Source organism: Rhipicephalus microplus, chromosome X, assembly GCF_043290135.1.
Source record: "Rhipicephalus microplus isolate Deutch F79 chromosome X, USDA_Rmic, whole genome shotgun sequence".
Classification (NCBI taxonomy): domain Eukaryota; kingdom Metazoa; phylum Arthropoda; class Arachnida; order Ixodida; family Ixodidae; genus Rhipicephalus; species Rhipicephalus microplus.
In genome coordinates, this window is record NC_134710.1 from 67374869 (window position 1) to 67446355 (window position 71487).

Here is a 71487-nt window from a genome sequence, read left to right on the forward strand (position 1 = left end):
TTAGGACAGGTGGTAATCGCGGGAACCAAACCATGAGAGGCAAATGACTAGAATAATAAGGATGGGGTAGATCACATTCGGCAAACATTCTCAAATCATGAATGGTAATCTGCCACTAACCCTCAAGAGGAAGGTATATAACAGCTGCATCTTGCCGGTACTTACCTACGCAGCAGAAACTTGCAGGTTTACAAAGAGGGTTCAGCTTAAATTGAGGACGACGCAGCACGTGATGGAAAGGAAAGTGATTGGTGTAACCCATAGAGTTTCCTATATATCTACTAGAGGGAACTATGGAGCTGTGTTTATGGGAGGTGCAATGCATGGCACCTCAGCGAGCATGGAAATGATGGGTACTACATGAATTTATTCATGTGACTTGGACCTCTTCTGTCACTAAACAAAAATCAACGAATGTTCAGCGGTGTCGCTTCACCACTTTAATCTTTTAGGCTTACCATTTGAAATCGGGTTGCAAAGTTCAAAAGGGTTCGTTCTTTCTTTTAAAACAAAACCAAAGCACAGCAATAAATGAAGCCACAAGTGTGATTAGCCGCCTGCAAGTATGAAGACTAGGCAAGTCCGTGTACTAACCATCATTCCCATGGTCGCTGAACGATTGAAGTGGCAGAGTCCCCTCTAGTTCATTTTAGGAAACTCTATGGTGTAACCTTAAGAGACAAGAAAAGAGCAGAGTGGGTCAAAGAACAAACTTGGGTTAAGGATATAATACTTGAATTGAAGAAATGGACATGGGGCGGGCACGTAGCACGAAGGCAGGATAACCGGTGGTCATTAAGGGTAACTGATTGGATTTCCAGAGAAGGCGAACCCACGAAGGGGAGGCAGAAAGTTAGGTGGGCCGATGAGATTAAAAAGTTTTCAGGTATAACGTGGCTGCAAAAAGCATAAGTTGGGTTGATTGGTGGATCATGGGAGAGGCCTTTGCCCTGCAGTGGGCGTACGTAGTCAGGCTAATGATGATGAGTCAGTACAAAATGCAAGACATATTTTTTGACCGAGACTGAGTGAGTTCCACTTAGTCTTGCTGACCTATTGTCCTATCTACTTATCTTCAGCATTGCTATCAGCTTTATCTGGATAATGTTTTTTCAATCAAGCCTCCATAAAATGAAGTTGCATCTTACACAACAATAGGTCTGTTATATTCGAAAATTTGTAATAAAGGTTTATTTATAACACTATATCTATGGCTAGACTATTTTTATTTACCTTGTTATAACTGATATTTTGTGATACCTGGTTCATTATATTGTGGTTTCAGTGTACTTGCATCTTCTCACATGCACTCCGAAAATGTATCCTTCGTACATCATTTCAATATTTATTGATACGACACGTGAATTACGTAGGAGGGTGCTTTGACCTCCCCCGCTCCCCACCAAATCTCCTAGGGAAGCTCTTGGTAAATATATTTACGTTGTCATCATTTCAAGGAAAATTTTCTTACTCGTTTGCAATAACTCATAACTCGTATTCCAAGGTACTATACCAAAAGACAAGAAGAAGAGCATTGATTGTGTGAGATAACGGTTTGAAAGAGTGTTGACACCATGGTCAAACAAGCTAATTCAAGGCTAACAGACTCATCAGCTGACTCACTCAGATACACCCAGACTCAGATCGAGCCACGAGTTTGAGTGAGTCCAGTTGAAAAAAATGTTCATGAATGAGAATCCTCGTGAGTCCGGCTAAGGAAAATTTGGCCAGTCCGAGTGAGCCCTTATTGCAAAATATATTTCGTGACTTAGTCTGAGTGAGCTCCAGAATTTTGGCCAACCTGTGCTTTTCAGAGCCTTTCATGACTCACTCACTGATATTAAAAATGCAGTAGCTTACCTAGTGGCTGCTCTACATCTACACTATTTAAAGCTAGGCTGTGAACACTGCCTAAAAATTTTATTCCAGTAGTAGTCAATATTAGAGTGCTCCAAAACTTAGTAACAACCTAACTATTATTTGTCATAATCACTCACAAAACCAAAAGTGCACCTACCTGCGATGCCCAAGATATTCGACCTCCACTGTGGCATTGAGGAAACAAGTGAACATAACTGTTAATAGTCCCAAACCGGACATTTGTGTATTAATACTGCACTATTGAGCCCCATGAACAATTGGGAAAGACAGAGACTTCAATTGATTTGCAGTGGGCCCTAGGCAGAAATTACAGGGGGGAGCTGAGGGACTTGGGCCCCCTCGGGGCTGCATCATTGGGCGATAATTGCTGCCCTGGTGCGGGCCCAGGATATTTCTTTTAGAGCTTAGCTTAGGCTCTCATCTACCGTGAACAGAGTGCTCGTCATCCTGCCTTGTAACGGTTTCACAGGAAACTGTTTATGCCCATTCCTTTTCCTTTCACGCTTTTAAAATTCCTATCAGATGGGGCAGTGACAAGTAGGTTGTTTGGCGCCGTGATCGCATAGAGAATGAAGTCACGGGATGACAAAAATTGTGCCATTTTCACGGCTCTTGTACAAAATAAGTACAGGATGTAATCAAAGCGTATGCATCATGAAAATGAATTTGTTTATATAACAGACATTTATCTTCTTGATACTTTTGATAAATCTCTTTCTGTCTCTCTCTCTCTCTATATATATATATTGTAACGCGGACTGAAAGAGCGAGGAAGAAGAAGAGATCGGACGCTCTCGAGCGATGGTGATTCGGCAGTGAAGGTAGAGCGCTGACATTTTTCAGTTTAAATCTCCGAAGAAGCAGACGCTTAGCTGGCCTACCCCCGGACAACATCAGCATGAACGACGACACTGCAATCCCATTGACGCACTATGCTGCTGCATCCACCAGTGCCACCGATACGGCACAAGGTGGCTGTCGACCTCGACAACTAGACTACTGGGCACCTGAGTCACAAATATTCTCAGGTAAAACTGACGAAGACATGGACGCTTGGCTAAAACATTTTGACAGAGTGAACCGCTACTATGAATGGGGCGCGCCGGCGAAGCTCGTGAACGTAGTATTCTTTCTTGCCGGGACAGCCTTGCTTTGGTTTGAGAATCATGAACATGTCCTCCGCACTTGGGATATATTTGTTAAGGAACTAAAGGCCTGCTTTGGGGACACGAGTTCTATGAAAAAGAAAGCTGAGCAAACGCTGTCACGTCAGGCTCAGTTGCCCGGCGAAACGTGCACAACCTACATTGAAAAAATATTGAAGCTTTGTGGGATTGTCAACGCAAATATGTCTGATGAAGACAAAGTCGGTCATTTGTTAAAAGGCATCGCCGAGGACGTGTACAATTTTTTGATAACAAAAGAAAACTTGAACACTCCTTCGATTTTCAGGCAGCAGTGTCGCGCATTCGAGGCGTTGAAGACCCGGAGAATTCTACCCAAGTTCGGGCGCTTGGACAATGTTCCCACTGTCGCAAGTATGGACGTCGCCACTTGTGAAGACATTCCCTTCCTCGTACGTCGGGTAGTTCGAGAAGAGCTCGTACGACTTCAAGCAGGTAACGTTCACCACCAATGCTCGTTCGCTGCGTGCCCCGAACCACCTCCCTACTGGATGCGAGAGCGCCACGTCGAAAACCGACCACGCACAGAAACTGCAGATTTTACCCCGCGGCTTCTGTTTTCCCCGACGGGTCGTGGCCACCACCGGATGTCATCATCTCGACGTGCCGCTGCGGACCTCCGACCGTCGTCAACCAGGCCTCTACCAGAAGATTACTATGCGTCATCACAAAATGTTCCTGCGGAGCACGACCCGTCTCCGCGTACTTCTGCCACCTCAGCTCCTGCTAATGTAAGCCAACAAATCCCCGTTTGCTACACATACGGTCTCCCAGGAAATATTTCGCGCTTCTGTCTCAGACGGCCGCCTGCACCCCCATGTTTTTCGACGTATCCGGCTTGTATGTACGAAACACCTTTGCCACCACGTTTTTCGACGTACCCGCCTCGTATGCACGAAACCTGGACCTCTCACTTGGCCGACCACCGTCCTCGACAGCAATGGCCTAACGAATTTCGCAGCGAGTCCCCCGCCACCGAGCGAAGCTTGATGCCGCCTCTGACATGGCCCCGCCGGTCGCTGCCTCCGCGTCGTCGGTCACCTCTCCCGCATCAGCTGGGAAACTAACTGGTGCGACCGAAGGAGGTGCGGTCACGGGACGGTCAGTTTCGCCAATTCCTCCTTCTGCTATGATGTTGATGAACAAAGTGCGTGTGTGTATAGACGGTGTAGATACCCTTGCTCTTGTAGACACTGGTGCTGCTGTTTCGGTTATCGGTCTTCGTTTCAAACATCGTTTCTTGGGTCACAAAGTTATGTTCACGTGGAATCGTAAAGAAACTTTTCGTGGAGTTGGAGGCGAAGCGTTATGCCCTGTTGGTATTTGTTCAGTTGTACTCACGATTGGTGGACAAAATTTCCGAGTTGAATTCACTGTACTGGCTCGCGCAACTCATGACGTGATTTTAAGGATAGACCTCCTTCATGAATGCGGCGCTACGCTTCACTGTGGAACTGGAGAGATTCTTCTACAAAGTATGTTGCCCGCTGCAATAGTTGACGATTTTCCGACTCTACCCATCGATGCGTTTTCGTTGTCTGAAGATGTGACAATCCCTGGTCGGACAGCAGTCTTTGTACCCGTATGCTCTTCTCATGTCCGCTCAGGACCCTGCACTGGACTTGTGGAGCCTGATCATGCAAACGCCATCAAGAAGAATGTGCTGGTCCCATGGTCTGTCCTTACAGCCATCGACAGACATGCTTGCTTATGGGCGCTCAACGCAGCCTCAGAGCCTGTTGTTCTACCAGCCGGATTCAAAGTGGGAATGTTCTAGGAGCAGGCCACATTTGACGTCGGAATGGTCTCAGAGTCTCCAGCCATCAGTCAGACTGCGCCCAACTACTCAGCCGAGATGAAACGTATCATCAATAAGTCGTTGCCTTCTTCCGAGCAGAATGTCCTCGAGGAGGAGCTTACACGCGACGCGGGAGTCTTTGATTTCGCTCAAAACAAGCAGTGTTTCATGTTGCCCGAATCCCGTATGCACCACCGCATCAACACAGGAGATGCTACACCGATACGCCAAAAACCCTATCGCATATCCCCGTCAGAGAGGCAAGTGATTGCCGATCAGGTCAACGACATGCTATTCAAGAGTCAAGCAATCCCTGGGCAGCTCGTTATATTGGTAAAAAAGAAAGACAACTCTTGGCGATTTTTTGTAGACTACCGCCGTCTCAACTCTGTCACAAAGAAAGGCATGTATCCGCTACCAAGCATCGACGATGCTGTTGATTGTCTGCACTCGACCGCATACTTTTCGTCCGCCGATCTAAGGTCTGGATACTGGCAAATACAAATGCATCCTTCTGACAAAGAGAAGACTGCTTTTGTGACGCCTGATGGGTTATTTGAATTCAACATTATGCCATTTGGCTTATGTAATGCCTCAGCTACCTTCGAGCGATTCATGGACTCCTTTCTTCGTGGTCTCAAACGAGAGATATGTATGTGTTACCTCAATGATGTAATTATTTTTGGCAAGGCATTCCACGAGCACAACCATCGGCTTAACATTGTTCTAGATTGCGTCAAACAAGCTGGTCTTGTTTTAAACGCAGAGAAGTGTAATTTTGGTGAGCGTCAAGCCCTTGTGCTTGGATATCTAGTCGACAGGGACGGTATACGGCCAGACCCGCAAAAATTCAGTGCTGTCCGAGACTTCAAGCAACCAACGTCTGTGAAGGATCTCCGTAGCTTCGTGGGCCTGTGTTCTTATTTTCGTCGGTTTATCAAAGCCTTCGCCCAGCTTGCTCATCCCTGACAGAGTTGCTCCGCAAAAATGCCCCATTGCGATGGACTGTTGAGTGTGATGCTGCTTTCGAGCAGCTAAAGTATTTGCTTACTTCCAGGCCCCTCTCGCGCCATTTCGACCCGGAGGCACTCACGGAACTGCATACAGATGCTAGTGGTATCGATGTTGGTGCCGTGCTAGTTCAGTATCACGACAGCCGCCAGCACGTCGTGGCGTATGCAAGTCGTACTTTGACTAAGGCTTGAGAGGAATTATACGGTCACCGAACTGGAATGCCTTGCGGTTGTTTTCGCCGTCCAAAAGTTCAGACCTTATTTGTACGGCCGGCAGTTCAAGATTGTCACAGATCATCATTCTCTTTGTTGGCTCGTCGGGCTACGCGACCCAACTGGTCGGTTGGCTCGTTGGGCCTTACGGCTTCAAGAGTATGACTTTTCTGTACCTACAAGAGCGGTCGATGTCACGCAGATGCCGACTGCTTATCTCGTCTTCCATCTCCGACTGTGGATGCTGATGATTTCGACAACTACCTGGCCGCAATCTCATCCAACTTCCCAAATTTGGACGTCTTCCATCACGAGCAACAGCGTGACCCTTCGCTGAAACCAATGATTGATGTGGCTCGTAGCTCTAAATGCGCCACGCCATTTGTGATTCATGACGGCCTACTATATCACAAGAATTACTCCAGTCATGGTTCCACACTACTCCTCGTCAAGCCAGAATGCCTGCGTCTTGCGGTATTCCAAGCCATGCACGATGACATCACCTCTGGGCACCTTGGATTTGCCCGAACGCTTAACCATATCCGACGTTTTTACTTGCCTCGACTCTGGAAGACCACCAAGCACTACGTCGCAAGTTGTGATGTCTGCCAACGCCACTAACAACCTACCACACCACTGGCCGGCCCACTGCGGCCGGTTAAGCCACCGACATCACCATTCGAAAAAGTCGGCATAGATTTACTGAGCCCTTTTCCCAAGTCTACCACTGGCCGCCGCTGGATTATTGTGTGCGTAGATTACCTGACGCAGTATACTGAAATGATGGCGGTTGCTTCAGCCACATCATCTGATGTGTCATGGTTTCTTCTGGACTCGATCATACTCCGTCACGGGGCCCCTCGTGTGGTAATAAGTGATCGCGGCCGGCAGTTTGTCGCGGCCGACGTTGTCGAAGAGTTGCTACGGCTTTGTGGGTGTCAGTATCGCCATTCCAAGCCATACCACCCTCAGACCAACGGCCTCACTGAGCGCACCAATCGTACCATCATCAACATGCTTTCAATGTACGTCGCAACGGATCACAAGAACTGGGATGCCGTATTACTTTTTGTTACATACGCCTTTAATACCGCGAAACACGAAGTCACAGGTTGTACGCCTTTCTTTCTTCTCTATGCTCGTCATCCCCAAAGTTTTCTTGACACCATACTTCCTTTTTCGACGAACGAAAACGCCAGTGTCGCGCCGAAGAAGCTCATCGACTTTCTCGGCTCTGAACTCTTTTCGCCCACGCTCGCGCGAAAGACCGTTACGACGCAAAACACCCGCATGTGGCTTTCGCTACAGGTGATTTGGTCTGGCTGTGGACGCCCGTTCGAAAGAAGGGACTTTGCCAGAAGTTTCTAAGTACTCAGGACCATTCGTCATTACTCAGTGCCTAAAAAGTGACATCACTTACGCTGTTGCGAAAGTGACAGCTCAGAACCGGCGTTCGCGCAAGACACAAATTGTGAACATTGCCCGATTGAAGCCCTACAACTACCGATCGCTTCTACTTGCGCGGTGAGCTTTGTCTGGCCCGGAGGAAAATGTAACATGGACTGAAAGAGCGAGGAAGAAGAAGAGATCGGACGCTCTCGAGCGATGGTGATTCGGCAGTAACGGTAGAGCGCTGACACTGTTCAGTCTAAATAAACCCATCACATCCGTAACAATATATATATGTTTGGCGTCACGTAGCACGTGAACTTATTATGAGCGGGCAGCTGATTAATTGTCCCTCTTATACAACCTAAACACACCAAGTCTGCCAGTACGAGACCCTCGTTCAATGAAATAAGGGAAAGAAGTGTATACCTAAGGGCTCGTATTTCCGTGTTTTAACACAATATTAATGAGATATAACAGACAGTAATGCCAAGGAATGTACGGGGGAAGTTATTAGAACCAATGGAATGTAAATAAGAAGAAAGAAGAAAGAAAAGTGGATGAAAAAATTACCAGCTGTGAGCAGGAATTTTTTCATCCACTTTTCTTTCTTCTTATTTACATTCCATTGGTTCTAATAACTTCCCCCGTACATTCCTTGGCATTACTGTCTGTTATATCTCATATATATATATATATATAGATAGATAGATATATCCATTCTGCAAATATGAAAACTCTCTGCCTATGCAGTGGGCTATAAAAAGAAGCTTAAGTCCAGAGCCTATGTTTCCATCAAGGCAACCTGTCTTCACGAAAAAAAGTCTTCTGGTGGCAATGATCCTCCAAATTAAAGATTGTTTGTTATCTAGTACCTTGCTTGAGAGCTGATTGAATATTCATAGCAACACGAGTGATGTAAAGGGTATTTTAATGATTTACCAAATTCGCTGACTAAAGTCACGCCTCTGTGCAAAGTTTCCTCAACTTCTACAGGAGAGCTGGGTGATACTTCTGAGGCGAGGGACATCTATGCCATTCAATGAACTGTGGAAAAAATAGCTTCAGAAAAGTGTTTAGCATTTTAAATAGAGCTGGCTGTAAACGGGAACTTACTTAATCTGGATGTGCCATTGGCTTTTTTGCAGCTGTACGATCATAGCGTGTAGGATTACTTCACAAAGCAACACATCAGTGTGTCAGCAATGTGTACTCTACTTTATGCCTTGTTCTTACAGCTGCCACTGGATCAGCTTCAGAATTTTGTACTTTGAGCATATATTAACTCAAGGCTTGCTGTTTTTTAGGGCTCTTATGTGAGCAATCTGTGAACCCACTTACATTCATGCATATTACTACAGCATTGTGAACTGACTGTTACAGATAGAAAAGAAGTGCTGACCACCTGTAACGTCAGCACTCCCAGTGCTTGAATAAAACAGTTATATGCAATATATGCCATTGACTGCACAGTAAGTGTTGACTTTTCTTCCTTTATTGGCAACATCTTGGAAATTACAAAATTATGCATCCCAAAATGCATCACCAACTAGCTCAAAATTATACACTGTTGAAGTGCTCCGATGTTTAAGAACAAAATTGACATGATATTTACGAACCAGTGTCTACACATGTAGGAACAGATAAAAACTGTGGCTATATATCTAATGCTCACATTCAAGCACACTTTTCCCGAGACCAAGACTTGTAACGTGTTCATGCTACGTACTGAACATAGTATCGAACAAAAACTTTTTAGGAAATAAAGCGGCAAGGCAGACAAAATAGATGCTCACATGAGCATCTGCATTGCCTTTTCTTTTTTATTTTTCGACAAAGTTTTCACTTTGTGAACTGGCTGAACTGCACACCTTTCCAAGCTAGCCTATTTTATATCCTATCACTCATTTCCTTTTTGGAACAAACAAACATAAGCGTGAACAGGCCAGGGGGCGTGAAACACAAACAAACGCACGCATAGGCCTTGGATATCTAGCTTAATAAGTTGCACTGTGGCTTCAAAGCATTTCATGGCTGGCCGCACATGTTATACTCCAGGTGCACGGTCAGTACTGATGGACATGTACCTGGCTAAACAGCAGCATGTTTAAAAGGTTTTAGGATCTTCAGAAACGTTTCGTGCGAACGGTTGTCTCATCCTGTCCTGTCGAGCACTCCGAGTTACCGCCTGCTGCGTAAGATTAGCAAACGCCAATCCATCACATCTGCGGCAGTTCTTTCCCGCTACCATACATTAGTGAAAGTTCGAGTCACGGAGTGCGTCGGTACATACGAGTTACAGCGTGAATGCATGATGCCACGAAAGACCTTCATGTCGCATACCTTTCCCCACCGCTATATTTCCTACCACTCACCTATGTGAATGTTTATAAGCCGTAGTCTCGAACTTATGAAGTACATCAAAGGAAAAAAAAAACGTTAGCATTAAAAAATAATTCAATTGCACAGTAACATATATAATAAAAAAGTGTGCATGCAGCTTATTGTTTGAGCTTCTTAATAGCGCATTAAAACAAATAGAAGCTTTGTTTGGATCTGGTAAGATTTAATATACGCAGTTGACTCCGCAGTCCTCGTAACGTCGTAGGTGTGAGTGCATCTTTAACAATTTAATAGAATAAGTTAGGATAAGATGTTGTTGGGTATGTCAGAATTGACGCAAAGAACAATATCTGGAGCCTACTCATGCGGGTTTGATTTCAAAAGCGCCAGTGCTGACGCTTGTTTTCATTGGTTGTCTACAAAGCCTTCTTGGCTTATAACTTTCTACCTGCATGTTGCCTTTGATTTTCGTTATATACGGCTTCGGATTGTCACAGTTTGCGCTCATAATGCGCACATCTTTCGTTGAGACTTGTTGCGCCATTCACCCTATGTAACGGATTCTGTGAATTCCAGTAAGTCTCTGGATGTCGGCCGGCTGACGACGAGAGAATGAATCAGACGAATCTGCCCGTCTCGGAAATCATCAAGAGCAAGGATGTTGACGAGCCCAAAAAGCAGTCTCGAGAGGATTGGAGAAAAGCAAAGGAGCTCGAAGAGGCCAGAAAAGCGGGCACAGCACCAGCCGCTGTCGATGAGGAAGGAAAGTAAGTTTACACTTGAGATTTTGATGTGTGCACCGCTCGGACTGGCTGCCGAAATTAATTTGCTCCGCCTACTCGTGTTTTGTGCAGGGACATCAACCCGCATATTCCTCAGTACATATCTTCGGCACCGTGGTATTTTGGAGCTAAAGGGCCCACTTTGAGGCACCAGCGCCCACAGCCTGAGAAGCAGAAGCAGTTCTCTCGGATCGACGATTACTATTCTCGAGGAGAATTTGTAAGCGACAAATTTTGGAACAAAATTTCGAGCTTCCAGTGCTGGCCTGGAAGATTCCCTCATTCCACATCGTTGTTATGACTTCTTGCAGGATTCCAGAGCAACCAAGTACAGAAAAGGTGCTTGCGAAAACTGCGGTGCCTTGACCCACAAGCGGAAGGATTGCTTAGAGGTAACTTTTTCGTGCCACAAGAACTCGTAGAAAGCGTGGAAGAGCCTCATATTACGGCATATTACTGACGTATGTGCTTGGGAAGTTTGCTAACAGAGTAATTGATTGCAGTAAGGGTTCTCTGCATCACAGTTTTATGTATCCCTGGTAGTTTCAGGAAGCCTGTTTTCATCAAGGACCGCTTCTTGCTTTATATTGTTTTATCTCTTTCCGCTAAAGGAGCTTGTTCTAGTTTATTATTATCCTCTAATTTTTGCTTGTTTAGAGACCCCGGAAAGTTGGCGCTCGATTTACAAATGATGACATAGCTCCTGATGAAAAAAACTTGCCGGATTTGAATTTGGACTATGACGGAAAGCGGGACAGATGGAATGGCTTTGACCCTGCCTGCTATCATGCTGTCATAGAAGAATACAGGAAGGTAGAAGAGGTAATGTTGTTGGTACTCCATTATTTAGTGTCATATTGGCTTTGCTCAGGTATATAGTTTACTCTTGTGTTGTCCCTTGCAGGCAAAACGGCAACTGAAGGAAGACAGGCTGAAGCATGATATCTTGCACCTGGAGGGTGTCGGTACACGTGAGGTATTTTGGCCAACATGCTGAATTTTCGCTTTGTTGTTAACCCTCTTGTAGCTGAGTGGTTAATTTTGCTGAATTAATGGGAAACTTTACAAATCTGCATGCAACATTTTAAAATGGAGCAATCTTTGATGTGACTGCTTGTTTAATAGTGAAAATTTTGTATTCTGTCACCACTGGTCATCTGAAAATCAAGCGTTTGCTCAGGAATTTTTCAGTGAGTGAGAACACTGTTAAAGCTTGCCACGGTTGTATAGTGGTTATTGTGCTCAACTGTTGACCTGCTAATCACAGGATATGAATCGCAGCTGCATTTCCAATGAAGGCGAAAATGCTCGAGGCCTGTGGTCTTGGATTTAGGTGCATGTTGAAGCATCCCAGACAACCAAAATTTCTGAAGCCCCTCCTGCGGCGTCTTTCATAGTCATACTGTGTTTTGGGTCTTTAAACCCCATCAATTGTTATGTTTTTCTTAGAACAGTGTTAAAAAAAAGATATTGAATTGGAGCTGTATCGAAAAACGAAAGGCAATGGATTCTCTCTAGTGTGTACGGTATTGCAAAACTCCATAATATATGAGAATACACATCTGAAGGAGGGAGGTAGTAACCTTTAGGTTACTACCTTAATCAAGCACTTTAATAAGACAGAGTGAAAGTGCAAAACAATTATTTTGCTATAAATGCCAGAAGAGAGGGACTAGTTGAGCTCGCAGAACTTAATTATTTTGGGACCTTGAATACCTCCTACAGAACACGGGCTAATTGTAAGTGGACATATAAGAGTCTTAAGTCCCAAAGTCGAAACTAAAAATGAAATATCAGTGTGAACACCCAGGCATAGTCCAAGATGTGGAAGTAGTTGGCAAGATCCGATGCAGTGACCATATAATGATAAGGTCTCAACTTCGCCTAAACTTGAGAAAGGAACAGCAGAAAGTGATACGCAAGAAACCAATCAGTGAGCTAGTGCTGAGAGGGAAAGTACAGGAATTGAAAGACTTACTTCAAAATAAATTTGCGGCTCTAACCCAGGAAAGCAGCGTTGGGGTTGATGCAGTGAATGATGATCTGCCTAGTATCGTTATGGAGTGTGCAACTGAAGTAGGAGGCACGGAGTAAGAATTCTTGAGGAGGCAAAACTGCGCTCATTCTGGCGTCCTAATAAAGTCACGAAATCTGGCACAGCACTGATGCGTTTTCTGTTGTGAGAGAAGGATAAACATGCGTGCAGCTAATCGCGCTCTTCGGTGAAGCTCGTCAGTTCAAGAACATTCAGTGCCGATTTGTGTTACACATCCAAATGGGTGTGTGTATGTGTGTCCTCACAGGCTCCAAATTTTTGCTATGTAATTTTAAAGAGCTGGTTTTACAGAAATACCAGCGTCAGCGATGTTGACTGCATGAGCAAAATCAGCGTTGCCCGTAACCACTAAATCGGGATAGATGCGACTAAAGTATGAATTACTGGCACAGAGCACTGTATTATGCCTTTTAACCTCGCTGAAGTCGGCTCTTGTTTCTTCAAGTTCAGGACAGCGAACTCGTGAGAAGATGAGCTCATAGGATTCATGATCTCAATTTCTTCATTCTTGCAAGCAGCGCGCATGGTTTGTACCTTTAGCCACCGAAGTATCTGTTTTTGTATGCTTTCCGCATTTTGTTCTTGTTCGCCTTCTTCTATGGCTCTCACCCACACTGGTGGACTCGCATCAAGTGTAGTTTGTCTTATCTTATTTATTTTTTATTTATTATTTTTTGTGGGAATGATACAAGTAGTTGGGACAGCATGGAAAAATTGAAGGTACGGCGTCTGGTAACAACGCTGGCCATTTTGGTTTTTCCAGAACTTTGCCACCTTGCTCGCCACAGTAGCGCCGCCTTGCTGTCTGAAAAGTGCTTCACAAAAACGTTGTCACGAGGCATCACGAGTTTCCTTGGTGTGGTGCGAGCCCACGCTAACAACCTCACTCGGTCACTAGAAACTTTGAACATAATTACGTTCTCCTTGCAAGATGGGTACCCACTGTTGCATTTTGGCGCAACACATTTTCGCCGGATCCTGAAGAAGCTATTGTGGCTGGCGGTTGATCAGGATCCCACCGCTGCTATCCGTTGCGGAGTTGTTGTTACTTCGCCCTTACCGGCACCAAGCGACTCAGGAGGAAGACGCCGAGCATGAAGAGACTGATGAGGAAACTGTACAGACGTTTATTCTACATATTTACAAACGAGCATTTATTGCCACAAGACGAACATCTAGACGAAAATGTCGTCCTACGTGGCGATCTCGTCCAAGGCTCTCTCAGCAGCACACTGCCGCTGGTTATCAAGAGTTTTTCTGCCTTAGATGGGGGGAATGGGTTTAAACTTCTCTCTGCAACCACCGCACACACATCAGTTTTGATGGTGCCGCCCTCACCCGCCCTGGGCATCATCATTGACCGGGTGGTAGCAACCACACTTCCCCTCTGGCACAGATGATGAGGCCACTTTGTGCTGGGCCACACACGCTCGCACTGTCGGAAGCATCAAAGGACCCCTGCTCGCCACGCTCAATCTGTTGAGCTGAAGGTCATCCATGCTGTCGCCGCCATCCATTCCAGGAGGCTGTCTCGACCAAAACCATTTCGGTCGTCATTGTACACTTTGCGTCACGGTGTCACAACTCCATACCCCTCGCTCTCCGGTCGGGGGACAATACTCATATTTGGACGGCTGTCAGCGGACCCACTTCCTTTCGGCAACTTGTTCGCAGAACCGCAAACACCCCTCTCAGCTTGGCTCAAGCGCCGATCCTAACAAAGCACTAGTCAAAACCTGCAAAGCTCTCAGTTGTTGCGGTGTGACACGCATGTGTAGACGTTGAGGAGTCAGTGTCGTCGGTGTGACGCGCGGAAAGTCAGTTAGTGCGCTAGAGATACAGAAAATGTGCAAAATGCGAAAAGAAGCCTGGCAGCTTCTTGCAAACTTTTTCTCTGAAGGACACCTACGCATGTATGCACACAACATGTGAGTGAGAAGCACGTGCATGGAGCTGACATCGTCTGTTCAGGGCACATTATAGTCGTTCATTTCAAGCGCTACATGGCCTGTAATTCTGGCAGTATCAGTTTGTAACTGCAGCTAAAATAACGATCACATCTGCGAATTTATGTTACATACAGAACTCTGAAATATATAGTGTACGATGCACTATTACAATTTTTATGCTTCGCTTGCATAGAAGCACATGTAAAAGGTGGCAACATGCTGAAAGCGTCATTTGTTGCATAGAGTTTTTCACAAGAATACCCAGAGGGAAGTGTGGTGCCTCCGTCAATGCGAATTTTTAAAGGTCCCTGTGGGAGCGCTGGGAATAACGGTATGTGTGTTTGCGAGGCTTGTGCTGGCTGGTGTTGAGCGAGGCTTCAGCTCCAAAGTGAATACAACTGCGTAAATAAAGCTTCTCTAAAACGAAACGTTTTTAAGTGGATCTATTCACGCGTATTATATTCTGAAATAAAAGTCCACTTACGCTGACGGCACAGCCAAACAGCAAAAGAAAGAAACAGACAACATAAAGGTGGCGGAGGGAACAAGTGCATATCGTCTGCCTGCCGAGTTTAGCGACTGTTATTTACTTCTGGCTCTTCGTAAAATTGTACATCGACGCAGACGGTTCCAGTGGTAAATAGAACACATTCCTGTGCAATGAAAAAAATAAATAGCTTATTAGTGCTCTTCTAGTAAGAAATCGATCATTTTAACGCGAAGCCAGATACGTCTTAGAGGTATACAAACCCGAGTCAAGTTCGAAGCTCACATATCCCGGCATTCCCTTGCATCCAACAGCTCACTAGTGCCAGATTTTCTTCTAGGTAAGGTTGTGAGGAACTCTATGATCTGCTGAGTTTCAGCGGAAGCCCTATTCCTCAGTGACACTATCGCATCACCCTCGCTCACTGCCACGACGTGGAAGTCTCTTCTCAAATACTTCCTTCTCCATGGTCAGGGGCACAGTCATTAGACAAGACACTGGCAAGCTATCCCAGGAGACGAAAAGCACCATTAAGAGACGTCGAACCGTAAAAGCTTAAAATGTAACAGACAAAATAGAGCTGGTGAAGCTTTTGAAGCTAATCAATAGGTGTAATGTAGCCATCATAAGAAGGTGTAACACGAAGAGAATTGCACGTGCTATGAAGAAAGGAAGAAGGCTTAAAGCTGTGCAGGCAAAACTGTTCATAGGCACAATTCAGATGTATACGTTAAGGGACAGGTAGGCAAGGTCACAATTATTATGGATAGGATAGTTAAGGTAGGGGAAAAGTTCTACAGAGATTTGTACTGCAGCCGAGACAACAAAAATTATAATATAAAAATGAGTAATAACCCAGAGGAATCCTATGTCCCACCAGTGATGACAGGGGAAGTGAAGAAAGCACTAGAGGGAATGCAAAGAGGCAAAGCCGCTGGGGAGGATAAAGTAATATCAGACCTGTTAAAAGTGGGTGGAGAGATTGTGTTTGAAAAACTGGCCACCCTGTATACGAAGTGTCTCTTTCCGGGAGGGTACCAGAATCTTGGAAGAATGGCAACGTCATCTTAATCCATAGGAAAGGGGACGTCAAGAACATGAAAAATTTTAGGCCAATCAGCTTACTTTATGTTGTCTACAAGCTGTTTACAAAAATAATAGCTAATAGAATTAAGACAACAATAAAGGTCAATCAACCAAAGGAGCAAACATGATTTATACAGGTTACTCAACAATACACCATATTCATACTATCGGTCAGATGATAGAGATATGTGCAGAATACTAATATCGACTTCTATACATAGCCTTTATAGATAATGAGAAAGAATTTGATTCATTTAAGATATGAGCGGTCATGCAGGCACTGCGGAATCAAGGCACCGACAAATCTGTGGATCCACAGCCACCATAGTTTTCCACAACGAAAATGATAAAATCCCAATAAAGAAGGGTGTAAAGCAGTGATACTCGATCTCTGCAATGCTATTCGCCACATGTACAGAAAGTTTTCATGGCTCTAAAATTGGGAAGAGTTAGGGATAAGTGTTATGTAGAATATCTTAGTAACCGGTGATTCGCTGGTGACATTGCATTGATGAATAACTTGGGGGACGAATGTCAGATCATGATTACATAACTGGACATGGAAAGCAGAAGAGTAGCTCTGAAAATTAATATGCATTAAACTAAAGTAATGTGCAATAGTCTCGGCAGAGAACAGTGGGTGGTGAGGTGCTGGAAGTTGTTAAGGAATATGTCTGCTTAGGGGGACAGGCAGTTACCGCAGAGCGGAACCATGAGAGTGAAATAACTAGAAGAAGAAGGATGGAGTGGAACACATTTGCCTAGCATTCTCATGTTATGAATGGTAGTCTACCACTATTCCTTGAAAGAATGTATTTTCAGTGTGTCTGATTTAGTATTATGTATTGTTGTTGTTATTCTTTGTGAATCTGCTTCAGTTAGTCTTGTTATGTCTTTGAAATATTTTCTGCAATGCTGCGACTATTTTGGCATTTCTGCAGAGAGATGACAGTGAAGACGAAGCGGATGGCGACGAAGACAAGTATGCCGACAATGCAGACATGCCTGGCACAAAAGTGGACAGCAAGCAGCGCATCACCGTGCGGAACCTTCGCATACGTGAAGATGTTGCAAAGGTTTGTAGCTTTTTTCAATTTACTTTTCTGTGCCATTCAGACTAAGGTACATGTTTAAAAGTATACGTGCCCCCCCCCCCCCCCCCCTACTTGGGCACCCTAAGCAGCTGTGAATAAGAAGTCTGCTGATGGTCAAGTTGGTTGCTTCCTTTGCTGGGAAGAGGAAATTTGCATCGAGCCAGATAAGCCGCAGGATCATTATTACGTCTGTCAGCATTATAGTTCACAGGATTAACATTTTCAGAGATGGATTCACCCCACTCACTTTAGGGGGGTTGAATTTGACGTAAACAATGTAACAATGCTGGCTCATGGATGAAAGCAAGAAGCGGAAGGGGGAGGAGGGATAATTTTTGGAAACTTGGTTAATTCTCCATGACGCATCGGCTGGCAAAAGCAACTGTGGGCCACCTATCGAACGTATGTAAGAACATGCGTGACTAATGGACTGATCGAGGTTTGCCCATTTTTTCCCATGTTTTGTTGCTATTGTATACTGAGGACGCCACCTGCATAGGGGGCAAAAAATGTCTGTCATTTTGCTAATAATTGTTGTTTTAAGTCGAGTGCACTTTTGAAATCAGTTGCCAAGAAGGTTTAGTTTGCTTTGCTAGTTCACGGCGCTTTTGGCTTTTACCTGTGTCACACTGACATTTTCTAGTCACCTGTCAAACATGATTGGCTCTGCATCTTGGGCGAAGGACGGCTTACAGCAAGAACAGAGCTAGAAGCTCAAGTGACAAAAAGAGTATATATGCTCCCTCCCCCCCAAGTAAAGGGGAAGCGGGATGTGAACTTGGCAAGCTGATCAGTTGCAGCACAATTTATTTATGACATGTCATTTACAAGTAAACTCCGAATACAATCTTTGGCAGAAAAACTATTTTTCTTAGTGACCTCCTTTCCTAAACTGCAAGGTGTGCCCCATTGTGGAATGTTTCAAAGGTGGAGAAGATAAGGTAAAGCGGCAATTTCGAAAAAGTGAGAAGGGTTTAACATCTGCCTTTAATGAGCGCTGCAGTTCGATAATTTTTACACAGAAGCAACTGTGATGGTATTTTCTAATATTGTTAATGTGTAAAAAAAATAACAGTGTTGCAGTTACAAGTTCCTCTGAATTAAAGGTAACTAGTTACACTGGCGAGTCACTGGAAAGAGTAACTAGTAACAGATGACATGTTACTAATTGCTTGTTACTGCACAAGACTGCCCCTAACAACCTCTGAATTCGCCACTTTGCCCCTTGTGTTTTCTGCAAGTTCCTAAGCATACAGAGGTGATACATCTGCAAAAGCAAATGGCAGTAAAATACTAGCATAATAAGCATACTTTTCAGTGACTCGCTTATAGTGCAGTGGCCTACATTTGTGCATTTTTATTCTTTTTTTTTCTACTGTAGGAAAGTAATATCTGTGCTGTTAAAACAGACCATTTCTGTCTTTTCTCAATTTCGTTTGCAAATTGCAGTATAGAGCAAGTGTTTAAGCTACATATTATGATACGCACTGTTTTCAGTTAAACCTGGTGGATCTTCACTCAAACGGGATTGAATTGTGATGCTGTGAAGTGTAGGTGAAAGTAAAATGTTGACCATAGCTCCTAACTTATCAACAGTAGCAGTGCGTGCCTCCACAGCTATATGTGCATAACTTTCCTCAGGAAGCAAGCTCTCCTTCATCTTAAGGGGAGGTGGGATTTGAAAAAAAGTTGCGTCATTGTGTAGCCTAGGTGAATGAATTTACGCTGTGTATGTGGGCTTTTATTTTGATTTCAAATATGTAATTAGTTTTATAGTAAATTGCACCATTTTCATTTTATACCATGACGAAGTGCATAGTTTGTGTCGGACAAACTTTTTATGCCACTAACCTTTTATTTTTTTAGCTATTATTGGCTCATATTGCCCTACATTAACTGTTCAATGTACTATCAAGAAAGTGCATATAAAACATTTTAATGGACGAGAAAAATGGTAATGTGGCAATTCTTAGAATCCTCAGCCCATACTAATTGTTTACTTGAGGTTCTTAATATACTGGTGATGTCAAGTTTTCAAGGAGGCAGTTGCACCTTTCACATCTTAAGAAATATGTGGGCGAAATGTCTTCCCCGATTGGGCTATCAAAAGTACAAAAAATATGACGTCCAAACTCAAGGTGTTGCCCAGAAATGGATCTTAAGAAAAACACATTCTGAAAATATAAGTAAAAGTTCATGTATGTGGAAAAGATGTCTTTTTTTAAGATAATTTCTTCCATCATAAGAGATCGTGGTTATTTTGAGCATGCGGCCTTAGTGGACTCCTCATGCAAAATGCAGTGGCAAGCAGCCAGGTGACAATTTCCATGGGTCTGTAGACAATGAGCTCTTTGCAGTTTTAGTAGCCATATTGTGCTCTTAAAAAACTATTTTAGCCTATTTAAAGTTTAATTACCATCTCCAGTTTTTTTGTCGTGAAAGCAGAAAAACTAAACTTGTGAAAGCAAATAAAAATGAATAATATGTAGTACTGGAAAAAACTCTCATCTCCCCTTAAATGGGCCCTAAAATACTTTTTAAAGTAACCATGGAATGAATTCCCTGAAAGACCTTATTGCCTCAGAAATTCAATGCTACAAGAATTTTGAGAATCCATCTTGCGCGAGTGGAGGTACAAAGATTTATGGCATGCAATTGCATTCTCTCTTCTCTCGTCCCGATGAAAGTACTGGAAGTTAAGCAGGGAGAGAAGGCAGGGGAAAAAAAAAATCTCACGTGCGCCTCGTGACCTTGAGAACTTTTTTTTTTCTTCAAATGCGCGGTTTTTTAAGTGTGATAGCGTGCGCACGCGTGGACAAGTCGCATCCTCTGGCGGCGATCTCTGTAACAATCCAGCGCACCATGTTCAAATCAGCCCATGGCTGATAGATGGGCTTTCTACAAGTGATTCTTGAGCGTTTTCCGTTATTTGTCGAGAGAAGAGAAAGTAATTTTAGCTGACTTTAGTAATTTATTGTGAATTCCAGGCTGCTTGCTGTGCTATAATATTTGGCTCGTGTTTTTTCAGGAGCCTTTACTACTGATCGGCAGTATTCTCTGACCATGCTCAAAAAGTGCACCATGACCTTTAATGAAAATTATTGACCTAGGAAGGTCCCCTTATTGTGCATTGTTTTCAGATGCACAATATGCAAATGGTGTAAGGCATCAATGGAGACCTTCATAAATATAAATTATGTCACTGTTGTAATTAATGTGTGTTGTGTTCTAGCTAAATCTGTCACTCCCTTTTTAGTACCTGAGAAATCTGGACCCAAACTCTGCCTATTATGACCCTAAAACACGTTCCATGAGGGACAATCCATACAAGAATTCAAACAAGACCCCAGAAGAGTAAGTGGACAAGGATGGACTCTCATGTATTCATGCATGTGCATGTATGCCGCTTTAAAAAAAGATATATTTTCACTGTATATACTTGTATGTTAGTGTAGTGTTAGTGTTATGTAGTGTTTTATGTTAGTGTTTATTGTATGTAATAGCTGTGTGAACTCATTTTGAATTAGAAAATAGCAGAAAAGGGAATTTATTTTAATGAGAGCAGGATGTAAGTAAGAAGGGTTGGCTGTTGAAATTTATTTTGGTATTCAGTACCAAACACATCGCAGTGCCTTGCAATGAATTGCCACTAAGAAAAGTGTATTTTCTTTCAGTTTAATCATAAAAAAGTACACCATGGCTTCCATGATATTTAAGAATTCTAGGTGACTGTGGGGTGAATGTTAATATTCTTCATATTATGGTTCACCCCACAGTTGGGCGTAATTTTGTAAAGATTGCTTTTGAAATAATTTGCGAGATTACGTTCAAGTATCCCGTATTGTGATCTATGGTGGCTACGTGAGCCATTGTTGGAAACTTTTGTTTTTAGTGTCTAGCGATGTTACTGAGTGCTAAAATTTGGTATTAATTTTTAAAAATTCTTATGTCAAAGTAATATATGGCAGTTGTACTTCATTTAAGTCTGTTGTTTCGTGTGGGCATACGTGAATATCTGCTAATGTAAAACATTTTTTTTCCAGGCTGCATTTTGCTGGTGATAATTTTGTTAGGTACTCTGGGGACACTCAGAAGATTGCGGAAGCTCAGTGTAAGCATCAATCAATGTTTAATTCACTGGGAAAGTCTGAATGCCTTTAGGTCTTAAAGCTGCTCTAGTCACTTTGACCAATGATTCTCTGATCACCTTTACCGTGTAAGAATATTACAATATACTTTAAAGCCATTGTGAGGCTACTGTATGAAGTTGTTGAAGTGGCTTTAGCAACTTCAATGCATTGTTTGTGCACTCAATTCTAATGTTTCTTCAACGTAAAAGTTCTGAGCACTTTTGGCATAACTGTATATCATGTAATTGAAGCAGGGCTATAGCAAAACACTACCTTGGTATAATTGGTTTAAATTAATATTTTATAGACAGTCTACTATTGAGGCTGTCTTGGTAAGGTTTTAGTGCTGGTAATCATGCAATTTTCTTATGACAACTCATCTGAAAAGTGTAATACTTGTAATGGTTAGCAGACATAGCATAAATCCTTACTTGACTCCTATAAAATTTTTCTGTCCACCATAGTGTAGGGATATGTGGGCACTGATCCAATTAGTCAGCCAACATCTGGTGAAATGTTATTAGAAAACAAATGCTAAGTGCTCAGATTTGACAGTCAGAACATGCATAAGGCTGCTGTATGGCACAAGTTCAAATGCAATATTTTCTGTGTATTGAACCCACTCGCATAATGAACCCATTCCCCACCCTGGTTCTTGAAAAAAGAAAATTTAAATGGTTTGGTTCATTTTATTTCGGTATGATAGCCAGTGCTGTTGACGTTCGAAACAACATCAAATCAAGCCATTATATCACAAAATAACAACGTAAGAAAAGTCAAAGCATAGTTTCGCAAACATGCTGCGAGCAGCACGAGCGCGGACGATCAAACTTGGCTGCCGTTGCTGGTGCCACAGAAGTGTAGCCGTGCGGTTATGAATGTGCCAATGCCTTCGCTGTCACCGCAAACCACCCTTTTGCCGCACTACAATGCTTGCATCGGCGTTCTGCGTCAATCAACGTTGTTGTGGCCGAGGGAGCTAAATTCGCTTATTTGAAAAGCTTCAATAATATTGAGGATGCCTGGAACTTGACAACGTGCAAAAAGCAAGACAAGTTTATGGACTACAGTTAAATCTGAATATAACGAAATTGACAAAACCCCGGAAAAATTTGTTATAAAGAGGATTTCGTTATACGCAGGTTCAGTACAAATATTCAAAAAATAAATGCACAAATTAAACAAAAAGGGAACTGAAAGCAGAGCTAACCCAAAACACCTATATTGCGGTAAAAAAAATTGTGCTATTATTTCGATAGCAATTACATGGACACTCTTGGTGGGTTTCTGCAGTCGCTGCCATGTTCCCTAAGTTAGCGTGGTAGCGTGGTATCAATTTGAACTTAGGGAAGAAGAACGGCTATTTGGGCTAGTTGGTTAGAATTAATGGTGATAAGGGCTGCAGCGCGAGCACGAAGGTGCTAGAAGAAACGTGAAACGAAAGACGAGGCAAGGAAAGCAAAGAGGACAACACGCCTCGTCTCGCCTTTCGTTTCACGGTTCTTCTAGCACCTTCGTGCTCACGCTGCAGCCCTTATCACCATGAATTCTAACCAACTAGCCCAAATAGCCGTTCTTCTTCCCTAAGTTCAAATTGATACCACGCTACCACGCATCGTAAAAAAAGCGGGTAAAAGTGTGCGAGTGCTGCTGAAGCAGAGATGAAATTAGCCGGGTCATCTCTATCACCTGTAGGGCGCATAGGATGGCATCCCATATATAAGGGGATGCCCTCATTGAATGTTCTGCCATCGAATGCTCAAACAGAAAGGAAACCACCTATATTGAATGAGCATCAAAAAACGCGGGAGGGGGGGGGGGGGGGCTTGCTCTAGTAGCAACGGTGTCTTTAGGTTTTACGGGTGTGCATGCTATCTCGGCAAGCGTCAGTGTGCTTTCAATGCGAAGAGGTGTGAAAAAAGCTCTTCTCCCTGGAGCGGCTGTATTTGCCTACACCACGTTTTGTATGAGTTCCGCAATATTTGGATCCAAAAGAGTTGGCTGCCAGCCTTACTTTGTATAACATTACAATTTGTTGCTCTCACATTCATTGCAGTGTATTCAACGTGCCGTCGTGTTGCTGCCCGAGCTAATCGGCTTATCGCAAAGGCTACGGTTCCTCGAACTCGCGGCGCAAACGCTTGACGAGTCGATTTTCAAAGATCCGTCGTTGTAACCGTGGTCTCAGAGAGTTTCGATCAGCACCTAATCTGATATGCTGACATCCCCAAGGTAGTAGCGACACGGTTGTCCGCATTAAAAAAAAAAGAAGCTGAATGGCGTTGGGGGCCACATCATGCGCACACAGTGAAACCATGAATGCGCGCAGGGTCAAAAACGAAGTGCAAACAACACGGATACAACAAAAATCTATTCGGTAAAGAGCCCTCCATATCCAGTGCGGCCCCACATATGTGACGCTAACTCAAAGCGGGAGGCGTTCTGCTGTGACTAGCATTGCAAAAGTATTCATTTTTTTGGAGGGAGAGGGCACATCCGCGCATGCGCCCGCGGCTCCAAGAACGGCGGCTTGTGGCGCGCATGCCCGCCTGCCCATCTCGCGCACATCCGTTCGCTCTTGCCTAGAAATCGCCGGAAACACGAGCGCGCCACCTCCGCTTCGCGTTTCTTCAGTGGCGAGGCAACTGCTGAAGATGCATGCTCTTGCCAAAATGACAAAATATGAGCCAAAATTTCTAGATTGTCTGTGGCGAAAATTCATTATATCAAGGTTGTCTCCCGCTGTTACTTTGTTACATAGAGGTTGCAAATACGTGTGATCCTATGGAGTAATGATGGGGAACAGAAAAACTTCGTTATAGCAAGGAATTCGTTATACAGAGGTTTGTTATAGGCAGGTTTAACTGTATTTTTATGTGAAATAAAGTACAGTATCGAGCAGTTCGCTCCTTGTTTTTATTATACTGTGAGGGAATCATTATGTTAGCTCTTGTAACAATTTCTGAGGCCTCAAATGCTTCAATTTAGGCTTTAAATATGCATATTATATATTTCGAATTCTTGATATATCAAACTATTTTGCAATCCCCTTCGAGGTCGATATATTCGGGATCTACTGTATATATTTTTTAACTAAAACTGGCTAAATATTCAGGGTCTGCAAGTTACACGAGGGTGAAATTTATGCGAGTAAATATTGTAATAAATTAATTACGATAGTGAGATAATATAATTGATCATAAGTATTCAATTACTTGTGTTGGATAACTCTGGTTGATACTACAAGAAGGGCTAATTATTTTATTGAAAGTTCCTGCATATGGTAAAGACAAAGCATCACATTTCGGAAAAATCAACTTCAGATTCAGAGGATGTATTTGAATTTCATACTCATATTGTTGTGTTCACAATGTCAAAATGATTTAGTGAGCTTCATAATATTTTATGTGCTTGTGTATTTTTTTGTCCTAGAAAAGCTTGCAAGTTGAGTTCTTGCACAATCATGCATGCGATTTGATGTTCTTTTATTACTACAAGATACGAGCATCTTTTTTTTTTGTGTGTGGGAAGGGGTGAGGCATAATCCTCCATTATCTTCAAGGTTGTATTGTATCCTCTCTTGCCCTTCTATGGAGCTGTCCTGATTGTGTTTTAGTGCTATTGCAGGAATTTGACGATGGTGTTACTATCTTTGACTTTTTTGTTCTTGACAAAACGTCAAAGTTTAAGCCTCTGCTGTTTGCTTAGAAGAGAAGCAGTATGCCAATTGATTTTAACTTGCTTGTTTCTGCAATCTTACTTTAAAAGTGTAATTCAGGAACATGAAAATGCTGAGCCCTGGTAAATGACCGATGAGAGATGAGAAAACGTTGGTGAGTGATGAGAAATCGAGTCATCGGAAATCGTTGAACTGAGAGGGTCACTGTAGCCAATTTTTTCATCAAGTGGACTTGTCATTGTCAAAGCAGGAAGACATCAATGTAGTTGCTGTCTTGACAATGGTAAGTTGACTTGTCAAAACGTTGGCTCCAGTGACATTCTCTGTACAGCGATTTCTCGTTGCTTGAAGCCTCCATCTTCACCTGAACTTCTCTTGTTAACATTGCTTTGTAACACATCTTTTGTGTTCCTCAGTGTTTGCCTGGCAGGCCTATGAGAAAGGCGTCGATGTTCACCTGCAAGCAGAACCCACCAAGGCTGAACTGTTGAACAAAGAGTTCCTTTCAAAGGAAGAAGAGTTCCGTCACTCCATGAAAGACAGCATCCTAGAAAAGTATGGTGGAGCAGAGCACTTACAGATGCCACCAAGGGAGCTGATATTTGCCCAGACGGTAAGAGTATTTGTGCATTGCATTTGCAGTAGGTATTAGCGAAGAATGTCATTGCGTGTAGTTCTGGTGACCTTAGGTGTCATGTTAGCTCAAAAGTGATTGCAATGCATTGCTGCCTTTAAGGCAAATATGCTTGAATGGTTCTGTCATCTGTGTTTTTTATACAAGAATGAAGATGCCTGTTAGAAACCTTGCTACAATTTTTGTAACATCATTAAGTGCCTCATTAGACACTGGCTTTGAAGGATGAAATGGCTAGTACAAAAACTCGCATAACCGAACACACACTGAGCAAAAAAGCCAGGGTTTGGGCTGGAATCGAACTCAGGCACTTATCGTGGCAGTCAAGCATTTACCTCAGTGCTACGCACATGTATAGCTTTTTCGATAAAAGACTCCTTGCACGTGTCATTTTGGATGAGGAGTCACTTTATTGGATGTAGTATTACATGGCAGAAGCATAGGATCGCGCTAGACATCATGCCATGTAAATTGGATTATCAATGGGTAGTTACAATCTGCCCGACCTTTACAAAGGGATCAGTCATAATTAATCATCAGTGTCAGCCACAGCATCAGCATTGTGTGCAGCTACGTGGGTGCACATGTTGCTTTACAGATGTGTTATGGGTATGTCACTGCTTTTCAAAGTGATGATGAATGACGGTGTGCCAGATGGCTTTGGCCTTTGAGTCGGCTCAGGTAAATTCATGAGAGGCTCTGTGGGTTTAAAAAAAAATCTACTGCACTTCAATTTCTGTGTTGAGCTGTTGTGCATCATAGATATTAGGTGCATGCTAGTGCTTAGATTCATGTGATTATTTATTATTGGCTAAAAAAATTTAGTAACGGCTTAGCTAAGATATGCCATGATATACGTAGCATGAGCTAAGATGCTTTGGTGTCTCCGCTGCACGTGTAGCCTCCTCCTGTTCGTTCTTCCACCTACCCTCAACAGCTTATTTCCAGGCAACTACGTTGGGATCTGATGAGTTGATCTTCTCCGTTCTTCTGCGCTGCTCAGTAGCGATTCCGCTTTCCTTATCCATGACTATACCATACTGGAAAACGCCCAACTATGTGTACACCCCCATTGATACCTGTGTGCATGCGTGCTAAATGAGAGGCGCTATCAAGAAGCTTTGGTGCAGCATGAGACGGTCACTCTGCAACAAAGGCACACTGATGCGCACGTTCCAGGGCCAGTGCGCCTGCCGCAGCTGTGACGTCACTCGTCTGAAGTGCGCAGATTGGTGAGCAGCACGGCGGCGGCTACGGCGCGCCAGCTGTGTGCTGTGTGATTTCGCTGCTCCTCATGCAAGCACAACATGACTCTTTGATCAACCTCAGCCTGTGTAGCTCACACGACTAAATAACACAAGGCCCTGCTGATTACATCCTGATTGCTGAGCGTGATGATGTAGCCAGGACATCATTTTGAACCTATGTCAAGTAGAATAAAACTCGCTGGCTGGCATTTGTAGGCATTGCTGACTGGTTATGAGAGTAGACTATTAGAACTAATGGTCTATAATGAGTGAAAGTTAGAGACCTGTAAAACTAAGTACAGTAGACTCTTAGTAAATGGAATCTGAAGGGACCAGGAAAATACATTTAATTTAACAGGAGTTCCGTTTACTGAGTGATGAACACGGGTGCAGAATACAAGCCTGAAACCAAACGTAGCAAAGGCAATTGTTCTGTTTAAGCAGTACTAGTTTCGTTTTATAGATTTCCATTTAGTGTAAGTCTACTCTCTTTTGAAGGTCTCAAGCACCCTGTTTGAAAGGCGTTTGACAGTAGTACTCTTCAATGCTCGTCTGTCATAAGTTCGGCATAGACCTCAATATGTTAAATTTTGTGTATGTGGCTGTAGTTAACAGTTGTGTAATGCTGCAGGAGGATTATGTGGAATATTCAAGACATGGTGAGGTGATCCGTGGAGCTGAGAGGCCTGTCATCCGGTCCAAGTATGAGGAACATGTTCTTATCAATAACCATACGGTAGGTCGTTTTTCTTTTAATTGTTGCCAATTTCCAACACGTTGTTGGCTGGTGGTAGGTAGCATAACTAATGTGTTGTGGCGACAAGTAACACTACCTTAGTCATACTGCTTTGGTTTTAAAAGGAGGCAGGAATGGCTGGGGATAGATTAAAAAAAGAAACAAGATGTATGAAAAAGCTATAAAAGGAAAGCTTTTCTATCAGCCACTGGTGTACCTCTGACAAATCCCAACTGAGGGGTTGCGTGTCATTGGGTGTGCTGCTGCTGGTTGGGGCAGCGGCTCTTTCAATTGTGATTGACCCTGTGAAACTGGCGTGTATGTCTCTTATCCGGTTACACTGCAAAACTAACATTGAAAATCATAATTTAGCACAGAAAAGTTTGTTATATCTGAAAATTTGTTATAAAGGTTTATTCCGCTTGCAGGTCGCGGGATCAAATTCCGGCCGTGGTGGCCGCATTTTCGATAAAGGTGGCAATGCTGTAGGCCCATCTGCTCAGATTTGGGTGCACGTTGAGAACCCCAGGTGGTCGAAATTTCCGGAGCCCTCCACTATGGCGTCTCTCATAATTATATCAGGGTTTTAGGACGTTTAACTCTAGATATTATTATTAAGATTTATTTCTATATATTTTTATATCTATTGCAAGACTACTTTTAATTTACTTCATTATAGCAGATATTTTGTTATATCCAGTTTCGTATCGAGGTTTGAGTGTATAACACACTTTAAGTTCAGCTCTAAATTTTCTGTATATTTTGCACAGGTTATGCAGAAAAATACAATTGTTGCAAATAAAGGAGGAAGGAGGGGGCGGGCACAAGCAACAGCCACGAGTGCTGGCTCGTGCAGTTGTTCTGTTCCCTTTGATGTAGCCAGACGTCCGGGTCCAGGTCTCCTCTTTGTTTTTACACTTCGTCCTGGTTTCGAAACTGGACTTTCTCAAAATGTGCGCAACCTTGCCGGCCGCGGAAAGAAGGGGGTGAGCACGAGCGACAGCCACATGTGCTGGCTCGCTCAGTTGTTTGTTACCTTCAGTGTACCCAGCCGTCCGGCTCCAGATCTCCCTTTATTTTTTTTTTACAATGTTCACTTAGTGTGCGGCCAAGTATGTCTGAGTTAATGACAGTTCAATGCATGTGTTTACTGGGTAAAGTGGGCACTCCACTTGGTGGACTGATAGAGAATCGCGCCCCATCAATGGGATAGTTTGCAAAAAAAAAAAAAAAGTTAATATATCTGATTTCACCTTCTGTGGCTGACCTTTAATTTGTGCTGTGTCTAAACATTGCATTGCATCTGAACATTTTATTGCCAGCACATATTGGCTCTACTGTGTTTTTTATAGTGTAAAGTAGTTCAAATAGTATTTTGCTTCTTTTTTGGGGTTTTGGAATGGGTTGACTAATTGTGTTCAGTGGTACCCTCTGCTTTAAATTTATGTACAGATGCAGTTAATATGTAAACAATGAAAAATGAAGAGTACTGGAGTATGCTTTTAAGCCTTTGCTGTCTGAAACTTTTACTCACTTTCTGGCTGTTTTGTTTCGAAATTATTTTGCTAGTTTTGAGCTCCACGAAAGTAAACAGTGGTGCTATGTTGTAAATTCTTTGTTCCCCACTCTTTCAGCTATATTTGAGCAGCTTGTGAATCAAGGCACTCTCTGGGGGGCTGTGTGTTCAGCATGTGGGGTCTCGGCGAGGCGAACGCGCGCATCGCCACGCCACGCTCTCGGAGTGAACGGACACAGTGGACACGGTCGGTACAAAGCCCACAACATACATACATTTATTAACTAATTTAGACGACGATATCGTCTGCCGAATGATACACCAATTTTAATTAACATGCTACCATACAAACAACATAACGCAGGGACACACTAAACACACAATAACATGATAAACACACACTAACACACCCAACACACTAGCACATACCCAAGGCGGCGTCGCCAACGCCTGACTTTACACGCGGGACCCCGGCGCGAAGCCCGCGGTGCCGAGCACCGGGGACCCGCGCTACAGACAACCGTTCGCGGCAGCCGCCACGCGCAGAAGAGGCTCGCTCCACTCTCGCCTACCACCAAGGCCTACCTTCCACCAGGGGCCACCACCGGCGCTACCACTCTACCAACAATGGTACTCAAAGCGAACACAACGCCATCTATCGCCCGGCGGTGGTCACCACCGAAATGAAGCCTTGGGGCGAGACACGTGCGCCACGCGGCGCAGACAACTTTGCAGGGGGGGGGGTGTCAGCACCCCCACAAGCATTATTGCTGCATGTTTTGCAAAAGAACGTGGCCCTCTGTTATAAGCAGAGTTATTCAATCATACCAGTTACGAAACTGCGTTCCAAAACCTCAGACACGTAGTTGGCCCGATTTTGCGAACGTTAGCTGATTGTCGCTCCACGGGGGAGAAACAACGCTAAGCAAAATAATGTGAATAATTGCTGGCATGCTGATTTACACGCGGCGTGACAATCTGCAAACTCCCGACACCTGGGTCAATGTCGTCTCCGGATTTCAATACATGGAGCCTATGGGGAGTTTCACAACTCGTATGATTGAATAACTCTGGTTACAAGAGCCACTGCCTCTAGCATTATCTCCTTCACTGGCTTCTGTGGAATCATTATCTTCATCATTTACAGTAAGCACACACACTCAAATCTCGTTATAATGTAACAGGATATAACAAAATAATGGATATAACAAAGTAATTGAAATTTTCCCTGAAAGCTCTATTAAGAACCATGCATTTTAAACCTCATTGTAACAAAGTAAGGTTAACCAGTAAACGGATATAATGAACTAAATTAGTCTCAAATAGTCTATAAAAAAAACTACCGTTGTGTGTTAAGTATACCATTTTCTGCGGTGTTTGATGCTCGTTTGGTGCAGCTCTTTCCTAACTCCTGTGCAGACCTTACAGCCATGCCACGCGTGGCCCAGAGAGCCCTCCTCCTCACACAGCCAGCGCTCAGTGAGTCACATGACCGAGAAGCGGCGCCGCAGTGCAAAGCAATTTCCCTCTCACTTGAAAACACGATGGGGAAGCTTCAAAAGACTTATATTTACAGTCGGTCCCGGATATATCGAACTCCAAGGGTATCGTAAAATAGTTCGATATATCGATAATTCGAAATATAAAATATGCCTTCCTGAAGCTTACCTGAATACTCCGCACATCACTGAGAGCTTTCGGAGATCGTGGCAAGTGGTTTGTAACCGACTTGTTCTCCAAAGCACGGAAAATACGAAACACAGCGCAACGACCACGGCCCTTTATTTGGCATGAAAAAAATCCGTGAGCTTGGACTGCTTCTTCTTTTGCGCCATGAAGTTCATTAAACTGTCTTCAAGTTTGCTGACGCTGTCCAAATGCGAAAGTCTGGTGCCTTCTATTGCGCCGCAACAGCGGCGAATCACGCTGAACGCCGACACAAGCTCAGCTGCAGTAGGCGGGTAGATATCTTCATCGGAGTCGCTTGTTGCCGCTTCTTCGGCAGCGGCAATTGCGGTGTCCGCCAGGATCTCCACATCGTTGAGATGCGCCACAGCCTGCGCGTCACTGTCAGCACTTAAAAAATCGCACGCTGTTGCGCCATCTTCGATGGCACCAGGGAATGCCGCCAGCGCCTGAAATTCACCGTCGAAGCACTCAACGCCGTCGTCTTCGGTGTCCGAACACGCCTCGTCAGGAGTCACCACACAGCCCGCTTTGCAGAAGCAGTTTATGACTGTGGTTTGTTTCACGTCGTTCCAAGCGCCTGTCAGCATCTGTGTAGCTTCAAGAAGGTTAACTTTGAGTTCGATTCCCAAACTAAGGTTCGTCAGGAGCCTCTGCACCAGTCGTCGCCTGTACCCAAGCTTGAAGGCTTTGATAATGCCTTGGTTGTGAGGCTGCAGCTTCGCCATAGTGTAGGCCGGGAAAAATTTCACGGTGATGTTTTTCAGCGGGATGGTGACGTGGTGGGCCGAACAATTGTCGAGAAGGAGACAGACTTGGTGGCCGGACTTCTCCGGCTCGGTATCCCATGCCCGGAGCCACTCCGTGAACAGATCGCGTGTCATCCACGCTTTTTTGTTGGATGCAAAGCGCACCGAGAGACCTCTTGCGTTCTTGAAGCAGCGTGGCGATCTGCTCTTGCCGATAACGAACGGCTGAAGTTTGCACAAGCCGTCCATATGTAGCGAGCAAAATGAAGATGCGCACCTTGCTCATTTTTCCGCCATGGCATTTGCTACTCTTGAAGTCCAACGTCTTGCTTGGCAGCATCTGCCAAAACAGGGCAGTTTCGTCGGCATTAAATATTTGCGACGGTGAAAAGCTGTTGCAAATGTCTGGCCATTCGTCGGACAGCCACTTCTCAGTGCTGTTGTTGCTGCTGGTTGCCCCGCTTTCACCCGAGAGGGTCTTCCCGACGATGCGGTAGCGATTTTTAAAGCGTTGCTGCCATCCTGTGCCACCAGTGAATCTGTCTTTACCTAGCGCGGTTGCAAACCACTTTGCCTTTTCCATGAGCATTGGGCCGTCAACAGTAATGTTTTTTGCCCGAGTCTCCAAGAACCAGGCATACAGGACTTTCTCAACCTTATCGTATTCCGGTGCACGCACGCGACACGCTCCAAAACGGCGCACTGCGCTGCCTTCGCCTTCACATCAGCTTTGTGGTGCAGTAATGTGCTTAAGGTGCTCCGAGGAATTCCGAATTCCTTGGCAACCGACGACTTCTTTTCGCCGGCCTCCACCCGTCGAATGATAATATCTGCCTTCGTTGAGAAATCCAACTTCTTACGTTTTTTTGCGTCCATGGCTCCGAAACGCACGACCCGGCGGCGCAAAAACAAAACAAACACACACCACACTTCGCGAGTTTCCCAACGGAGCAACCACTGCCACTGGCCAAGCGGCGAGAGCGGACCACTTCGCCACTCAAGCTAACAGGCTCAAGCGCGCAGAAACTGGATTTTCCTTCCTTCTCAACTGTCTCTCGCCCGCAATCTCTTGCTCGCGTTCTTTACCACGCGGCTGAGGCGTCCAAGGTCTTTCTAGCGACGCGATGGAGCCTCTCTCTCTCACCGAGCGCGGGAGCGCGCACGAGAACTCGTCGCCGGAACCTTCCCAGGAGGAGCGGCGAAGCGCACTTGCAGGGGCGCTTGATGTGCGGGAGTGTTCGAAATATCGCATGTGGCGGTGACCGGGAGTTTGATACACGTGTACAACAGCGCTGTACTTTTGCATGTGATTTCCAAGGGGATGTTTAGACTGTTCGATATCTACAATAATTCGATATATCTGAGTTCGGTATATCCGGGATCGACTGTATTCACAAATCAGAGAACATCCGTCATTAATTGAATCCCCCCTACGTAATGCCTATATGGCAATGTAGGTACTCTGTAAATAAATAAATAAATAAATGAATAAAATACACCCTGCCAGTAGGGAGCCATGTCCCACTACAAGCAAATAGAAACAGAGCCATTAAATTCTGTATCCTCCTGAGCACTAAATTGATAGTTCAAGGCTCCGAGTTGTTCTTGTACTGCAGTATATTAATGGAAAAAAGAAGATAGAGAGAGAAGCAAAGCGTAACTAAAAGAAGTTCACTTACTTTTTTAAGAAGTGGCAAGAAATGCATAGTGAGAAAATGCGCGCACAATTCAACAATGAAAGAGCTTGTCAGGCAGTGCCACACAGCGAACTGCTTTGGCTGTGTCACTTTGCCGGGAGGGCCCCCACAGTGGTTAAGGGGGAGCGCGATAGTGTTAAGGAACCCTATTTGCATCGCCTTCAAACCACGGAAGCATAAAGACATTTCATTTGCGATGCACGTAAAGGAAAAGTTTCCACTGCTTGCGTAGGCTGCAAAGAGCAACAGTGATGTCAACGCTAGGGTATGAAGTGCCAGAGCACACGTTTGTTCACTACGTCCGTTATTAAAGTGTCCTTGTGATCGTGTGCATGTGTGCAAGCACACGTTCTCGTTCTATGTCAACCCACCCCAGTAGTCTAGTGGTTGTGAGCCGTAAGGTTGCAGTGGATAAACCTGGTCGTGGTGGCCACATTTCAATGGAGGCAAAATGGTAGAGGCCCATGTGCTTGCGTTTAGGTGCACATTCAAGAACTACGGGTGGTCCAAATTGTGAAGCTTTCCATTACAGCGTCTCTTGTAACAATATAGTTGTTTCAGTATGTAAGATCTAACAACTATTATTGTTATTCTATAGTTCGAGGACAGAGGAAAAAAAATAAAGTAAGCGGGGCCGCCTGCCGCTGTCCTTTGGAGGTCATGCTGGGAAAAGGAAGAGAAACAAAGCAATGAATGCTCCTCCCTAGAGCCAGTGTGACACGTGAAAGCAAAGAGAGCAGCCTATTCGTTCTGAGCATCCACTTGATGACTCCACTGTTTCGGGCACACTAGTGTACCTTCTCGTAATTTGCACTTTACAGCAATTCGTAACAAGGTTCCCATTTAGTCAGCTTGAACCACTGAGATGTAGTGGTGTTTGTGAAGTCTGATGGTTGCATACGCAGTAGATTTGGGTTCAATGCCTATTTTGACACTAACTTACCCAGTCTCATCTTCTACTAATTCGCTTTGTTTGGAGGGGCTTCTGTGAGAAATTTGGTGTCAGTCCAAAGCATTCTCTGACTCGTTTTCATTCTTTGCAGCCATCACGATTTTTTTCTCATGGATAATGCTATTTCTGACATCGAATTTTCTAGCACACAACTCCTTAATGTTGTCGAGATAGAACCACCATGTACAGTACTCACGGATTGAAACAGAACAATTTAGAGCTAAGCAATGCACATACTTTTGTTTCCACTGTCCTCACTTTGGATCATATTGGCATGATTTCAACTCTCACACATAGATCAGTGTCAACATTACATTTAGAGACTGGATTCATTGCAGCATGATGTCATTATCTCAAGCAATTGCACAAATCAGTCATTATACTAAAAAATTTGATGTAGCATTTGAATACATGAGTACTGTAAATGTAACATGCAATTATTTGCAATATGTATTACATAAGATAAGGAAGTGGGACAAGTCATCACTTCGCGTCATTGCTTCATGTCTTGATAATTTTGTGTAGTATCCAGAGGCATTAAAATCTAACCTCTTATCTTTGTTTTTCTCGATACTTTATTGTTTGATAGTGTAGCCTCTCATTTTGTCAATATATGAGTGTGTAGAAATCTTGTTTGCATCTTTGCTTTCACGCAGTACTTCTGTTTAGCATTGGTTGTATAATGTTTTATTTTACTTCGGAGCCTAAATGCAAGCGTCCTGTTTGCAGTCTGTCTGGGGATCCTACTGGAAAGACTTTCAATGGGGGTACAAGTGCTGTCACTCCTTAATAAAGAACTCGTATTGCACTGGTGCCAGTGGGAAAGAAGTACAGGCGATGGTAAGTTTTCTTCTTTAAAAATGACAACTTGTTTCATTTTATTTTATTCAGATACTCATGTTGTCTCTCTTAGCTGTTGCACTTATCGAATATTTACAGTTGTGTATGTACATAACTGGACATTCAATCCAAAGCAACAGAACCTGCAGGAACATATGGTACTGTATTTTTCTTCAGCAAATTTATATGTGTTGAAATCTAATAGGACATAAACAGCCTTTCCATTTTCAGTGTAATTAGCATGGGGTAAACAAAGCAGTGGTCTTAACATATTTTATGCATACAGGAAATATTTGTGGCATTTTTTTCTCTTAGAGTCAAATTCAGAAACCGGAACTAGGTTGAATTTCATGCAATCGTAAAGGACGCCGAAGTATCTTTCAACTTCTAAAACAGTTGTAATTCAAGGGGGGCGATTTCTGGTTGTAACGTGAACTCAAAGAGAGCCATATCCTGCTACTGTTTCAATAAAACTGAGCCACATTCACTAACACAGTACTGCATCAACATTAATGACCAACAATCTCATCCTATCTGTTTCATCTGTGTCCTAGTCTTTGCTATTGCGTTTACATTCCACATTTTTTTTTTTTTAGGCTAGTGCACACTTACTGAAAGATATCATGTTGTAGGGCAAAATTCAAATATAAAGAGTATGAGGCTCACTTTCGTGCTTGTTTTTTGCTTCTTAATGTTTCTTATCGAGTTTAGCAGTATCATGCCCATCTTTCTTTTGAAGATGGTATGTTTGAAATAAGAGATTATATGAAATGAAGATATTGGGAAGGGATCTATTCCTTTGAGAAGAAGTCATCCTAAATCGCATGGCATAAAGTAGGCCCAGCAGAAAAGCTAGAGTGATTTGGAAGTTTTTCAGTAGATGCCAAGAAGAAGAAAACGCTGCTGACAGTCCAGAAAAGGGCACCTTTTGCCAGGATGCGCCACTCGCTCTTCCCAAGTTCACTCATCGCAATTACACCTGACGAAAGCACTAGGGAGATTTAATTATATCCCAAATATTGATATATCATACGTTGAATAATTTCAGAGCTGTTTTGCAAGCTAATTTAAGATGAAATGAAATGTTCAAATTTATAAAATTTTACTCTTGAATGCCGACAAAAGTGGACTTTGTTGATTTCAAGCGCAATATAGATTTGAGGTATTTGGAGTGAAGGAACACTCTGGCAAAAAATTGTTGGAGCAGGCCCCACCAACTGTAAAAAAGTGCATTTTTTTAGTTTCATTTAAAGTGCAATCAGCTCTTTTTGATAAAATACACCACATTTTTCTACTGCTGTCAGATTATTCAGTTGGCTCATACATAGTACGTATCTGGTTGGCTGAAAAGTGATAGGTTCTGGGATGGTTTTGCTGGGTGTGGCATTCTGCTGCTGAGTACAGTGTTGCAGGCTCAAATCATGTCCACAGTAATTGCATTCTGACAGAGGCTGTATGTAACAATGCTTGTGTGCTTATATTTTGTTGCACGTTTATGAACCCTGGATGGATGGAATTTGTTCATAGTTTCTAGTAAGGCTTTGTTGCATGTTTTGAATTGTATTGGGAAGCTTTTAGGCAGTCTATGAGCTGCCAATTTTATTTTAAATTGTAATATTGTCTAGAATGTTTGGCAGCCTCCTTGGGGGTGCTGCCAATCGAGCATATTACGGTGTGTCGGGATCTCGATATGTGCGCTATCAGAGCGCACGGAGGCAGCAGAGTGGTTCAACAACCGAAACACTTGTACATTTATTCACTTGCTTTTATGACGATGATATTGCGAGCTGAATCAAATATGTCAATAGGACACGCTATACAACCTTATACAATATTCGAATACAACACTTGAACAACATAAGAACCGTGGTGTCGCCAACGATCGACTCACCAGGAGAGATTCACAGAAAATGACCCGTGGTAGATATACCGCAGGAGACGACTGTTGACGCCAGCCGCCAATCCTCAGAAAAGAAAAAAAAAGAAAACACTGTCTAAAGTTTTTCGTGCACCGGCCTAGTCTTTCTCCCGCCAGTCGCACTGCCGGCGCCAACTTTTAACTCTCATAAGCCCAGTGACACTTCCAGTTTGGCGGCTGTTAAACCTGAATCCTGCTTTTTCACGAGACACGTGTGCGCCACGGGGTGGAAGCTGCTTTACAAGGGGTGAGAGCACCCCCACAAGTACTAATCTATTGCTTGCCTACAGGAAAATTTTTTTGGAGGTGTAATAGATATTGTGTATCCTGCATTCGTGAGCCAAAACAACCATCACAATATTTGTCACAGTTTGAATTTGGCTTTCACTATACATTACACTCGTTGTATCTGAGAGGCTATATTGAAACATAGGTTTTCTTGTAACACTTCCAGCAAGGAACTGCTTTTCCCTGCTCTTGTGAAACCTTTGTCAACTGTCACAAGTGTGCCCCGCCGCGGTGGTCTATGGCTAAGGTACTCGGCTGGGGCGGCTGCATTTCCGATGGAGGCGGAAATGTTGTAGGCCCGTGTGCTCAAATTTGGGTGCACGTTAAAGAACCCCAGGTGGTCGAAATTTGCGGAGCCCTCCACTACAGCGTCTCTCATAATCATATGGTGGTTTTGGAACGTTAAACACCACAAATCAATCAATCATCAACTGTCACAAGTGTGCCTTGTTTAGCTAACTGCATAATGCGTGATAATTGGATGGTGCACACATGTCCTTGTCTGTAAGACATGGAACATGTTCATTCCAATTTGTTTGTGTTGCATTCCTCATTGACGAACTTTCCCAAATGGCAACAATAATATATTCTCCTGTCGAATAACAATATTTATTACAACTTCTTGTATCCTGTATATTTTTATGTGCATTTTTATGAACTTTAGTGATATAAGAGGTGTGTTCTAAAAGAAATCTAACTCTTGCTCTAGCATCTTGAGTGCTTATGTACAATATTATAAACACTGTCCCCCTTGAGGCAGCATCCTTTACTTCCAATATACTGTTCCCATTGTTTATTCAATTTTTGTAAAGCTTTCTGCAGCACACTTTCTGGCATGTCATGAAGATATTGTGCCGCGTTCTGAATCTACTGTGTAGTTTGGAAAAGACATCCTTCCAACACTGTTTTAAGCTAGGTCCCGGGAATGCAGTGAATAGAGCTCAGTGGAAATGTGAGTTTTTTTGCTAAATAGCTGCAGAAAAATTTATGTGTGAGCTGGCGTATTGACATCGTGTAACACCAATCTCGTTTCTCCCAAACTCAGATCTGTTACTGCACATGGCATTTAAATGCTACAATTTTCTGGTAGACTTCCTTGGTTACTATCTGACCAGGTGGTATAACATTCTCATGAACAATGCTTTTGGCAAGGGGAATGTGGCAAGGGGAATTCCCTGCGCTCTAAGTAATGATTAGGCTTGTGCGAATAGTGAATTTTAGGTTCTAAGCACATTCGAAGCGAATAGTGATTTTAGTCGAATAATTTCAAATTTCAAATTGGATTTGAATGGTATATATATCACATATTATAAAGAAAAAGGGGCATGTTTGTCAAACATATATCTTTTTGAATTGAAACAAGGCCTGTGCAAACGCTTTTTTTTTTTTTTTTTGCATCGAAGGAAGCAGCAACAACTTTGAATAGTAGCAAAATTTGACAATTGGTACAGTCCTAGTGATAGCCAGTAAAATATGGTACATTTTAAAATTTGGTATACTTAGAGCATATTAGTCGGTGTAATGAGCTTTTAAACTGAAAACAAAATAAACAAAAAACAGAATCGATGTGAGGGTAATTCTTTATTAAAACCTTGAAGTGGGGCTTTGCTGCAGTGCGGATTTCTACTGATTATGTGTTTTGACTGCTTAGCACTACTTTACTACAAACCACTTTCAATACGCTTGGGTTGGTGCTTTCACGGCTTAGCACCTTTCTACTGCAGTGGAACGACCTTTAAGCGTTACACGCAGATTAATATGCACCTATTCATTTGTTTTGGATAATTCAAAGTTTTCAATAATTTAAATTTGATTACAAGTAAATTCAAATACTGAATTATTCGTTCAAATATTTAAAGCATTCAAATATTCGTGCAAGCCTAGCAATAATGTTTGGTTGTACGGTTAACAGCTGGTCCCTAAACTCAGGAGTGGAAAATTCAGCCGCCTCATAAATTTGATCATTCTAGCGACTATAGGCGGCGCAGCGGTAGGTCGAAATAATGGACGAGACGGTGATGTCGCATGCGTACACATCAGCATCGCAGAGCATTTGTCATGACTACTGAGAGACCTAACTGCGTTGCAGTTTATCACTATGTGACAGCTTCGGAGCACGGTTACATGGCACCGCCTGCGTTGCTGAAATGACTGAATTGCACGGCATAATAATCCTTGTGCCTCTCTGTGCGCCACCTCATTGAGGTTACACAGGGCCCTCTCCACTAACCCCATGTGCGCCGGAAACCAAGTAATAGTATGCGAAGTCATGTCCTTACCCTGCAGCAGTCTGTAAGCCGGTTCGCTAATAACTCCCCTCGAGACGGTTTTAACTGCAGAGCAAGTCACTAAAGACTAAAAACTCTTAAATCAGTGAGTGCTAGGGCAATAGCCACCTGCTCAGCGACCCCCGGATCTTTGGTATGAATGAAAGCGGCATTTTGAACGCGCCCTTTGCCATCTACCACCACCACCGAGTAAGCATATTTTCTTTTAATCTATGTTGCATCAACAAACGCGGACTCTTCCTCCTAATCCTTTGCCTCGCGGAACAAAGCCTTAGCTTTCACCATTCACCTCCCGACATTATGCACAGGGTGCACGTTTCGTAGAAACGGACGAACCATGATATTAGCCTTGATGTTCATGATTAACTAGTGTTGGCGCACGCCATCACGAGTCACCACCAATTCTTAATTCACTGTAAGATATACCTACCAGCTGGCGTATCTAGCAACTGCCACTCTCTCCGTGCTGTACCTGAGCCTCGGCAATTTCATCAAGAGTATTATGCAAACTCAGCTGCAATAACATATCATTTGACGTACTCGCAGGCAAACCAAACGCCACCTTTACAGCTTTTTTAATTAAAGCTTCCAGTTTGTCTATCTCTCCCCTTTTCCAATTAAGCATAGCAGCTACATACGAAAAATGGCACAAAATAAATGTGTGAACCAAGCGCATCGCACCTTCTTGAAATCCTCTATGCCTGTTATAGACATCCTTTAGATAAGTCTTATGGCCTTCTGTGTCTTCTAGGTAATATGCTGAATAGTTATATTATTCGTTCAATTTGCTTCAATTACCAAACCAAGGATGCTAATAGCATCAACTTTTGGTACTAATGACCCATTGCTAGTACGAATTGGGATGCAAGCCCCAGCTTCTAGTACCCAATTCTTTGGCCTAAGACCTACCTGTGACCTACCCGGCAGCAGCAAGCACAGGACCGGGTTAACTGGCAGAACGTGGGAGAGGCCTTTGTCTTGCAGTGGACGTAGTCAGGCTGATGATGATGATGATGACTCCGAATTTTTAGTGGAGCTCTTAAGTCCCATAGGATCCAAACTGTTTCCTGTGAGCGTTACCACCTCCTGCAGCCTACCCTCAAGCTCTCCGCCACCCTCAAGCTCTCCGTCACTAGAAGAGCCGTTGTCCCAAATTCAAGTCTGCCAGCACCTGTAGAATCAAGGAGCGTCTGAGATTGGTGAACGCTTTTTTCACATCAAGTCCAAGTAGTACCTTAGTGTCCTTTGTGCCCGCAGGGGCGTCTGCACAAGCAGGTGTTCGGTGTATAGCGATACCACGGACACGAGCTAAGGAGGGGGAAGTTTCGACCCCCTCTCACACCCAGCCGTGCGTGGCTTTGCCGTGTCTGGGTAAAAGGGGATCTTGGGTGTTTAGCCGAAGCCGGGTGATTGGACCTTTAAGGCCTCCCGGCAGAGGCAACACACCCCTTTGGCCCGGCTTACATAGACAGCATCCCTGGGCTGACCCACCCAGGGCAAAACAGCAGTCATCTTTTCCTATCTCTCTCTCTACCTACACCTTCGTCTTTACCTCTCACTTAACATCTTTCTTATCTTCTCCTCTCTTCTAGTCACTTGTAATTTTCCTGGCGGCAAACGTGACTCTGGCATGTAGCACCCAGAGTAGGTAAACGTGCTGCGAACCACGACTTTGCCAGTTACCATGTTATTCGCCATAGCAAAAGCACATAAAACATTTTTTTCTGTATTTAAGTTGCATCATTCAGGCGATAAATAACCGGTGCTGTCGCCAGATCAAGGGGTGCGTGCCGTTACTTTATCTGGTAGAGCACGTCTTGAAAGTTAGCTGAGAAGTCGGGGCCTAAACCTAACCCCATCTTGAAAAAAAAAGAGGAGGTGGGGGAGGGTGCGTAGCAGTGTTCGAAAATTTCTTGGGCTTGCTTTAACCTGTGCAGAACGCTGGTTAAGCCACCTTTGCCGCACTACCCCAGTGCCCTGCGGAAAAATGCATTATGATTTGGAAGGGGCGCTTAACACTACGCAGTCACAGGACACAGCGCATTTTGTTCAATTACTCATGCGTGTATACGCCGCATAACAGTGAGTACTATTATGATTGCTGACTTCTAAAAAATATTACATGCAATCATTTGGAGTAGTGTATAAAATTGCTGGCACCTTAAAATAACTGTCAGTTTTTTTTTTTTTTTTTTTTTGTGCTACCCCTACTCCTCAGTTTCACTAATCCCCTGAATTTCAAGGTCGCCAGCTTGGCAGATCCACATTTAAATTCGCAAACTCTGTCAAAGTATTTAAAAGATGCAGCAGTTGCTAATGTGGACTTTATCATTGTTTGCTAAGGGGGGTGGTACAAAATATAATTGAACCACTTTTTAAAAGGCACTGATATAAGAGACAAATAGGTATAGGAGACCCCTGTATGCCTATAGTAAAATACGGGCTGATAAGAAAATGCATATAGGGTACTCTGCTTATAAGAGTTTTGTAAAAAATGGGTGTTTTTTTTTCCTGGAACTTGCTCCAAATTTGCATTTAGTGCTCCAAATTTGATCTTTTGTGATAAAAAATGGGTGTTTTTTTTTTCCTGAAACCTGCCCCAAATTTGCATAGTGCTCCAAAAACTAAATTTTGGTGCTCCTAAAATTGCTCTAAATGTTATTTCGGCTGTTGCACCCCTGCAGGACGAATCCACCACCCCACAAATGAAAGTACGATCTTGTGTCGAATCTCTACATGTCGACGTGCTGCAACGAGTGGGATAGGAAGGGTCTGTAATGAGAGATAAATTCAAGTTTAGGGCCTGTTGCCATAGTCTCTCCCCTTTAGTAGTGCTATGGACATACTTCCTTACATGATAGGGCGCATTAAAATCACCTCAACTATAATATATTCAATCCTGCGATCCCCCATGTGAAGATCATGCCTTATATACGCCAGCCTTCTACTAATGAGTGTTGCAAGCCCTCTGCCCTGCTCATTATCTTTAACCTCCGTTCTGAAACCGGTTAAGGTTACGCTTGACATCAGTTTCCTGCAACATGGCAACCTGAGGTTTCACACTGCCCTTTCTAACAACTGCTGCAGGGACGCTTTCTTATGGTTGAACCCCCTACAATTCCACTGCCAAATACTAAATGAATTATTTAATGAAGCCACCATCTTAATTATGTAAATTTGGTTTACTCATGTTGAGCTTAATTCTAATAGGGGATTCGTCCTGGTGGGCCAGTGGCAGAGCGTGCTCCCACTCCATAACAGGAACCACCATCTCGTTAACATATACAGTCAAACCTCATTATAATAAAGTTGAAGGGAGAGTCATAGTTACTTTGCTATAACCATTAGTTTGTTATAGCCAATATTCATTACTACCAACAATTAGCCTGAAAGAGAGAATGTACTCACCACTGAATATTACAGCAGCCCACTGCGCAGGAAAAAACAGTTGTTGGAAGATAAAAAACTAGCAAAATAATAAAGAGCAATGCACTAATAAAGAGCAATGTGCTCCTCGTCAGCCACATTCTCTTTAGAAACCTCCACAGGCCTTGGTACTTCAACCATGCCATCAAGTTTGCTACCCTGACCTAAGCTAGCACTGTTACCGGACCGGAAACTTCTCTTGAGTTCAGCTATCTCTTTTAAACAAGCCCTTCAATGGCTGGTTTTTCAGCTATGATTCTTTATCTTCAATTGCCCAATCCTTTCTTTATCCCGATTACCACGCACATGCTCTTGGCTTTGCTCACGAGTTTGGCCAGTGACGGGTCCACCCTTGACCTTGTCAACTCAGTTGGTACGCCTTCCACCTGCATTGCCGCCTCCACCAATAAACGCAGAGCGGTTTCTTGAGGCTGGACTCCCATACGATGGCCGTCGTCCCAACTATGAACGGTTTCAAGAGCGCGAGTTTCTCCCAGAGCGTTGAGAGACGCTTGCCAGCTGCGCTGTCTCGACTGCTTCTTGCTCCGCCCCTAGTTCCGCCCTGGCTCGCTCCTGTCGGCGAACATGCCCGGCGTAGGGAACCTGGTACTGTTGTCTGCATCGCTAATCCGCTGTCAGGTGTTGACCTCTATAAAGCTTGCAACAATGCTCATAGTTATGGTCCTTTGCAGGATGCCCAGCACCGCATCCCCGGCATTCAAAGCAATCAGGTGCAGGACAGACATCCGCCCCATGTCCAAGCTTCACACACACATAGCACACGTGGACTTGGACTTGCTTGCGGTACAAGCAACAAAGGAAAACGGACCAAAGCTTGCTCATTCCTTACAAAATTGGGGACTCTCAAGCCATCCAACACAATGATTACCGAGCCGGCATTCTTGATTTTTTTTTTTATGGCTAGAGCCAGTGGATTGCGATCATTAACGATGTTCCACTCAAGGGCAGCAGGTTCATCCATAATGCAACAGAACCGAAAGTTGGGATAGTTGAATATGCATGGTATAACTGTCGTTTAAGCGCACAAAGAAAAACAGAGGACCCTGTTCTTTTGTGTTTTCTTGTGCGCTTAAACGACAGTTATACCATCCATAATGTCCACGTGGCGAATGACCCCTTTACACGTAGTGGGTGGGGCAGTCTCTTATACACTCACCTCAAAAGTCTTGTCTGCCATCCTTGCTGACCTTATTCTGACATAGCGTTCTGCGTCTCTCCTTTTTGGCGTACTAGCCACTGAGATAATTTGCATGAAGTTGGGGCAGATAACGTCTTCTTTATTCTGCTCAGTAGTGAGGCCTGCCGCCTCGATGATAGTCCTGCTCACAGTTGTGAAGCTGACTTTCTCCAAATCAATCCACCCCGTGGGCAAATGACTATCTTGATGTGTTCTTCCAGCATTGGTGGCATTCGCGATGCCTGCATAATGCATTGCTTGATTGCAAAGTCTCTGCGCTGTCCATCTATGCACTGTCGTTCAGCCAGCTCACCTTGTGAACCGTCATCATCTGATAAAGGCTTCGTCGGAAGTCTCGATTTTCGGTTGGACACTGTCTGCCATCTGAGATCTTCAGTGAATTTCTCTGCCGACAGCACTTCCCCTTTGACTTGCATAGCTGCCATGCTGGACAGGCCTGCCAGATGCTGTGCCTAGCGCTTGGCCAACGCGGCAGCAGCACAAAAATTGAGATAATCTCCAAAAAAGCTGTGACCCACCTCAAAGTTCGATATCTGCCAAATCCCGTTGTCTTCATGGATCTGATAATGTCAAATATGCAGCACACAGTGACATAAATGCTGGGGAAGCATCGGCAAAAGATGAAGCCGAAATGGACGCGTCCGCTCACTTCAGCGACAGGCATGATCTAGGCAGCAATTGTTGTCTTTTATATGAGATGTCTCTTATAAGCAGTGTGTCTCATATGCATTTCATTATCGTTGATTGATATGTGGGGTTTAACATCTCCAAACCACCATATGATTATGAGAAGTGCCTTAGTGGAGGGCTCCAGAAATTTCAACCATCTGGGGTTCTTTAACGTGCAGCCAAATCTGATCACACGGGTCTACAGCATTTTCGCCTCCATCGAAAATGCAGCCGCCGCAGCCGGGATTCGATCCCGCGACCTGCGAGACAACAACCGAGTACTTTAGCCACTAGACCACCGCGGCGGGGCGCATTTTAGTATCAACACATTTTACTGTAGGCACACTCGTGTCTCTTATCCCCATTTCGCTCGTATATCAGTGTCTCTTATAAAGGGGTTTGACTGTATTCAGGTGAGCAGATTATGCATGTGCTCACCTCAGTAGCTGAAGCCTGCCAACAAACTGTCTGAGGGAAACATGACAAATTTCAGTTTGATATCCGAGTCTGCCACTGCACAAGCTGGGTGGCCGCGGTGCACTTCCTCTGTAAGTTGGCAAGCTATTCCAAAAGCTCAGTTTCTTTTTGAACACACCTCTTAAATCAAACACTACAGCACAAGACCATAGACCGCCCTATTTGATGTATTCACAAAACACATTTATAGCACAAATGTTGTCATTCAAAAATGAAAACATTGACAGGTGAGCTTCTCAAGGTGATTGCTTGTTTGATTCTAAAATCAGCTTGCCATTATGGTTTCTTTCTTATCTGAAGCAGCAAGTGCCACTGAATGTGTTGCTTGTTAAACTACAAAGATAAAAAAAACATTATTTTTCTATCATTGCATGTAGGACGGCAGTGCAATGCTTTTGCCGACCAAGATAATGGAAGCTCCTGCTGACGGCAGTGATGCTACCCACTATGTCAATGCGGATGATAACATTGACAAAAAAGTTGACCAAAAGGATGGCGAGATGGTCGACGAGAAGGTCAAGTCACCAGAGGAGGAAGAAAGCAGGCAGTCTTCATCAGAAGAGCAGCAGAACGAACCTTCGCCTGTTACCTTACCTACTGTAAGTTCCTTGTGTATTCATTGTGCCTTCATGTGTGATTGCAGTGATAGTAAAATTAGGTGTAGAAATCAGATCAGAGAAATCTGTTCCAATGAATAGCAGATTTTGCTAAAGAAAATGTGCAAGATTCCAGCACTGTCAGGCTACCATGAAAAGTTTTAAGCATCAAGAAGTGACTGTAGTGACAAATTTTTACAAAACGAGAATGAGAGAAAGAATAATAAGGGGGTATTAAAAATGTGTTTTGGAATTTTCGATTTAGTGTAACTGTCGATAGACAGTCTGAGCTCCACACGAACTGCCTAAAAGTTTCAATAGCCGGAACTTCTAGGTGAAATGCCTGAAAAGAAACATCTGACTTTGTTTAACATAAAAAAAAAGGCAAGGGGAGGGGGGGGGCATAAGCTTATCATTTTTTGCTGCTTGAACATATGCTTGCCTAGTCTGTAACATCTATCATCATCAATTATTACTGTAAATAGACACGATAATGGTAAAAAGATGCAAAAATTTGGTTCAGGTGAACAATTTCTTGCATTTTTTGCTAATGTATAACATTTTTTGATAAACAAGCATCTTTTTCAAATGTAAAAGTAATTTAGAGGTGGTTGTTGTGTTTAACACTTCACAAATCCAGAATTATTAATTTCTCTTTGGAATCCGCTCATTCAATAAGCATGATATACGCATTTGAAAGACAATTAATGTTTCTTGAAGGACATAAATGTAAAAAATGAGTGAAATATAGCAGAAAATTGGCTTCTCTTCAGGCTTGCAGTTAGTTTTGATGAAGGTATTTTAGCAGTAGCAGACAACGAGGATGATCTTTATCAGCATTTCTTTTAAAAGGAGGTGAAGTCTACTAGTCGCTAAGCCTGTTCATTGTAAACATATATTTCTTTATAATATTGTAGTCTAGCATTCTGGCTATCGTGGCAAGAAACCCCCCCCCCCCTTTTTTTTTCTTGCGACAGATAATCGTATAGTCTACAGTAGTGTGCCCATTCTAGCTGTATGTTCATGCTGAGCTTGTCCACTGGAGGTGTAGGTTAAATGGGTTTCATTTACACATTATATTTTATAGTCGCAGGACATATATCTGTAGTTCCCCAAAACTCTGTAATGGGGCATAATATCAGCGTGTCAGCATTTGTGTGTGGTACATTTTCTTGGGTACACACTCATTATGCCACAGTCGTACTAAACATTTGTGTGCCGTAAGGTGGTCATTCTGCCTTCTGGTGGAGGCTTTGGATGTCAGGTATTTATGTTTCTAATCGAACTGAAAGTTTCGTGATCTGTTTCTAATTCATGGCTAAGCTGCTGTTTTCCTAAAGATGACACTATGGCTAAGGGACACAAGGTATTACTGTATCACCACAAAACTTATCTTCAAAAAAAAAAAAAAAAAACTTCACGCACTACGTTTGTTGTTGGTTAGTGTGCCATGTTTATTATTTTATTTTTTGTTTTTCTTTTAATCGGTGTGAAATCTGTGCCAGGTTGCTCAAGATTTGTGTACACTGGAACCCCGTTCAGATGTTTTTCAGCGGTCCGAGTAGGAAAAACGAAACAGCCAAGAAAACGCAAGAGTGAAGAAAGCTCTGAAAATGAATGAAAGCACAGGCCCTTTGACTACAAACAATTTATTTCGGCAAGGAGCCTGAGACTTAAAATATTCAAAGATAGTTGGCTGCTGCATCTTTCGCTCGCTGGTAACCACCACGCGTTTCTCAATAATCTGGAAGGCCACATTGCTTTCAGCGTCGCTTTGGTGTGCGACGTACCTGTGAAGGTAGTCCAGTGCCGCGACGGCTTCTGTAAAGTTGAGATCGGCCGACTCCTCTGCCAACTCTTCAGAATCGCGTTGCTCGTGCTCACCGTCATTATCGATGTCCCCGTCTTCAGTTGCGCAATGATATCTGCGATTGTCTGGCACTCTGACATCACGACGACAGCATCCACAGCGACGTAGTCGTTGCACGCCGTACCTGTGGCGCCCAGCGCATTCATTGCCTCATTGAGCTTTTCCTCACACGAGGCTGCTTCCGATTGTTAAGCTTCGATGGCAGGCTCCCTTCGCTGTCCATACGGAACCCACATCGCGCAAAGCAGTGCTCTACAGTTGGTGTGACGCAGTACTCCACATTGATGCGATGTAATGCATGGCGTCGAGTGCGGAAATCGTCGTAGGCTGCTGTACACGATCACTGCGCGCGAGACAGCGCTCGACGATGCTTTTTTTTTTTTGGTACGAGTGCTTCACGCATTTTATGACCCCAGCATCCAACGGCTACAACTGGCTTGTCGTATTTGGTGGGAAAACAAAAAACAAAAACAAGTTTCACGTTTCGTAGAAACTGCAGATCTATCAGGTGGGCAGCACAATTGTCCAGGAAAAGGAGAACCCTCCTGCTCTGTGAACCCATCTTATTATTGAGATATCGAAGAAACTCTTCAAACAAAGCGCACGTCATCCATGTACAACTGTTACTTCTGTAATGGCATGGCATCAGGCAAGTGTTTTTCAATTTCAAGCACCGTGTGTTTTTAAACTTGCCGGTCACCTACGACTTTAGTTTGTTTGAGCCGTCCAAGGAGCACCGTCAAAGGATCACCGTCAGCCGATCTTTGCTGCACTTGCCTCTGTGACAGGCTTTGCCCTTGGGGCTTAACAATTTCAATGGCTGCATATGAAAGAAGGGCTTTGTTTAGTCAGCGTTGTATATGTCACGAGGCTAATGTGAACTTCCAATCATCGGCTGTTGCCACGTTCACACTTGCCGCTTCTCCACTCACCGTTTTGTAAGTGATGCCCCGCCTCTTGCGGAAACGGTCAATCCAGCTATTTGACTCCACAAAATCAGTGATGCCCAGTCTGTCGGCTATTTCCATCGCCTTCTCGCATGAAATGCTGTCGTCGAATTTGATGCTGGCAGTGCGAGCTTGCTTGAACCAAGTGAAAAAAGCCTTGTTCAGGTTCCTGTGCTTAACGCCATGAGCTTCCTTGGCTTTCGGGTCGAAAAGAGCGGCATTTTCTTCAATTTTGGCACATCTCGAGATGACGCTATTGAGCGTTGGCGGTGGCAGTCTAAGGTCTTTGGCAATGTCAACCCTTTTTTTGCACTGGCTGTTTGTCTATTGCCTTAAGGACGTCCAACTTTTTCTCAAGGGAAGGTGCTTTACACTTATGCAAAGCTCTTAAGGCTTGACAAAGATTGTGTTGACATGTTCAACGGTAACAGGCTTGGCGCACACAACAGCGGCTGAAGATGAGTAGCAACGTGCGACGGTGGGACTGTGATGCACTTCCAGCATTCCATGGTGAAACTTTTGTTGTAAGCACAGTGATGATGGTGATAGCACTTTTCAGAAATGGCCATCTAGGGACGGCCTCTCCAACTGGCCTGCGGCTTCTTGCAGCTTGTTCCGTAGCGAAGCCAGACCAAGACTCAAACGTCAAATCAAATTGGCGGTGCCCGGGTGGGTTCGGCGGACTAGGTTGTGACGCATCATGCAGGAACGTTCTCACAGTTGCGATGTAATAGCAGGGTTCGCAATACATGGGATTTTATGAGAGTAATGCTGGGACCTATGAAAGACAACGTAACAGCCGAGAAAACGCAGCAGTGAGGAGCGTAACAACAGGGTTCCACTGTATTGACTGTCGGCTATACTGATGTTTGCTTAGGACATGAAAGCACAATGACATGAAGAACCTTCTGCAGCCCTATATGCTATTCTAAACAGTAACTGTACAGCTGCATGCAAATATCTTTTTTTTTTTTTAGTGACGCTAAATTCATGTGCCACCTTTTGCCCATACGAAAAAGAGTAAGTGATTGTGCATGCTGTCTTTTTTCATAATCTATAGGTCATGAAGTCTCCAGAAAAGGTGAAGAGAAAGAAAAAGAAGAAGAAATCCAAAAAAGCCAAAAAACAAAAACGAGTGAAAAGAAGCAGCAGCAGCTCAGATAGTGAGGACTCTGATACTAAGGCCGAGAGAGAAAGGAAAGAGAAAATTAAGAAGGTAAGACTGGTGTCATTGTGTTAATCATGAAAGTTTATCTGTTTTGTATAAGTGTACACGAATGTTTTTAGTTTTGCTAAGCAAATTGAGCAATACTGTATGCATTGCAGTAGGGGAGATTTAAAGTACAATCAAATTCACTGTTAATTATTGTGCATTTGACAACCTTAAAGGGGCCCTGCGATGCTTTTTTGTCTGCATTATACACCACTGGAGTTAATACAGTGTCGAACACAAAGACAAACGCAAGAAGAGTTATCTAAATTGGTACACGGTAATGAAAGTTATAAGCCCTCAAACTTCAAAATCTCAGCATACGATGAAGAAAAACGTTTCCTTTCTCATTTTACTCTCCCACTGGCGCTTTCAGTCACTGTACCCCTCTCACGGACACCTACCAAACGACTCGTCTCGTGGTGGCTGTTGTGCAGCGCTCCTAGCATTGTTTTGCAATTGTTTTCACAAGACATATTCTTTTGTATCTAAGGAAGTATAAGAGGTGCTTTTATAATTTTTAGTGCACAGCAGTGTGGCCAATCTAAGACTGTACCAATATTGCGCGCAATTTGTCGCATTGAACCAATCAAAATGCACCGCCCATGTTGTCACTCCCACATGGTAAAGTGTCACTTCTGATCACGAAAATTGCCGCTGTGTGTCACTCTAGTCTGAAAACAGTGCAGTTTATCTATAGAAATAAAGTTATAACAGCTTTGCTTTTGGCATTGCCCCTCGCGCACTGATATGAGTGCATTCCGCAGTTCAAGAAGAAGCGATAAAAGCACGCTTAATTCGTGTCACAAGGCTCCTTTAAAAATTTGAGATATGCTATGTTTGAACAAAGTAGTGACACAGTTCAGTGGGAACTAAGAACGATGCTGGCTGTTAGAAATTCACTGTGTTTTGAAGGAATGCTATGACAGGCATTCTCCCTTGTAGTTAAGATAAGAATTGTGTACACTGTAGACAAGCAGTGATTTTTTGGAGAAGTCATTCATGAAATTTTTTTTCGAGAAAAGCAGAATGAAATTTCACTTTAAATGCTTTGCATTTGTACCGTATTTACTTGCGTAATGAACGCACTTTTTTTCTCAGAAAATGGGAGCAAATTTGGGGGTGTTATTAATTATGTGGGGCAAATTTTAATAAAACTTTTCGAAGATAAGCAAATAATGTGGTAATGCAAAAAAAAGGGATAGCTCACTTAGCCTTTTGTAATTTACATATGTTTGTTTTGTTTGGAAACAGCTTCTTTGTTGCACTTCCCTCATCTTTGGTGATTGAAGGCGCTATCTTCTGCAAGCTGTCCCTGCACCACCCATGCACTCTGTAAAAGCATTTCGCAGCTTTCTTTTCTCGCGATCGTTTAACTACAACAGTGGAGGCTGCTGTGATCTCAAGGGGCGGCCAGAAGCATGCGAGACGCACTTTGCCAACTTTGTGGCAACCTTGCACGATAACCGCGACATTATTGTTCACATTGCACCAAGCTACCCCCGAAGCATTCAAAACAAACCGTCGATAACAAGATGAACGACAAAATACGGCTGCTGTCTCTCTGTTCACATGAGACGTTACTGTAGAAAAGGTAGCCTATATCTTGCGTTCCTTGAAGTACGCGCAGATAACAAGCACGAAGCAGAAATGGCAACCAAAGTAAGAATCGGGGGGTGCTGCCATGTTGCAGAAATCGTCACTCTCTTTTCTGGGTGACAAGCGATTTTTTTCTGATTTTCCAGAAACCTGTGACGCGATGACCTCGAATGGCCGTTCGCAACAGCCATGGCGACAGCAAACCCTGTTGTCGCTTGAAAATCATTGGCATGTGGTTGGGCCTTAAAGTTTTGTATTTGCAGGAAGCGACTCTCAGTTGACGCGGTCAGTTTGGTGACCTTTGCTCGCTTTGTGCTTATCAACTGCGATGTCTCTACACTCGCAACGTTTGCGAACCCCACTGTGGTGCACGGATAGTAAAAAAAGACAGGAAATGTGCCGTGCCCAGATAGAAAGAAGAAGAATATGGCGCGGAGCAGCGGACAAGGAAGGCAGGGAGCGAGCCGAGGTGGCTGAAGGGGGCCGGCATAATACAGTCAAACCCCACAACAACGAAACTGACGGGGCGACGCGACAATTTCCTTGAAGTGAAATTTCGTTGTAGCAAAACAAAGGCACTTTTATTCCCAAAATTTAAATAGTGTTGACTGCTCCCCTTTTTTTTTTCCAGCAGCATCACCACGCGATTCTCATTCATGCATAGCAATGCCATGGTGAAAAGCATGCAGAAATAATAGCCACAGCGTATTTCTTGAACGAACCTAACAGTTTCACTAGCACACCAGCACCAGCAGCTGTCCACCGTCAAAGCGTATCTGACAACGCCGAAATGAAGGTGTAGAATTGTGGAGCGGTGGCTTATGCCTATGCTTATCATCCACCAGTTGCGGCTTGCTTATTTGGTTGATAATGCGAGCAAACAGCCGCTATAACCACTGACCACACTGCCTAAACGCAAAAAGAACCGAAAGCATTGGCATGGCATTGGCATTGAATAAGCCATTGTTCCACGATTGCACCCAGCAGCAGCATGCAGAAACTAAGCGACTGAGCTTCAGCTTTGGATTGTCTGCAGCTCAGAAGCAAGCCAGTGGCAAAACTAGTGATGTGTTATTGCCATCACTATCGAGCAACGGCGGCCTCCATACTTAGGAAACAGCGGCAGTTTCTGGTGGTTAAAACGCGTGGTTTATACTTCGTCAACGTGTACTTATGTTCCGAAAATGCATCAAAATGTTTGAGATTGTGTTTATTGCGTGGGATTAAATATCTGAGCCTGGAATTGCATCGTCAATTTTGTCTGAAGCGAAACGGCAGAAAAAAAAAGTTTGTTGTGGCGAGAATATTTAGGTATTTACTCCTATGAACTGCTGACAGGGAACTGAAACTTTTTCATTGTAGCGGAAATTTTGTTAAAGTGGTGTTCATTGTAGCGGGGTTCATCTTTAATAAAAAAAGACGAAAGAGATCCAACGGACAAGGAGACGCCAGGGGCTGATAAGCAAGACCACAGCGGAATGTAGGGGGTGCGCTTATTACGCAGGAGAAAAAAACATCCAGATTTTGTCAACTGAAGCTGGTGGTGTGTTTATTATGTGAGTGTGTTCATTATGCGAGTCACTAACGGTAAATATGATGTCACTATTATGAGTAGATCTGTAAATTAAGGCTTCCAAATATAGGGCTGGTGTTGTATTCATATTTTTTTATAAATTGATTTTGCTTTAGAACAGGTATGTACAGTGGAGGTCAAAATATTGAAGACCACGGAAGTGCGTGGCAAAATGCATCACGGTGCCTTCTGACCGCTGCTTGAGAAGCTCAAGAGCGTACACTGTGCAAGCGCATCCTTTTTCGCCTGCCAACCTGCTCGTTCGTTCGCCCATAGTTTGGTAGCACCATAATGCCAGAGATAACCCCAAGTTCTGCTTATGAGGAGACACTGTACTTGAGAGGAAATGCCAGATATTTTCATTTATTTAAAAAGAAAATGAGCAGCGTAATTGAGTTTTTGGTGCTAATTTCAAAAATTCAATTACTTTTCTTCTAAGCTAATTAGCTTTTTGAGATATTCTAAAATTAGTTACCTATTGTTTGCTGGTTTGATAACACAGAAAATTTGTATTGAAGAGCTACTATTGGCACATGCCTAAATACGAATGAACATTAGCCACACAATGATTGGAGTTATTTTTTGTTCCAGTGGTTTTCTGGTATGTTTGTAGCACCTTGAATTTTAGTGTTGCAGACACATCCACTTTATGCTCTAATTTATGGTGATATTAAAATTTTTAATGATGTGATTCGAAAATTCACACCTATCATTGTGTACATTAAAGGTATGAGCTACATGTCACAATAAAAATGGCAGTTCTAGCTGATCTGAAGGCAGAGATATCCTTTAGGCAAGTTTGCAAATGCAGAAAAATTTGAATTTGGAGAAATCATGCAAGAACACAAGAAGTTCATTTTGGACAAACAGTAGCATTAAATAGTCATCTATTTACAAAAATTTGCAGATTTGGCGTTCTCAGTAGGCACAGGCATGTCGTCCTTCTGCTTTGAGTCACTTTGATGTAGTTTTTTCAATGCCCGCGGCATGTTTTCTGCTGAGGCACACTTGCGAGCCGATGCGGTCGATCGGCGGGGGTCTTTTTCTGGCATGCATTTTTTTTTTGCTGGGGGTCAAGGACTAAACCCGAAAAAAAAAAATCGATAACAGCGCCATTACAGATATGGGAGGAGCGTTCACGCGCCATCCATGAACCATCATAGGGAATGTTTCCTCAGTCGTCGAGCTTCAGTTCGGCGTAAAGATTGCAAACAACAAGCGTGCTTTCTGGTGCGTTTATCAGCAGTTGTGGTGGCCGTCAGCTTTGACTTTAGGTGTGCTGGCCATGTCTCGGTATGCATGCCGTTGGAAGACGCATTCATTGTTGCGAGAACGTCATTCAACATAGTTTACTGATTGCCACTGCTTTTCGTAGTGAGCGTGGCAAGAATGTTCACGACGAACGGGCTGCACGATCACCCGGTGTTCACGAGTGACGAACTGTACACTGGCGTGTTATCACCACAGATCTTGCATGACGAAACAATCTTTATGGCAAGGCCGTATTCGAGCTTGCGTAGGTGCACTGAAACATCGCCGCCGCACCCTTTGCACTTTACGTTTAACTGCAGAGTGTTTAGAGCGTCAAGGCTCGCCAAAGCGAAGCACGTATCTGTCGCATCCAAGCCAGCCGCATCAGCGTTTGTGGCAGTGTCGTTTGCATAAGCAAGCAGATCTGATTTTCGCTTGGTAGCTGGTGTTGATGCAAGGTTCCATAGTTTATCTTCCGCATCCTTTTCAATCTTCAACAAATCATCAGGTTCTGTACGATGTCACGCTGAAACGTCTGTCGAACGTGGGTGCTGTTAGAGCCGCTTTCGCCCGCTAGGCCTAACGCACTTGAAGCAAGCGAACAAGCAGGCTCTCAGGTAAAAAAAGAACGCATGTATGCAATGTGCATCCTTGAGCTTCACAAACTGCTGTCGGAAGGCACCGCCATGCTGCTAGCCAAATGTTCTCATGGTCTTTAATATTTTCGCCACTGTACATACAAAAGGTTGTAGGGTACTGCTGCCTATGTAACAATTGTAAACGCTATTGTTTGCTATAATGGTCTAGATGGGGCATGTATGTTATCGCATTCTTGCATAAATATGGGTAATATTCCAAGCTTTGTAGAAATAAATTTCATTTTCAACATTATGTGTACTTTTTATCATGTTTGTGCCTAGAAATTGAATACTTCCATTATTTGACTTGAAACTACTTATTTGTGCAGGAAGCGGTTGTTGTATACTAAGAAAAAGGGAGAGAGAAAGGAAGAAAGATAGTTTATCAATATTGCTCTGTGCTTGATTGTTTTTCTCAGGCTATGGAACAAATTGACAAAGACAGGACTCAAGAGACTGACGAGCGAAAACGCAAGTATAACAGCATGTACGACGTGAAAGCACCAACAGAAGAAGAAATGGAGGCCTACTACATGAAACGCAAAAGAGATGACGACCCAATGGCATCATTTATGTTGTGATCGTTTTCTGGCTTTCGTGTCATTTATAACTGTACATATTACATCTATTGTACTCTGTGAGGAAATGTTGTATTTGTTAATGTGTGGTATTAGTCTTGTAGAGTGCAAGTTAATGGTAAATTGGAAAAGCAAAAATGTTATACCCCTGTCACATGTGACAACTTAAGTACACTTTGAGCGAGTGTACTTACTCTCACAAAGTGTCATTTTGGCGTTCCGCTGCTACACGATAGAACAAAGTACTTTGGATATGATGGCAGTGGCGATTAGCGGATTTATAGGGGAACATATATTTGCTATTTTTGTGCCCATGTCTCATCATCGGACCACGTTGCCTTCGTGAAAGTAGCACCAGTGGCACATGCAATTGCAAATGACTAGAGAATGACTCATCTACAGACGTGCAAGGAAGTAAACAACGAGACGGATGCAGCCATTGCACAGCATGTGCTGCCGCATCCCCCTTGTGGACGTGGCCGCAAACTACCCGAGGGCAAGAGTAGCGAGTTTTTTTTGTTGTTTTATGACTTGTTTTAATACACAGCAGTATCTCTTATAACCAAAACAATGGTTTGAAAACAGTGTGAGCTTCGCTTTAGGCAACATCGTAATTCTGCGCAAGTCACTGGTACCAAGGCTACACACTTCATTGCTGCGAAGTGAGGTTGGGGAACACACTTGCCGGCAAGTGTATTTTGCCGCGAGTGGCACTAAACTTTCTCAAGTGACACTAAACTCGCATCGAAGTGTACTCTCTCAAAATGCACTTAAGTTGCCATGTGTGACAAGGGTATTAGTCGTTTTGCTGTGTAAACATGTATTTCTTACAGTACAGGGTGACCATCAATTGCCTAAGGCAAAATGCTGTCTAAATTTTAGCAGAACATGAGATGCTGTACTATATATACGTGCTGTTAAGATGTTTTTTTTTTACAATCAAAAAAGGCATTTTTTTTATTTGCTAAGCAACAAAGATGCAATCATCATGACAAAACTAAAGCAAATTAAACATAAGTTCTGAAATATTGCTTCCTGTATTTGATATTTACTTTGTATCTTTTTATGTTTATGTACATAGTTGTGCTCAGAGAAGTTTAAATAACAACAACGCTCACTTCATTCAGCTTTGCATTACTGTTTGTGTACCAAATAAGCATGGTACAAAGATTCATTATATATATGTGTTAAAATACACTGCCCAAATGAAATCAGCTTGCATGCATTGAAGCCCAAGTGAAACAAGTAAATAGAGTGAACCCTTGATATAATGAAGTCAATAAAATTGTAAAATTAATTGGTTTTATTGAAGCTTTGTTAAATTGATATTTGAACTTTTTAAAGCAAAATGTGATTGCAAAACTTCTTTTTCGCATACCAAGTGCCGGAAGAATGTTTCAACAATACGTTAATACAAAAAGTAATTTCAGTACAGTTGAACCCCTTCATAAGAGATGTATTGAGCTGCAGTTTTGTCTGTTATTAGAGGTGTCTCTTACAAGCGGGGCCTTGCACGGTCCGTGATTCTCAGCCAGAGTCCGGCACCCGTTCAAGTTTACCTGCATGAACCCAGCTCAGTCGAAGGCGAAGCCCGGGCTCGGCTTGAACAAAATTTCACATGCCTGACTGGGCCCGACCGCAGATTGGGCTCTACAAAGGCCTGAGCCATGAATTTAGGTGGTGTTGCCTGAACATGGAATCGACCGCAAGACGTTTTAAGTAGCGGATATCTATGTTTTATTGGTGCATGCTATACTAGCATGTGTGCTTTAATTACAGTAATTCCTTGTATAAGAGGGCCTGACAGTGTTAACAGTGTACCGGACATACTGGGTACGATGAATGGTTATTTGGCAGCGATACTCTGTGGATATTTTTTCAACAGGTTCAGTGGGAATCATCAAGAGCGCTTGGTAGCAGATCGGCAGAATTTTATCTTGGGCGGTGCGAAACTTTGTTGCATCATGGGAAGAAGGGGAGAGTGCTTGTGTGGCTTGGGTAGGAAAAAAGTGTAGGTAGTAAGTTTGACGTTTGGATGCCCGTGCCGATTCCTGTCGTAGCAGATATTATAGCAAAAAAAAGTGATTTGCTGCATAAGTTCGCTTTCTGCAGGGAGTGACAGAGGAGACACAGACTATCATGCTCTTTTTACTTCATTTTATTGTAATAGCAATTATATGGACACGATTTCTGCTGCATTTCGCCAGTGCTGTGATGACCCATAATTGACCAGCGAAGTCTGTTCTAAAACTATGTCTGGCCCGATATCACGGTTGAAGTTTTTCATAGGGGCCAGGAGTGCGAATAGGTGTCAAAAGCAGCACCTCGTCACCAGGTCGGTAAGACACAACGCGATGGGATGCGTCATAGATGATCTTCCGCTCGTGCTGTCTCGCTTCAGTATTGATGCGAGACAGCACGAGCGGTATGATGGCGAGACAGTGTGATGGTGAGACTGGGCCAGGCGGGAAATTTATTCTTCGCTAGAAGACTGACATGAATTGCCATGGCTGTTAAAGAAGGAGATGTCGAGAAAGATAGTAGGGGTACGTCCGTACACGAACTAAAACAGTGAGTAGCAAGTTGTTCGCTGAACGGCGGTGTTGTAGGCGAACGTCAGGAATGGTAGAAGAGTATCCCAGTTTTTGTGGTCGGGTTCAACGTAAACAGCTATCATGTCAGCAAGGGTTCAATGAAATCTTTCTGTGAGACCATTTGTCTGAGGTTAGTAGCTTGAAAGTCTTGTGAGTAGTTCCAGAACCGTGCAGTACTTCATTTACCACTTGTGACAGGAACACTTTGCCACGGTCACTAAGCAGTACACGGGGAGCCCCATGGCACAGGAATATGGTGTGAAGAATGAAGTCAGCAAGTTCCACAGCTGAGCCTGTAATAACAGAGGACGTCTCAGTGTAGCTTGTCAGGTGGTTCAGGGCGGTCACTATCCATCGTTTGCCAGCAGATGTGACGGGGAGAGGCCTGTAAAGGTCGACACCTACAACTTCGAATGGCATTGAAGGGCAGGAAATTAGCTGTAGAGGTCCAGCAGGTGCAGACGTTGGGAGTTTATGACGCTGGTATGGGGAGCAGGAACCGACGTACCGTGCCACGCTAGAAAAAAGGCCAGGCCAGTAATAACGACATCGAATGCGGTCAAGAGTTTTTTGAAAACCAAGATGGCCAGCAGTCAAGTCATCGTAGCAGGCTTCGAGCACCTGAAGTCGAAGGGAGCGTGGCAGCACAGGAAGCCAGCGTTGATCATCAGGATAGTAAATGTGGCGGTAGAGAACCCCATTGCCCAGCCTAAAGTGCAGGAGTTGACGACGAAGTCACGCGTTAGGTAGATGAGAAGCTCCCGAAAGGTGGTCTATAATGTGCCTTCCGTATGAATTGGACTGCTGGCGGGAAATAAATGTTGGCTGCTCATCCGAAAAGGGTTGCCCTATTAATGCAAGCATATGAACTGCGGTAGATGTGGCAGTCGAGTTCTCACCAACGCTAATATGGGGAGAAAGAAGCGGGCAACGAGATGAAGTGTCGGCATCTTGATGTTTTCTACCAGACTTGTAAGTTATGTCAAAGTAGTACTCCTGCAAGCGTAGTATCCACCGACCCAAGCGTGCAGACAAGTTCTTCTGTGTAGAAATCCAGCATAAGGCGTGGTGGTCCGTAACGATTGTGAAGTGACAGCCGTGGAGATAGGGACGGAACTTCTGCACCGACCAAACCACAGCCAAACACACTTACTCAGTTATTGTGTAGTGCTTTTCGGCAGGGGTAAGTACGTGACTGGCATATGCAACAACTTTCTCTAGGGAAGACTTGTCGCGTTGTAGAAGCACTGCTCCTATACCAAGGCCGCTAGCATCGGTATGGAGGATAGTTGGTGCGGCTTTGTCAAAGTGGCAGAGCAGAGGTTCAGATGTGAGGGCCCGCTTCAACAGGTCGAATGCCGTTTGACATTCTTGAGACCACAGAAAGGGGACGTTGGAAGCAAGTAGCTGGTGTAATGGAGCAGCAATAGAGGCGAAGTTCTGGATAAACCGGCGAAAATAGGAGGCGAGGCCAATGAAACTGCGAAGCTCCTTTGGTCTTTCGGGACGCGGAAAGTGAAGGACTGCAGAAATCTTGTCAGTGTCGGGCCGAATGCCATCTTTGCTAACAATGTGTCCTAAGACCTTGATAGATTTGCTAGCGAAAGAGCATTTCTTAGTGTTTATTTGGAGCCCGGCGCCAGCAAGGCACGTCAGAACTTGATCCAATCGTTCTGGGTGCTCAGGAAATGTTGACGAAAAGATAATAATGTCCAGGTAGCAAAAGCAACTTTTCCATTTCAGGCCACGCAGCACGGTGTCTATCATGCGTTCAAAAGTCGCGGGTGCGTTGCAGAGCCCGAAAGGCATCACGTTGAATTCGTATAGCCCATCGGGGGTTGCGAACGCTGTTTTCTCCTTATCGTCTCCATCATGGGAATCTACCAGTACCCAGAACGCAAGTCGATGCTTGAAAAAAATTCCGCGCCTTGTAGGGAATCAAGGGCGTTGTCAATGCGTGGCATAGGGTACATGTCCTTGCGTGTGATCTTATTGAGCGCCCGGTAGTCCACGCAAAAACGCACAGAGCCATCCTTTTTACGGACCAAAACAATAGGAGACGACCAAGGGCTAGATGAGGGACGGATGACTTCCTGTTTAAGCATGTCAGCAACGTTTTCTTCTATATTTTTTTTTTCAGCTAGAGACGTGGGGTAGGGTCGGCAGTGTACGATAGATGTCCCAACTGTTTGAATTGGATGTGCTGTAGTAGTAGTGTGGCCCAGCTTAGACGAGCAAATATCAAAAGAATTTGCGTGAGCAAATTCTTTCGTGAACCAGATAATCGCAACATTGTTATTGCAGAAACATTGTGCATTGTACGTCTGGTGCAAAAACCGCGCAGCGGCGTTATTACAAATGAGTAACCTTTTTATTCATTTTCACCTACGCGTAAGGCACCATGTTCATGACTGTGGTAGTGTGGTTGAACGAAGTGTCTCAAGATGTCGACACTATCGTTACAGCAACCTTGTATTTTTCACTTTTTTGCGATAAAAAAGTCTCGTGATTTCGCCGCAACGGTGATTCATTTCTATGCAAGTTAAATGCAGTTTAAATGCAGTTAGCATCCATTTATGGTTTGCGAAAACGTAAAGGCATACATGTTAGCGTATGATGAGCTCAAAACGTTGGAAGAGGCCCTTTCCGGTAGGACGGTAAACGCAAACTGGTATCCGGCAACACGTTAACGTAAAGAAGTATACGTACAAGCTAAAAGTTACACAGAGCTACACGTTCCACTATTGCTCTGTCGTCGCGCTTGTCGGACTACGACCGGCCGTCTGGATTGCTTGGCATCGACGGTGCCGGCTTCAGTCGCAAGTGTGGCGCACACGAAAAAGTTTTTTTTTTTTTTTTGTTTCGTGTTGATAGCTGTCATTGTATTTAAAAATGAATTATTGAAGTTTTCGCTAGCGCGGCGCGCTTGCGGTAGTTATGATTGAGCGCGTGCATCTCTGTGTCACCCTCGAAATTATCTTTTAATATCCGTCTGGCGTGTGCCCACCAGGTAATTACCGACCTTGCTTTTAGATACCGAGCAGCCCTTGCAAATTTTTGGTGTTGCCTTACCCGAGATGGAACCATGCACACCGATCAGTTTTCGCGCGCGGAAGTAAGAATTGTGAGCACATTTTACTCGGATCCTATAAGATCACTACTAACAAATCTGGAAGAGCTACACCTTTTCAATGCATCTAAATTAATTATAGTAACTGTATGTCGGGTCAGAAAATGTTCCTTATTTAATCATTTCATTTAGAATAAGTAACATCAGCAATTGCAGTTGCCACTGTTCCTTAAACACAAAATAGGATAGACTTTTTACTTCCTCCAAACGAGTCTATAGTATTCATACAACACAGTATCAGATGCAACAGCCACGAAATATACTTAGCAAGTGTTCGATTTCATAACAGTGGACTAGAGACTGAAATTTCAGTGACTGTGACTTCAACGTTGGCAATTGAGCGAGAAGTTATAAAGTGAATATTATAAAACTGTGTGACGAAAAGAGAGACGAAATGCTGCAAAATGCGCACACAGCTGCTTGCATTCCTGCACTTTAGAATATTTTCGTCTCTTTCCTTGTTGTAATACAACTAATAAAACAGTGAACACATAACCGGAACAAGATGCGTGAAAATATTTTATTTATTCTCAATTTAGGGCTGATCCTGGCATTTTTGTGTTTTGTTTATTTCTTTACACCTTTGCCTAATAAAACAACTTGACAATTGCTACAGCTTGTGCGTCCAACTTTTGGCTTCTGTGTCCATCGAGAATAAAACCATCCGTTCGGTCGTTTCATGTTAGCCTCTCCCCGGGCACTGGCGAATTCCGATAACACTCCAACGCGCTTGTTTTCTTGCAGTCTCCGTCATGTGGTTCTGTCATTGAGTACTGTTTATTTGTTCTACTTGGTATCGTCGACAAATTGGCACCTGTGCTCGTCAAACGTGGGCAGGTCACGTGCACTCGACGTGGTTGCCAACGTGGTTGTCACTTGACAGCAGCCAACGTGGTGGTCACTAGACCCGACCGTACACACACACGCGCGCGCGCGCGTGCGTGCGTGCGTGCGTGTGTACACGGCTGGGTCAAGTAAGTGACAACCACGTTTTTATGTGTAAACTGGGCAAGTGAACCTCGCGCATAAATGATTATAGCTTGAATTTAACCCTGCAGTCTCATGATTTTGTTTCAGGAGTTGAGGCCTATTATTGTCAGCATCATTGCTGACGAAGAAAGAAAAGTGTGTGAAGAAATAACCAGCCGTGAGCAGGAATCGAACCTACGACCTTCGAATAACGCGAATTTAGAAGTGAAAGTGTCAGTCAGCGCCATCTGTAAGTCAAGCCGCTGTGATAGCTCAGTGGTTAGAGCATCGAACGCGTTATTCGAAGGTCGTAGGTTCGATTCCTGCTCCCGGCTGGTTATTTCTTCACACACTTTTCTTTATTCCTATTTACATTCCATTGGTTCTAATAACTTCCCCTGTACATTCCTTGGCATTACTGTCTGTTATATCTCATTAATATTGTGTTAAAACACGGAAAAACGAGCCCTCAGGTATACACTTCTTTCCCTTATTTCATTGAACAAGGGTCTCGTACTGGCAGACTTGGTGTGTTTAGGTTGTATAAGAGGGAAAATTAATCAGCTGCCCGCTCATAAGTTCACGTGCTACGTGACGCCAAAACATGCGCATAAGAGTGTTTTCACACTCGCCGTTTAGCTTATAGATGGCGCTGACTGTCACTCCTACCTCTAAATTCACATATAAACCCCCCCAAAAAAGTGGATGGGGAGAAGGCCGCTGTGGTAGCTCAGTGGTTAGAGCATCGAACGCGTTATTCGAAGGTCGTAGATTCGATTCCTGCTCACGGCGGGTTATTTTTTCATCCACTTTTCTTTCTTCTTATTTACATTTCATTGGTTCTAATAACTTCCCCTGTACATTCCTTGGCATTCATCATCATCATCATCATCAGCCTGACTACATCCACTGCAGGACAAAGGCCTCTCCCATGTTCCGCCAGTTAACCCGGTCCTGTGCCTGCTGCTGCCAATTTATACCCGCAAACTTCTTAATCTCATCTGCCCACCTAACCTTCTGTCTCCCCCTAACCCGCTTGCCTTCTCTGGGAATCCAGTCAGTTACCCTTAACGACCAGCGGTTATCCTGTTTACGCGCTACATGCCCGGCCCATGTCCATTTCTTCTTCTTGATTTCAGCTATGATATCCTTAACCCCCGTTTGTTCCCTAATCCACTCTGCTCTCTTCTTGTCTCTTAAGGTTACACCTACCATTTTTCTTTCCATTGCTCGCTGCGTCGTCCTCAATTTAAGCTGAACCTTCTTTGTAAGTCTCCAGGTTTCTGCTCCGTAGCTAAGTACCGGCAAGATACAGCTGTTATATACCTTCCTCTTGAGGGATAGTGGCAATCTACCTGTCATTATTTGAGTGTGCTTGCCAAATGTGCTCCACCCCATTCTTATTCTTCTAGTCACTTCAATCTCGTGGTTCGGCTCCGCAGTTATTACCTGCCCTAAGTAGACATAGTCTTTTACAACTTGAAGTGCACTATTACCTATCTCGAAGCGCTGCTCTTTTCCGAGGTTGTTGTACATTACTTTCGTTTTCTGCAGATTCATTTTAAGACCCACCTTTTTGCTCTCCTTGTCTAACTCCGTAATCATGAGTTGCAATTCGTCCCCTGAGTTACTCAGCAACTCAGGGGACGAATTTGGCATTACTTTCCTTGGCATTACTGTCTGTTATATCTCATATATATATATATATATATATATATATATATATATATATATATATATATATATATATATATTGTCACGGGGTCGTGACGTGGCCGAAGACAGGAGACTTCTTGTTGGGATTTAACTGTTTATTTGGGCGAACCTGTGCCCGGTAAACAGAAAGTCCAATTACAGCAGCAGTCTCGCACAGATAGCAGTCTCAGAATGATACAAAGAGAAGTTTATTGACTTCAAACTCAAAAAAAAAAAAACTCTTTACATCATTTATTCATACAGTGCTCGTTTAGGCACCCCTCTTGTGCACTATGGGGCATACAAACTCCATTATCCATAAAGGAAACTAGCGGCACATACACAGATCCATACATATATATATATATATATATATATATATATATATATATATATATATATATATATATATATACATACATACATATATATACATATACATACACATATGCATACACACATATATATAAACTACGCATACAATCGTAAAAAAAACCACAAATATATATATTTACAATCACATATACATATATTTACAACAGATCGTGAACATGGGTAGGCATATTTACAATACTTCGACTGGTGCTAGACATACACTTGTAACACAATGTTTTGGGGAGAAGGGGTTAGTAGGGGATTATGGGGGTACGGAGTTTTGCACCTCTGACGAAAAAAAACTTTGTGTGCCAGCGGCGAAGGAACTGGTCCTCCCCGCCAGCTTCCAGTTGCTTGGCCAAGTACTGCACTATTTTCTGCCTGATCATGGCTAGTGCTGGGTAGGCCGCTCTCACTGGGGTGTTCTTTACCTCAGCAAGGCACCGGCGTTTCCAAATCACAAAGAGTGTGATGGAAATCACCAGCCTTGCGAAGCAGCCCCTATTCCTTTCGAGGGCCGGAGGAGGGCGGATGCTGAAGCACCTCGCAACCAGGCGCCATACCGACTTGGCCGCCCCGCATTCTAACAACGCGTGGGAGATCGTTTCCTCAGCGCGGCAATTAGGACACTGGCTATTCGGCGTGATGCCGAAACGGTGCAGGCGATGTCTCGTGGGCAAAACTTGCCACTTGCGCTTCCACTCGAAGTCATGTACTTCGCGCGGTCGGTACTTATTGATTTTTTGTTTGCACAGTCCTAGGCTTTTGATGTGGTCCTTTTCTTCTTCGGACAACTGGTTTTCTGTTATCGCTTCGACGATTCGGGCGGGTGGATCCTTGTCAATGTCGCAGTTCGGGGCTTCTTTTTCTATGATCTTTGTCGTAGTTGCCGCCATCCTGTAAAAGTGTGAGGGCGCTTCCGCGCGTGGGCCAGTGTGTTTGTGGTTTTCCAGATAGTGCGTGATGGTGCTTGTCCAGTAGTTGATTAGATTCTTCCCAACGTAACTCGCTGCGTAATAAAGCATGCGGGTAATCTTGAGGGCCAGTATCTGGCTGGTCATTTGTACGTGTGGGAGGCCGAGGCCACCTTTGTCCTCGGGTAGTTGAAGGAGGTGTCGCTTGACTGGTGCCGGTTTCCCTTCCCATAGCAAGTCGGTGATCACGGCGTTCAGTTGGCTCGCGGTTTTCCTAGGGATCACCGCTACCCTACTGGCGTAGAACGCAAACGCGCAAACGGTGGTCCTTGCTGCTAGCGCTTTTTCACGTAACGTAAGGTTTAGGAGGCGAATGCGGGCAGCTGCCTGCTTTGCCCTCTCGAGGGCTCTCTGCCACGTGGCTGGTGCCACCCCTTCACTGGAGAAGTAGATTCCCAGTACTTTAACGATGGACACCACTTCGATGTTTCCTAGGGCTTCTCTAGGGAAAGTTCCAAATAGCATCGCCTTGCTCTTGTCCGCATTTATCGCCGCTCCGGATGCCTGCGCGTATCTTGTGAACGTCGCACTGAAGGCTTGGAGGCTGCTTTCATCCCGAACAAACAGGGAAATGTCGTCCGCGTATGCCAGCACTTTCACCTGCTCCTGGCCCGTCAGTGGGAAGCCCCGAATGCCTTCATGCGCAATAACACTTGTGATCAGCGGCTCGCACGACATGACAAAAAAGGTCGGGCCCAATGGGCATCCTTGCCTTATGCCTCTGCCATACTTGAATGCCGGCGTTGCGACTCCGTTTATCAGAACGGTGCAGGTTAGGTCCTCGTACAAAGTTTTTGCCAGTTTTATAAAACTTGCCGGTAAGCCAAACTCCTGCATCACGTCGAAGAGGTAATGGTGTCGTACCCTGTCAAAAGCTTTAGCTTGGTCTAGGGAAATGAAAACACCATTGAAACCTCTTGTCGTCGCGTATTCGAAAGAGTCACGGATCACTGTGAGGTTCGCAAAAAAGCGACCTTCCTGGAATCGCGCACGTTTGGTACGGGCTAATGATGTCCGGTAACAGGAGCTTGAGCCTGTTGTTCAGTATGGTGGCTACCAGCTTGTAATCGGTGTTCAAAAGCGTGATTGGACGCCACGCCGTGGGCTCGTTTGGTTGTGCACCCTCTTTGTGTAGTAAGACAATTTTACCCACTCCGAAGGAGTCGGGTTTCTTAAAGGACCTGAAGATCGCATTTACCATCGCGAGCAAGGGTTCTTCGAGAACTTCGAGAAAAGTCACATAGAAGGCTGCAGTCAGGCCATCAGCGCCTGGGGCAGAATTGGGGGTCATGCTTCTTATGGCTTCGCGAAGCTCTGCAGGGGAGACTTCAGCGCTAAGGGTTGCTGGCTCCTCCTCCTCCTTAATTCGCTGCAGATGTTTGCATAGTTCTTTGACATGGTCGGGTCCCCGATTGGTGTCTATTGGTTCGGTGTCTTGGAACTGTATGCTGAAGTAGTCTCTGAAGATGTTCTCAATTTCTGCTGGGTCGTCGGTTACAGAACCGTCTAAGCGCTTTGCCTCTGTAATTCGCAAACAGCCATTTCCACGTACTTCCCTCACATCAACTCCGGTCGCCGTGCCCAACAGTCCATGCTCACTTTTAGGTCGCTTCATGGTATCTCTGAGGAGTTGATTGTATTGCTCCTCGAGCGAGGTCAGGTACTCTGTTGTACATGAGGTCAACGTGTCGGCTGCCTTGATGATCTGCATTCGGCGAAGAAGTTCTTTCATCTTTTGTGTATGACGTCTTTTTCTGGCTTTGCCTTCTTTTTGTAACAGGGCCTTCCATTCATCCTTAAGTTTATCCCACAGAGGGGGGGTAATATGTCCGGCATTTTCTACTGATACGCTGATGGCAGCTTTCAAGTTTTCTACGCAAGTCTCATCTCTCAGCAGCTCAGCGTCTATTCTCCAGCTATTGTTATCAGAGTGCGGGCCGGGGGATCCCTTTACCATCGTGACAAGCGGGGCATGATCCGTCTTCTCTTTCAGGTTGGCCGGGAGCGCGAGTACTTCGCATCCTTCAACCAAAGGGAGGAGGAGGTCCGGAAAGTACATCCGGTCTATTCTACTTCCTGCTGATCTAGAGGTACGGGTTGCTACGAAGCGGTCTTTATAGAGGTGTACCCATATGTCCGAGAGGTTTAGGTGCCGAAGGGTTTTCACCAACTCTTTTGCATTGTAGGTTGATCTTCCTTGGCTTGGCCCCCTCACGTCCCGGTTAGAATCTACCACGCAATTAAAATCACCGACCAGTACGTGGGGAATGGGCTCTAGGAGGAGTTCGTGCATCTCTTGAAAGAACTTATTCGTATGTTTTCTTGTCACGGGGGCATAAACGTTCACAATGCGAATCTTTTTGCCTTCGATGAAAATGTCAATCATTATGTACCGACCATTCGCCCCGAAAATACAATGGGATTTTGATCGAAATCTGCCTGATACAAATATTACTCCGACCCCGCATGCTCTCGTGGTCGCCAGAGAGAAAAAGGCGTCGGTCTGATGATCTCTGCGGAAATTAACCACATCCAGCGGCGTTCGAAAATTCGCCTCTTGAATAAAAAGGAGGTCTATGTTCTGGTTCCTAGCGAAACCTAGGATGGCTCCTAGTTTCGCCTTATCTCTAAACCCTCGGATATTCCACGTAGCCAATTTCAAAAAAGCCATCAAAAACCTTAAAAAGAAGAAAACAAAACGCGGGAAGTATCGAGGCTAGCAAGCAGCGTGGCCGTCATCCGCCGATTGGGCACGATGCCAAGCGCTGGAGGGGAGCAGGAAAGAGGGGTGAGCGAATGCACCGAGCAAGATAACCGACAGCCGCGCGCCGACAGAAAGGGGCGAGGAGGGCGCTGCACAAGAAGGAGAAGGGAAGGCAAGTGGGACATAATGCGGCCAGAGCGAACGAGGGGAAGGGAAAAGAGCCGTGAAGCCGACAGGGCAGGCGCGCCGCTTCAGTGACTTGCGTCTCGGGGCTTGGGGGGTGGTTCCCCTTCGCCTGCACCGTCTTTCTCGAGCTTCTGAGCCTTCGCGTGTGGTGGAGCGTCGCTATCACTGCTTTGGCCTGCTGGCCCGGGTCTACGCTGCCGGGCCTCTTTGCTGGCTGCCCTCTCACCCAGATACCGCTTATCGTCATCAGGGCGTATTCGTGAGCAGAGCGAGCTCTCTGCTCTAGCCCAGTGGCCATCTGTCCAGTTTTCGCGTCCGATTTCCGGCTTGGGCGTGCCGAATGGGAGGCGGGGGAGGAAGTCGGTGCAGCATGGTCGCATTCGCTGTCGCCGGGTAGAAAGTAATACCCTTTACTTTTTATGGGGGCGTCGTCGCCGGCTGGGTCTTGGGTGCCGGCCTCCAAGGCCGGGCTGGTCACTGGGGCCCGGACGTTGACAGGTGTGTTTGATAAAGCAAGGAGGGCCTCTCCCTGCTCGTTGGACTCGGGGGTTGCTTCAGCCACGGTCAGCGAATTCCCGCAGTCATCCCGGCTCGCCGAGGGTGGAGGCGGCTTAGGGGGGGACGATTGCGCCGAACCCGTCTCGATATCGCTAGACTCTGTTTCAGTCGACCTGGTGGTAGTCTCGTCAAAACTCCCGAGCCTCTCCCCCTCACTGGCGGACGAATCGCCCATGCCACTACCTGAAATCAGATCGGAGTCTAAGTCGCGGTCCCCGGAAGGGGATCCCCTCTCGGTTGTGCGGGATGCAGACCTGGACGTAAGGACCTGCATGCGCGGCGAGTTAGTTGCTCGGGCAGAGGCGGGGCCGCTTGACTGAGAGTGCGACAAAGCGGATTCAGATAGCGAGGGGAAGCCGCGGGCGGCCGAAGCGTATGAGCGCTTACGAAAGCACTCGCGTGTTCCATGGTGACCCCCGCAACGTTTACAGTCTGCCGAGCAGCCCTCAGTATCGTGGCCGAAGGTGCCGCACCGCTTACAGTACGCCGTGGTGCACGCAGTCGCCATATGCCCGACCTCACCACAACGCGCGCACACCCGGCGCATGCCTCTGTACTCGCACATGACTTTGTGCCCCGCAATAGTGATGAAATTGGGGACTGGGCGGCACATCTCAATTTTAACCACACGTACCCCGTTTAACTTGGTCTGGCGAGTGGCTAGGGTGGCGAAGGAAATGCCCTTCACTTTACCAAACTGGGCTAAGGCGTTGCTAAGGGCCTCGTCTGATAGAAACGCGGGGTAACGGTAAATGTTCACATATGTGACCGGCGGCCCGACTGCCTCTACTGGCACCCTCGCCCCGTTCACTTCAAATCCTTCCGCCACCATTAGCTTCGTCGCCTGGCCAGCATTGCGGGTGCATACAAGAAATTTTGCGCCCCCCATATGTTGCAGTACTAATACGCTGTCGTCACCAGCTGTCTCTTCAATTGCGTCAATTACCTCATCGACGGAGTTATCACCCTCGGGCGCGGAAAACATGAAACAATTCTCCCTCACCGGGAGTTCAAATGGCGTGGCCATTCTGGTGGGTGGATCCCGCAAGCCGCCGGTTGGGCGTGGCTTGTGGGTGACTTGTAACGTGCAGTCGAGCTGCACTCTGGTAGGAAGCGGCTCAGCCGACGCGAGTGCCGCGCAGGTCTTGGTGGTACCAGGTGGACCGCAGGGGGACTTGGGGACGGCGGGCGTGAACCGGGGACCTTGCACCTCCTCCTGGCATGGGGTAGGCGGGCTCCAGGCAGCAAGGCCCGAGACCCAGGGGCGGCGGTCGCGCGTACAAGACGCCGGTGCCGCGTAGACTTCTTTTGCCGACTTGAAACCCTGGGGTCGACGTCCGCGTGACGTGACCCCGGGTCTCGCTTGAGGACTCGATAAGAGACAGCTAGACCGGCGAACGCAGCGTCGGCCTTCGTTCAACAACTGACAAGCGGCGAAGCGCGTCGGCATTTATACTCCCGCCGTCGAATGTTCTAGCGCTACCGCTGGTGGCGGCGTACGTTCCAGAACAATCTGTACCATTCGCACAGTGGGCGTGATCTTATCGAAATGATCTACTACAGTCCGGAACCCTCTCGAAAGCTGCAGGCGCGGTTTGCGCTGAGAATCGTGTGGTGTTTTGGGACGATAACTAAAGCTTGGGAAATGGAACGTGGCATTGCCCCCCTCTGAAAAAGGCATCGTCTCGATGCTTTAACTAAAGATGAAGGTACAATAATAATGCAAGAAAGTACAATGAATAAATTACAATACAACAATAATACAAAAAAAGCACTGTTTCAGTTTGTTAACGCGCATGAAACGGCTTTAGGCGTGCGACATGGACGACTTCAGGTCGCGATCGGCGTCGTTGAGAGTTCGTGATGCCGTCGGGGACAACCTCGTAATCAAGTGGGCCGAGACGTCGAACCACCCTGTATGGTCCGAAGTACCGTCGCAGAAGCTTTTCACTTAGTCCACGTCGGCGTATCGGCGTCCACACCCAAACACGTTCACCGGGCTGGTATTCCACGAAGCGTCGTCGAAGGTTGTAATGGTGGCTGTCGGTCGTCTGTTGATTCTTGATACGGAGCCGCGCAAGTTGTCGGGCTTCTTCGGCGCGATGAAGGTACTCGCTCACATCGAGGTTTTCTTCGTCGGTGACGTTGGGTAACATGGCATCGAGCGTCGTTGCCGGGCTCCTTCCGTAGACCAATTTTTATGGAGATATCTGCGTCGTCTCCTGCACCGCCGTGTTGTATGCGAAGGTCACATACGGAAGAATGGCGTCCCACGTCTTGTGTTCGACATCGACGTACATTGACAGCATGTCGGCGATCGTCTTGTTAAGCCGCTCGGTGAGGCCGTTGGTCTGTGGGTGGTACGCTGTCGTCCGGCGGTGGTTTGTTTGGCTGTATGCCAAGATCGCTTGAGTTAAGTCGGCAGTGAATGCCGTTCCTCTGTCGGTGATAAGGACCTCCGGGGCGCCGTGACGTAGAACGATATTTTCGACGAAGAACTTAGCTACCTCGGATGCACTGCCTTTTGGCAGGGCTTTTGTCTCGGCGTAGCGGGTGAGGTAGTCGGTAGCTATCACGATCCACTTGTTTCCGAAAGCCGACGTCGGGAACGGCC

At 44.6% G+C, this 71487-nt stretch overlaps 1 protein-coding gene across 1 annotated transcript; it reads left to right on the forward strand.

Annotated features, from left to right (window-relative positions):
* Window positions 1-9963: 9963 nt before the first annotated feature.
* On the forward strand, window positions 9964-56985 carry LOC119175909 (Pre-mRNA-splicing factor Slu7). The gene is made up of 15 exons (XM_075877048.1): window positions 9964-10088; window positions 10398-10588; window positions 10676-10823; window positions 10915-10995; window positions 11261-11425; window positions 11508-11579; window positions 17123-17257; window positions 20532-20629; window positions 21319-21386; window positions 25501-25697; window positions 27597-27701; window positions 35031-35141; window positions 45804-46025; window positions 49900-50055; window positions 55530-56985. The coding sequence occupies exons 2-15, from the start codon at window positions 10434-10436 to the stop codon at window positions 55689-55691; spliced, it is 1875 nt and encodes a 624-aa protein (XP_075733163.1). The 5' UTR covers window positions 9964-10088; window positions 10398-10433; the 3' UTR covers window positions 55692-56985.
* Window positions 56986-71487: the final 14502 nt, after the last annotated feature.

Excerpts from the sequence above, each read along its gene's own strand:
- LOC119175909 (XM_075877048.1), top strand. The coding sequence starts at position 10,434 with ATGAATCAGACGAATCTGCCCGTCTCGGAAATCATCAAGAGCAAGGAT. Across the intron at positions 11,580-17,122 it reads AGGGTGTCGGTACACGTGAG|AGAGATGACAGTGAAGACGA; the intron begins GTATTTTGGCCA and ends GCATTTCTGCAG. Across the intron at positions 27,702-35,030 it reads TTCTTATCAATAACCATACG|TCTGTCTGGGGATCCTACTG; the intron begins GTAGGTCGTTTT and ends TCCTGTTTGCAG.